This window comes from Leiobunum rupestre, chromosome 4 (genome assembly GCF_980474605.1).
Source record: "Leiobunum rupestre chromosome 4, qqLeiRupe1.1.hap1, whole genome shotgun sequence".
Taxonomy (NCBI): Eukaryota; Metazoa; Arthropoda; class Arachnida; order Opiliones; family Sclerosomatidae; genus Leiobunum; species Leiobunum rupestre.
The window spans coordinates 25,350,002-25,420,355 of record NC_143387.1 but is presented as its reverse complement, the minus strand read 5'-3'; the positions used below and the strand labels follow the sequence as shown (position 1 = coordinate 25,420,355).

At 36.9% G+C, this 70,354-nt stretch overlaps 7 protein-coding genes across 10 annotated transcripts in view; 5 read left to right on the top strand and 2 right to left on the bottom strand.

Annotated features, from left to right (window-relative positions):
• Positions 1-7,319, top strand: part of LOC149947260 (ionotropic receptor coreceptor Ir25a-like) — a 9,626-nt gene extending 2,307 nt beyond the window's left edge. Inside the window, exons 2-16 of the mRNA XM_090170863.1 lie at positions 341-466; positions 538-828; positions 889-1,055; positions 1,229-1,282; positions 1,364-1,486; positions 1,555-1,725; positions 1,801-1,941; positions 2,108-2,227; positions 2,301-2,716; positions 3,135-3,274; positions 3,718-3,967; positions 5,875-6,074; positions 6,148-6,280; positions 6,936-7,063; positions 7,136-7,319. Of these exons, the coding sequence (XP_090026989.1) occupies positions 341-466; positions 538-828; positions 889-1,055; positions 1,229-1,282; positions 1,364-1,486; positions 1,555-1,725; positions 1,801-1,941; positions 2,108-2,227; positions 2,301-2,716; positions 3,135-3,274; positions 3,718-3,967; positions 5,875-6,074; positions 6,148-6,280; positions 6,936-7,063; positions 7,136-7,287 (2,612 nt within the window). The 3' untranslated portion in view covers positions 7,288-7,319. The remainder of the gene's footprint in view (positions 1-340; positions 467-537; positions 829-888; positions 1,056-1,228; positions 1,283-1,363; positions 1,487-1,554; positions 1,726-1,800; positions 1,942-2,107; positions 2,228-2,300; positions 2,717-3,134; positions 3,275-3,717; positions 3,968-5,874; positions 6,075-6,147; positions 6,281-6,935; positions 7,064-7,135) is intronic.
• Positions 7,320-14,884: 7,565 nt separating this feature from the next.
• Positions 14,885-25,626, top strand: LOC149947259 (ionotropic receptor coreceptor Ir25a-like). The gene is made up of 16 exons (XM_090170862.1): positions 14,885-15,086; positions 15,726-16,022; positions 19,054-19,226; positions 19,310-19,363; positions 19,421-19,570; positions 21,605-21,775; positions 21,835-21,951; positions 22,013-22,120; positions 22,186-22,383; positions 22,446-22,645; positions 22,702-22,841; positions 22,901-23,150; positions 23,949-24,148; positions 24,214-24,346; positions 24,435-24,562; positions 24,902-25,626. The coding sequence occupies exons 1-16, from the start codon at positions 14,885-14,887 to the stop codon at positions 25,048-25,050; spliced, it is 2,670 nt and encodes an 889-aa protein (XP_090026988.1). The 3' UTR covers positions 25,051-25,626.
• Positions 25,627-26,938: 1,312 nt separating this feature from the next.
• On the bottom strand, positions 26,939-29,935 carry LOC149947258 (oxytocin-neurophysin 1-like). Its single transcript, XM_090171466.1, has 3 exons — positions 29,736-29,935; positions 29,425-29,668; positions 26,939-27,222 (listed from the first exon to the last, which is right to left on the bottom strand). The coding sequence occupies exons 1-3, from the start codon at positions 29,898-29,900 to the stop codon at positions 27,089-27,091; spliced, it is 543 nt and encodes a 180-aa protein (XP_090027592.1). The 5' UTR covers positions 29,901-29,935; the 3' UTR covers positions 26,939-27,088.
• Positions 29,936-39,845: 9,910 nt separating this feature from the next.
• LOC149947257 (uncharacterized) lies at positions 39,846-50,821 on the top strand. Of its 2 annotated transcripts, none has more exons than XM_090171465.1 (6): positions 39,846-39,995; positions 49,783-49,882; positions 49,959-50,038; positions 50,101-50,285; positions 50,348-50,444; positions 50,500-50,821. In XM_090171465.1, exons 2-6 carry the CDS (start codon positions 49,855-49,857, stop codon positions 50,647-50,649), a joined length of 540 nt encoding a protein of 179 aa, XP_090027591.1. In that variant the 5' UTR covers positions 39,846-39,995; positions 49,783-49,854; the 3' UTR covers positions 50,650-50,821. The 2 variants fall into 2 exon arrangements, with proteins under 2 accessions (XP_090027591.1, XP_090027590.1); XM_090171464.1 differs by lacking the exon at positions 39,846-39,995 and adding an exon at positions 49,408-49,721.
• Positions 50,822-51,027: 206 nt separating this feature from the next.
• Positions 51,028-53,994, top strand: LOC149947256 (soma ferritin-like). 2 transcript variants are annotated; one of them, XM_090171832.1, is made up of 5 exons: positions 51,028-51,301; positions 53,068-53,180; positions 53,294-53,440; positions 53,518-53,646; positions 53,710-53,994. In XM_090171832.1, exons 1-5 carry the CDS (start codon positions 51,238-51,240, stop codon positions 53,860-53,862), a joined length of 606 nt encoding a protein of 201 aa, XP_090027958.1. In that variant the 5' UTR covers positions 51,028-51,237; the 3' UTR covers positions 53,863-53,994. The 2 variants fall into 2 exon arrangements, with proteins under 2 accessions (XP_090027958.1, XP_090027957.1); XM_090171831.1 differs by having other exon boundaries at positions 51,028-51,307.
• A 95-nt stretch (positions 53,995-54,089) lies between these two features.
• On the bottom strand, positions 54,090-55,805 carry LOC149947255 (protease-associated domain-containing protein 1). Its single transcript, XM_090171830.1, has 5 exons — positions 55,586-55,805; positions 55,391-55,500; positions 54,756-54,865; positions 54,524-54,691; positions 54,090-54,446 (listed from the first exon to the last, which is right to left on the bottom strand). The coding sequence occupies exons 1-5, from the start codon at positions 55,689-55,691 to the stop codon at positions 54,326-54,328; spliced, it is 615 nt and encodes a 204-aa protein (XP_090027956.1). The 5' UTR covers positions 55,692-55,805; the 3' UTR covers positions 54,090-54,325.
• Positions 55,806-65,340: 9,535 nt separating this feature from the next.
• On the top strand, positions 65,341-67,750 carry CCT7 (chaperonin containing TCP1 subunit 7). Of its 2 annotated transcripts, none has more exons than XM_090171836.1 (6): positions 65,341-65,475; positions 65,701-66,087; positions 66,149-66,538; positions 66,605-66,891; positions 66,956-67,296; positions 67,362-67,750. In XM_090171836.1, the coding sequence occupies exons 1-6, from the start codon at positions 65,473-65,475 to the stop codon at positions 67,559-67,561; spliced, it is 1,608 nt and encodes a 535-aa protein (XP_090027962.1). In that variant the 5' UTR covers positions 65,341-65,472; the 3' UTR covers positions 67,562-67,750. The 2 variants fall into 2 exon arrangements, with proteins under 2 accessions (XP_090027962.1, XP_090027961.1); XM_090171835.1 differs by having other exon boundaries at positions 67,359-67,750.
• The last annotated feature ends 2,604 nt before the right edge of the window (positions 67,751-70,354 follow it).

Here is a 70,354-nt window from a genome sequence, read left to right as displayed (position 1 = left end):
ACCATTATTATACAAGCGAATAAAATCCTATTTGGTAATTTACTCCTTTCCCAAACATTTCCGCATACAAGAAGGTGACGTTGAAAATGACGTCACGGACAATTTTTTATTGAAAATAACGGGAAATGGTTTTAGAGACGCCACAGCATTTGGTAATGCGAACTACGTAGTAAATAAATTTTATTATAGTCAGAGCACGGATTCAAGTTATTAATGCAGATTTATAAATGATTGAATCCTACAAATTTCCTTAGTTGTCCCGCGTTATGTTAACTCCTAAGGTACGAGTAACATTTCCAATGATAAACTCTTTCGAATGATTTCCCTCTGTTTTTGATAGTTTTGGTCGTGGACAAAGACAATGAGATCGTCAAACAAGCGGTGCGAAAAGCCGCGGCTGGGGTCTCAGGAGCCGAAATCACAGTCGCCGCAGTCGACGTCTCTGGATCAGAGACGGAGTCTGCCAGTGAGTGCCGAAGAGACACTAATTCGCGTCTCACGCTGAAACGACTAATTCTTCCGCTTTTGTTTTCGTAGTTTGCCAAGCGGTATTTGGACGTACGAAGAATCCCACCCTGCTGATCGACGGCACCAGGAACAAGGGAAAGGCGAGTGACCAGGTCAAGATAATGGTCCGCAAAATGGGCATACCCACCATCTCCTTGACTGCGGATCTGCAGGGATGGCCGCTGAAAAACCTGTCATCTGACGAGGAAAATTACATTGTCCGGGTCTTACCGCCGGACCTCGTCCTAGGGCAAATCATTAAGAGCTTACACGGGCTCGACAAATACGAGAAACTACTGGTGGCCTACGACAAAAACTTCGGTGAACACATTTGTGGTCTAGTAAAGCCGCTCTTGTAATAAAACGATGTTTTTCTCGTAGCGTTCCAGGATCTCGAGCAGATTGATCTCGAAGGGAAAAATAAGTCCTACGACTCAATCGACGAGGTGTCCAAATTGGCGTCCCTTTTGGCGAAATCAGAACAGGAAATGCTTGGAAACGTGGTAGTTTTCGCTTCGGTGGATATGCTCAGCAAACTTATTGACGAGGCGAGTTTTAATTTCAATCGGTAGCCATATTGAATATTGAGATCGCAGCTGAAAGATAGGCCGTGATCGGAAAAACGGGGATGCCACTGAACTAACACTAGAGTCACGATGAATTAAAAGTTACTCAGAAGTCAGTTTTATTAAAACTTTAACCGTTAAACTATATTTCGCAGGTGATGAAAAATAATATGTTCAGAAGACAAAACTCGTGGACCTTGTTCACCAAAGTAAGTTTTCCACTATCTGCATCGACGCGTGTCCGATGTTTCTGAACTCTCACGCTTCTATCTGTTTCTCTCTTTATGTAGGATGATAAAAATCCGGTTTGTACCGCCAATTGCGTCAACGCGACCGTTATATTCGCCAAACCCGTGGAGGATGCCAGTGCTTCGAAAGACTTTTCAAGCGCTGGATTACAATTCGACAACAAGGTGAACTAGCCCATTGAGAACAGCCTGTAGGATTGAAATTTTCTTAAATGGTCAATTCCTTTCCTTAGGTAGACTCGGCGTTTTACTTTGATCTGACTCGCATTGTTGGTACTGTCCTCCACGCGAAAGTGGGTGACGCCGAAAAAGGTTGGAATGCCCTCGAATACGGAGAATGTGGCAGCGAGGTGACGGACCAGGAAACCAGAAAAGTGTTCAACATACGTCAAGCGTTGAAAGACGTAAGTAGGATTTACTTCACTCTAACAGCGCCCAGGCCAATAAATTCTAAATGCCAAGTGGAATTGCTATCGTAGGCTATGACTACTCCAGCGTTGAAGGGCGTCTACGGACAATTCAACTTCGGAACATTTCGAGGGAAGCCGTATATGTACCAAGAAATGAAGATGCAGTTTTATCAAATGCTATTCAATGATTCCAAAGTTAAGGCTGACAAGGTAAGGAAATGCGGATAACGTAACACTCTACAAATTGTTTCTATGCAGATAAACGAGATAATATACGAACAGTTTTCGACAGAACTTTATCCTACATACGCTCGTGTTTTACATTTATGAGTTCTTGGTAGTTAACTAAACAGCTGTTACCGTTAAATTCCCTCAGATCGAAGCAACTTGGCAAAGGAAATCCGACAGTAATCCTAGCGCCGATCTTGAGGGCAAACAAAAAGATAATCTGAAAAAATTCCGGGCAGCCGTCATGCTACGCATCACTACCCTCGCGGTAAAGTGTTCGAAATATCTACAACAATATACCGACGGTCCTAGAAATCATCCGGGGCCTCTTTCGCTTTTAGGAACCACCTTTTATCTACAAGAAATATGACAAGGAGGGGAAAACGTATTTCGAAGGTTACTGTATCGATCTGATAGACGCCATTAAAGTTCAAGAAAACCTTAACTTCGAATACACGATTTTCGAGACGAAAGAGCAGGTCTTCGGGGAAATGCACCCGCAAGGACCGGGTAAGACTATATCTTGGAGCGGCATGATTGGCGACTTGGTCAATAATTCCGCGGACATTGCGCTGGGACCATTGGCCGTCATGGCTGAGAGAGAAACGGTGGTGGATTTCACGGTACCCTACTACGATTTGGTCGGAATCTCCATTCTCATGAAGAAACCCGAAATCAAGTCCTCTCTCTTCAAATTTTTGACCGTCTTGGAAACTAACGTCTGGATGTGTATCCTCGGATCTTACTTCTTCACCAGGTGAAAATATCCAAAATTACTCTTTGATCTCGCGAACAAATTTCATAAATTTCGATTTGGTTGGCGTCATTGCCAAAGGTAGAGCTCGTCGTTAGATATCTGCAAACTGCCAAACAAGGTATAGAGGTCGTTGTCTAATAATATTAAAATATTTTTTATGTAAGGCAAAATGGTATTAAAGACGGTATACTTAATAAATCTAAAATCGCGGTACTTCCGCAATATATGCCTTCGTGGCGTACAAGATTAAAAATATTATTGCTACGCTTTTCTCGTCAATTGTTCGGTTTCTCTCATGTAGATGGCGACTTACCTATATTTGGCCTTTTGGTAACTCGCGAAGTGGCGAGGCTTCTTTGGGGCAGTCGGTGGTTTGTCCATTTTCATCGGCTGACATTAACTTAAACTAATTTTACAGTTTTCTGATGTACCTATTCGATCGAATGAGTCCTTATAGCGTTTACAATAACAAAGAGAAATATAAGGACGACGAAGAAAACAGGGACTTTAACATCAAGGAATGTCTTTGGTTCTGCATGACTTCTCTAACACCCCAAGGTAAATGGTGTGACAATCAAAATGATTTGAAGTAAAAGCGCGCGGTGTTGGACGTTGCAAATGTATGATAGCCTCGGAAATTAATTGTACAAGCTCTCATTGACCCCATAATGCCCCAAGTTGATGTTTTTGGTGCACTTTGAAGAGCCCTATTTCGTAAAATATTAGTGATAAAAGTTGTGACATATGTTTTGTGTTTCTAGATGAAAAGGTCCTTAACAAAATTGATATGATTTTCCCCTATTTAGCAAGTTCTTAGACAGGGGAAAATCTATCTCCTCCAGCATTATTCCAGAGTTGGCACAATTTTAGTCCAGGAGTTTAGAACTGACAGAAATTGCTTTAAAACACGATTTTTAGTAAAAACCTATAGAGTATTTCGACGAAATACTGATAGGACAAGTAAATTAATTGATACCATTTTTATTTTATTTGAAAACCAGGGGGTGGTGAGGCTCCCAGAAATCTATCCGGGAGGTTGGTGGCGGCCACTTGGTGGTTGTTCGGCTTCATCATCATCGCCTCTTACACGGCTAACTTGGCCGCCTTCTTGACCGTTTCGCGTTTGGATTCTTCAATCGAGTCCCTAGATGATCTGTCGAAACAGTACAAGATAAAATACGCCCCAGTTGTAGGTTCGACCTCTCAGACCTACTTCAAAAGAATGGCCCATATTGAGGAGCGATTCTACGAGTAAGAACCAAAAACGAGAAATATAAAGGGTGTTACGGGTTACTATGTCATAAATTATAGGGCGTATTCTTTGGGTCCTACTGAATTGAAAATGTCTCATGAACTTGGGTGCTAAAGCGTTTTGTTTCAAAGTTATGGCATGGAGGAAGCACGCGACTGATACTGCCTTCAGTATATAGGAGCGGACATCTCCATAGAAGGGTAGAAGTTCAAAAATCAAGTGGCTCTGCCGAACGGCGGAGACACGAACCGAGTCTAAGCAGACGAATTTTCGTGAAAATTGGTTTTTCTCCTCAATGCTTTTCCTACGGGAATTTGTTTTCCTAACTGTGTTGCAATTCGGAGACTTTTTAATAATTTTAGTGTTTGTACTATACTTTGAATTTTTCATATGATTTTTAGTAAGTTTCCAGGTTTATTTTAAGACTACTTTCATAATTTTCCCTTAATTATTTCGCTCGTAATCTACTTTTAAAATCGACAGATGAAGAGCTTTATCTAATTTCCTATTTTTTCTTTGCAACCCAATTCGCAGTATAAGAAATATTTACTAGATTCAGAATTAACCGAGCTGTTCATTGCTGGAATGAAGAAGCTACTTTTTTTAAAGCAGGGCAAAGAAAAAATAGGAAATTAGATAAACTGTGAAAGACAAAGCATAAACAACATTTAATGCCCTAATATCCTAACGATATGATAAGAAAAACCATTAATTTAATAAATCACACTCGCTGGTTTATTTCAAAATTTCTGTAACTTGATTCATCATTAACCTTTGATTATAAGCTCATTTTGTCTTCCATTTCACTGTTAAATCCACCAATATGTGCAAACGAGTAACGAACCAGCATTCTTCAATTATTGCGCAATGATTTTTAAATTCCAAACATTAAAACCGAGGCTTACCACAAATACAGGTCCCAAAGGCGCGGGAATTCATTTCCTCGCCTTAAAATTTTCGTCGATTTTAAAAGTAGATTACGAGCGAAATAATTTAGGGAAAATTATGAAAGTAGTCTTAAAATAAACCTGGAAACTTACTAAAAATCATATGAAAAATTCCAAGTTGAGTACAAACACTAAAATTACGAAAAAAATCTCCGAATTACAACACAGTTAGGAAAACAAATTCCCGTAGGAAAAGGATTGAGGAGAAAAACCAATTTTCACGAAAATTAGTCTGCTTAGACTCAGTTTGTAACTCCTGAGCGTGTTACGAATAGTGTCACAGCCGTCAATTATTCTTTGGCGTAGGACGTCAAATGTCGCGGATTTCAGTTTTGTACATAAGGTCCTTGAGTTGTCCCCAAAGAAAAAAATCGGGAGAATTTAAATGCGGAGAGCGAGTCTGCCACGGAACTGGGCCCCTTCGACCATTCCACCTCAAAGGAAATGTTCTATCACGGTGGTCCTTTTCCTAACTGCATTTTCGACAATGATCCCGAAACGAGTACCCGGGACGTTGGAGGCAATTGGGAGTTCATCACGTTATGGTGTGGCTAATCCTTCACGGCCATCACCCTTACAAACTAAAAAAGTTCAATCACTTAACCAAAGGGATTATCCGAGGCGAACTGCCTTTTGTCAATGGCTTGCGGATAGAGTTGCGGTAGATCCCGAGTTTCCGAAATTTGTTTTATTAGCTGACGAGGCCAATTTCTTCCGTGGCGGAATAATAAATCTGCATAACAGTCATAAACCCTCACGCGACTAGTGTTAGAACGCACCAAGAGCAATTTAGCGTTGTTTTTGGGTTTTGACGGCAGATTTTCGAGGTCCCATAATTTTGAAACCAAACGCATGAGACATTTTCAATTCAGTAGGACCCAAAGAATACGCAATATAACATATCACCTAGTCCCCCGTAACACCCTGCCAATTCAGCGCTAATTCGTTAAAATATTTAGGATTTGGAAGAACATGTCGCTGGACACCACTTTGAACGAAACGGAGAGAGCTAAATTAGCCGTTTGGGATTACCCGGTGTCTGACAAATATACCAAGATCTGGTTGACTATGCAAGACACCGGCTTTCCGGTGACGCTGGAGATTGGAATTAACCAAACTTTGGCCTCTCTCGGACCTTCCGAAGGCTTTGCTCTGATTGGTCAGTAATTTCGATACACCTTAAATACGAAAGATTCAAAATTATCGAGGGTCTTGTTCGAAATTATTTACAGCTGACTCGACTCAGGTCAAATACGCCACTATGACGCATTGCGAGTTGACTGCTGTTGGAAGTGAGTTCAGCCGGAAGCCGTTGGCTCTGGCGGTGCAACAAGGAAGCCATCTCAAAGACAAGTTGTCCAGCGCGTAAGTATCAAGTGGATATACGCGACAATTCGAAGCGAATGAATTAGAGGCGCTTTAACCAATAGGCTCCGTAGTTTTAGGTTTTTGGGGACGGAATAAAAAGGGGCTGATCAGGGGGTCCCTTAATAAAGCTCAGCCTAGCCACAGTGGTGTCAATTCTTTTTCCTATTTCGGCGATTTCCACATAACCCTTCTAGAAGCGAGAATGATAAATCCATCAAATCCTCGCCATTAACTAATTTTAGTGATTTTGGTCATTAACGCTATTTTGATTTTAGCATTGGGCGGCCCAGAAATTTTGCATTTTTCCCCTTAATGGATTTCTTTACACATTGAAAGATTGTGTTCTCAGATTGTCGTTAAATCTATTTCAAATTAAGGTCAATAAATGTTTTAATGGACACGGAACCAATAATTTTCGCTCGGACGTTTTACATTTTATAAATTAAGCTCTATTTCATTGAAAATTATATATTTGATCTAGCCTTTACAATTCTGACCAACATTTACTATCGCGTTCATTACAATCAAATAACATTTTTAGTTAAATTATAATGAAAACCTCTATTTTGTCTTTGATGTAATTTCGCTCCCTAAATTGCTGATAAATTCCAATCGCTTTCTTACGGAAAATCTTCTATCGGGGAAATGACAGAATTCTGAAACTGCTGAACGAACGAAAGCTGGAGTCGCTTAAAGAACAGTGGTGGACCAAGAACCCCTACAAAGCACAATGCGACGAAAAAGACAAACAAAGCGACGGTATCAGTATCGCCAACATCGGTAAGTATCGACAAAGCTCCAAAAAATTACGTCACGATAAATCGACACTCTAACTTCAATTTGAATCGATAGGTGGCGTCTTCATCGTGATTTTCATCGGAGTCGTGTTAGCCTGCATCACCTTGGCCATCGAGTATTTCTACTACAAGGGCAAACGAGGCGAGCCCGATGGCAAAGTTGTGGCGGTCAAGGATTACGGAGGAAAAGAAAATTTTAAACGCTAGGAATAGGAGGAAATCTACCTATTTCGGGTACGCGCCGGAGTAATAAACACCTATACAATCAAAATGACTATCGTAATTAGCGTGATTGGAACTAAACGCTCAAAAACTTTGGGTCCACCCGGCTAAATATAAAACAAATTCTTTAAAATATTTTCGTATTTCTAATTACAATGAAGGACGATACAACCCACCGATCAGTGTACTTAGTAAATTATAAAATTACATAAAAAAAATTACTACCTCGCTTCACTAAAATATAACACCCGAATAATCAGCACTATACAGTAATTTATACAACGCACCGAATTGATTTTAATGTTAATTATATTTAAATATTTTAAATAGAAAATCGTTTATTTGATGTTAAACGGGCCATTCATGCGAATATCTGTGATAGAATTGTACATAGGCGACTCAATTTGAAGAAACACTATATACGAAAGTATTTCGTATTTGTCATTGGTAATTAAGTAGAGTGATTAAGGCCGTACGAATAAACGCGAAGGAAAAACGTGTACCGCGCCTAACAGTCTACACGTGGTACGCGTTTTCCCACCTCGTTTAATCCGTAAGGTCTTAATCTCTCTAACGTCAACTCACGCGGTTCATTCAACTGCATTAACAATTAAATAAATTATAACGCAATATCAATGGCAAATAGTTTACTGAAAATCCTAAAACCCCACCAATTTAAAACGAGTTAAAGTTACCTTTAATATATAATTAAACTAATTACGCGCGTATCAAGTGTTATAATTTGGCACTAAATAATATTTCATTCTAATTATTGTTGGAAAAATGTAAATGTTTATCAAATAAAATCACATTACTTTATTAATTACGTTAAAAAGAAGTTCATTTTTCTCCATTATAAGAAATAAGCTGACTTGTTTTTCCAAAAACGTTTCTTTTTGTTCTCGTAATTATATTGAGTGAAGAGGCGAATTCAATATTAATGCCGCAATATCCATTTAATAAGCGTTTCACGTAACGGATATTAAAGAGTTTAAATAATTTCCAATCCCTACTCGGCATAGCCTTCCTTCCACCCCCCAGGGGGGTCTGTCTCCGCCTTTCCGTCGTTAAAGGAACGAGCGACTGGCGATTTGGAGAGTCCGTGGGAGAGAGCTTGGGCTATATGTGCGGCCAGAGTAGCGTGTGTTCCCCGCGGATACGCGCGGACACTCCAATCGTCAAAAAACCATAAAAACTACCAGGAGAAGGTAGCCGCCGAAAAAGTTAATTACCAAAGTTTCTTTCGTTAAAGGGAATTGGAATATTCTTCTCGTAAACAAGCTACATAGGTATTGTGCTCACTTCCTGTAGGGAAATTGCCTCTTTAGAAGAACGGCTTAACACGATTTTTTCCCCGCGACCAAAACGTCGATTTTCTCATTTAATGGCAACTTTGTTGAAAATCTAAGATAGCCGTTTGACAGGTTGAAAACGTTTTGGTTTTACATTTAAAAAGCGATTCGGAAAATAACTTACTTTTTGAGAAATATTTACTACACGTTCGTTTTCTAACTACCCGAGGTGTTTATCTCCGATTTGGTTCAAACTCGGGTGGTAAGTAGACCTTCATGTGACTTGAAAAACCCTAAAAGGGTGGACAAGAATGGGCTTTAGTTTTGCCATGGCAACCAAAAATGTTTTTCACAACTTAAAAACTGATTACTCGTATTTACCCAATATATGTATATTTACTCATATTTACCAAAATTGACGTATATTGGTCCAAATGTACCAGATTTAGCCATGATCTGAATTATGTATCTAATTGATGAACCTTTTTTAATTTTTTGAAAAATATTGTTAGGGGGGACCCTTAAAATCTTCGATTTTCCCATGTTAATTTTCATAGAGAAAATCAGTTTTTAAGTTGTAAAAACATTTTTAATTGCCATGACAAAACGAAAGCCCATTCTTGTCCACCTTTTTAGGGATTTTCAAGTTACATGAAGGTCTACTTGCCACCCGAGTTTGAACCAAATCGGAGATAACCACCTCGGGTAGTCTCCTTTGTAAGTTGAAACGAACAATTTTTCTTAGTAGTATAATTCGATAAGCAACGCGTAATTAGATATTTTTCATCGGAACAAATAGTTTTCTTAAGATTTCAACTGTGTGCCTATTTGATATGATATATTTAAAAAAAATTACGTTAAATATTTGAAATAAATTTTTAAAATTAAAATATACTCGGACAATTTAAATAATTTAATAATTTTTAACTTTTAATAAAAATTCCCAAATGGAGCGTATTGAGACACCGAAAAATTTTAGTTAAAATCTAGTAGCTTTTTCTCTTCCCTACCTCGTGAAAGCACTTCCAGCTATTCATATTCTAGGAGTTTTGCAGTTCTATCGCGAAACTAGTAACCGCTATGACCCTTCAAATAACGGTGAAAATAAAACGTCAGGGAAATAAGTGCCTAGACTGCTGTAATACTTGGTATTCGAGTTAACTATATCTAAAGCCATTTAAATAAACGTAAAAGCATTATCGAGGTATAATTCTTAAGGGATCTGGTGATATAAAAGCCATTTTTTTCTTAAATATTTTATATTTTGTATATTTTTATATACGTAACTTTTAGTTAAAATCAATTTGGGAATTTGCGTATCTGTATTTTAAGTGTATCAAAACACGCTTACCTTAATATATCTAGCTTATATAATATATATATTAAAAATATTCGCAAAAAGCAAAAGTAAGAAATTTAGCTTCACTCGCCCGCGGAATGCCTTTACGATTTCACAATGACCAAAACCTGCAATTTCACTTCAGTCTCGGAACAGCTGTGCGGCGCGTGTTAGTGGAATATCTCTTCTGCAGTTCTGAAAATTTTTCAATTTCCATTACATTATTATTGATGGAAAAAACGTGTTTGTTCTATAGACGCGGGGACACCTCGGTTCGAACATAATTAAAATGCCTTGGATCGCTCTGCTACTGGGATGTTGCGTCATTGTTTCGTCTGGAACAAACGTCAAAACCATCAACATGGGTAAGATTTAAACTTAATTTGCTTTTAAAGAATAAAACTAACTGTTACACCTTCGACGCTTGTATTAAACTTCGATAGTTTATCTTTAATATAATATCGAACTACCACGCTAAAATATCAGGAAACCATAAATAATTTAAGTGATCACACCAATATAGTTTTTGTAACCACAGCATTTAGACATTTTACGTAATTGGATTTGGTTAATGCTAATCTCGAAATAGAGTCCTTGAAATAATATTATACTAAAGCTAATTCAGGGGCGTACCGAAAGCCCCGGATTCGGGGGGGTAGAATTAAGTGCTAAGTTAGACAACTTTATCCAATATTTTTAATTTCCAGATTAAAAAAAATCATAAAATTTACATTTTCGCTTCCCTGGGGCTTGTTAAACAGTTAACTACTACACATTTTACAAATCTCCCCCACCACCAACAATAACAATTGATCATAATAGTATTTATAACGTAAATTATTTTGTGTCTTAAGGGATAATAATTTGATAAACTTTAGAATTAATATTATTAATTGTATTACGATGTGTCATTTTAAATTAAACTTTGTTATCATGAATCATTTTCCAGGTTAAACTACCGTTATTGAGACCTATATCCTATATTCTCAACAGTGGCGTAGCCCAAGTTTACCTTTAGCTTTATTAAAACTGATGAAAAATGATTGCACTTGCTCAAAGAGGACGCGGCACTAACATTTTGTGTTCTTTATTAAAAGAAAAGTTTATTCCCGCGTATTCATCGTTGCAAAAGAAACGGTATCGACTTATCACTGTTGATGGAGTTATTGTTGATTACTTTAATAAAGAATGTTTATAGATCAGTTAATTGATTCTCAACTCCGAACGGCGGCACGTAGGACGAAATTTCTTAGAATATTGTTAAATTCCAAATGTCCCGTAAATTTTCTACTCTCACCATTTTTAAAACACCCTGCGTAACGTTACAAAGGTAGAATCTATTTAGTTAATAATTAATTTTATCGAATATTACACTTTTAGGGAAATTTTGGAACGGAGGGTAGACTATAAGTTTGTATAACCGTCGTTTCAATGAAAATTGTACTTTATATATGACGTCTACAACTGCAGATAATATTAATTATTTTGTTATTTCACCCTCAAAGCAAGTAGGCAAGGAAATGAAATCAGCCAACTATTTTATCGCGGCTCCAACCGTACCCTAGAACACATTTTGGTAAAAGGCATTATACTAATTATTATTAGTGAGCCCATACCTCATAGGCCCATGTTCATTTCGAAATTTGTATCTAAAGGAAACTCGAGGTTTTTTTCTTAATACTACAGCGGGCGCCACAATTTGATTTAAAAGTCTTGTCAAGGACAACGCCGTATCTTCAGTATCGCCTTCAGTAGGAACCAACTTTCAAGTGTGGTTGATTATTACCGCGTAGAAGTCCAAACTTGAACTCCAAAACTTGCGTGGTAGTTTTCTAATGGTCTCGGTCTTGAAACCCCAAACGCGACTAATTATGAATTAAAAACAGAATGGGTTGGGATATTCGAGTGGTTAAAGGGGCATTTCAATGGGTACGGCAGATTGCTTTTCACAAGTCTGCCAACTTAGCTTAACGAAACTCTTAGGAGTAAGGGTCCTTAAACTCTTTATTTTGCAAGACGTCTAAACGCCAAAAACCACTTTCACACACAAAGAACACTCGTACCATTCAATAAGAAATAGTTCAGCTATATTTATATATATATCAAGACGCGACAGTGGTTGCTGAAGTAGTTCGTCGGGCCACCCCCTGCCACCCACTATACCCCGAAATCCTTAATGGAGAAATGAAACATTAAGAGTTCGGCTGGCCCGCCGATCTTTGGATTTCCTCCCAATAACAAGGCGCTCCGCGGACCGCCTTTCTTGGGTGGAAAAAAACTATATTATCTTTGGCGATGTCAACAAATCGGGTCTCCAAGCAACGGAGCAGAACTTCGAGAGAAACTTTCCAAACGCTTGCAGGGACTCTTCTACGCGAGCTTCTCTTTGTTCGTATCAAACCATTCAAACTAGAACTCGTTTTATACTTTATAACCTATTATTTGGTTACCGCAAATTATTCATTGGATTTTTCTTCCAATTTGAAAATGAACTCGATTTCGAAAAATCGATAATTCTATCGATTTGTCACAATGATAAAGTATTAGGCAATATTGTAAGTACGCTCCTCAAAGCTTAAATATTAATGGTCAAAAATATTAGATTCATCGTCAAAGGCTACGGGTCAAGGGGCTGGATATTCGTTCAATTTTATGACCAATTAATAGGTCATAAATGTTTTATACGAAATCTTCTTCGATCGATCAATTAAAAAAAAACTAGGTCATCGTTATATTTCTGGTTGAGAGATTTTACGCCATATGCAAATTGGGAACATGTCGAAAGAAAAATTTCTTCTGCCAATAATTGTCGTTAAACGATTTAATTAACGATTCACATTTAAAATTTATCTATTCACACGAGCAAATATTTTGGCCCAAATAGTTTTCGAACACTGAAAATTGTCCAACAGACTGGTTCCACTACACTGGAGGGAATAAATTACCAGAAGTGTCCCCTAAGTTTCTCCTTTGTCAGAAAAAACCCCCATTCCAGTGTGTGAAAACGTCGGTATATATATATATTGGATTGTCCGCTATATTGGAAAATCGCCACCATTTTTGTAAAGCGTGTAACTCAAAAACTACCAAGACGAATCGAACAACTAAGACGTTTTATTCTACGTGTTAAACCTATCTTCTTAATTTCGAAAATCTTCAGTATTGAAGAAATGTCAAAGGTCATTTATAAAATAAATTTATACCAAATAAATAGTAAAAATACCCATTTCCATTGTTTTGCTTAATACATTTTTTTTTCTAAAGTTATCCAAATTGATGTAAATTTATTAAAAATTGAGTGATATATTAAGTGGAACCTCACCCCAACATGGCAGTCAATAGGTTTTTAGGAAAAAACGAACTTTCCAAATTAGACTACCAGCTAGCTATACTCCGATGTCCCCTCAGTTTATCTTTTAGGTTGTCAAAAAGAACATCGAGGTATACGAAAAAGTTGGTGAATACAACCTAGTTCTGCTAGGATTGACCTCCATCTTGGAAAATGGCCGACATTTTTGTAACTCCAAAACCACTAACCCGAATCGAACATTTAAAACGTCGTTCTTATTCTATGTGTCATACTTATTTCCTGAATTTCTAAACCCGATATAATTATATAAGGGTCAAAGATCATTAATATAACAACTTAATATCACCACGGATAGTTGCCAAAACCCGCCATTTTCAATGATTCACCTTAATAATACAAAATATACAAAATTACCCAAATATAGTCCACTTTCAAACAAATAGTTAAAAATTAATTGAAAACCCGATCCAACATTGCTGGGGGTTTTCAATAGATTTTTGAAAAAAAATAAATTTTAAATAGCTAAAACTGCCAGGTATTGGTAAGGAATTGTGTTCTATACAAAAGACCAATTAACAACTTAACGATTAACTATTTCAGTGACGCCGGTAGATGGCTCTTAATTTCAAGATTACTACTTTCATAAAAATACTTTGAATTGAATTTGCGCATTTCTGTAGAATGCTAGCATTCAAGCAGCTAAGTGTCCAGATAATAATGCACGGTTAAGTTAACTATTTTAAAACAAAACTACCCGTTTCCAGTGTTGGGCATTTTCGTCAAAGAGTCGCTCAGCTCACTCACCGCTCGCACTCGCTTGCCTAATATCCGCTGACGCTCACGCATTTTTGAGCGGTTAAATCGACGCTTCTCTCTTTTCACTCTTTTTTTAAGCGGGAAGATATGTGCTCCTCTCATTCAGTTCTTTTTTGGGCGGGAAAATTATCGCTCCTCTCTTTTTGTTTTTTGAGCTCTAAAATTTGCGCTCTTTTCTGTGGTATTATTTGCGCTCCTCTCTTAACTTTTTTTGATCGGTAATATTTGTGCTAGCGAAGTGCCCAGGATGTTAGTTTGCCCAGCGGCCTCGCCCCCCCCTCCCCCAAATGTATGGTTGTATGAACAACTTTCTTATTATTTTTTATAATTGTGTGTCCACTCCGAACAAAATCCTGGATTTCTGGGAATCCTGGCTACGCCACAGAGCTTACCTGGTGGCAAAGTAGGCCATAGTCTCAGGCTGTTGGCTTTTGGGGGACCTAAAAGCCAGCCCCTTAAACATTAGGCACATTTTTAAAAGCGCTTTCTTCAATTTCGGCTCATATGAAAGCCAATATCTGCGCCCTTTTTTGAGCGGTAACATTTGCGATCCTCTATTTTCACTCTTTTTAGATCGGGAAAAAAAGAGCTCCTCTCTTTTAGCTTTTTTTTGAGTGGGGAAATAAGCGCTACTTTCTTTTCGCTTTTTTTGAGCGGTAAAATAAACACTCCTCTCTTTTCAATCTTTTTTGAGCGCTGAAATTGGCGCTCCTCTCATTTTCATTTCGCGCTTTTTTAAAAAACCATTTGACCACTCAATTTCGCTCATAATAACAAAAAAATTAGAGGAGCATTGCCTATCACTGTCCCTTTCACATTAAAACCATGGAATATATCATTGTGACAAGGCCTAAAACAGTAGCTCTAATTGCAAATAATATATTTATATTTAAAAAAATAGTGCTGGTGGCTGACGAAGGCTTCGAAGTACCATTAGCAGTAATCCCAGAGGCAGCGAAAAAGGTTAACGAAGTGGACCTACAAGTGTCCGTCGTCACTATAAAACCGGAGACAAGTAAAGTAGAAGGTAAGAATATCTAATAATTAATGTTTAATTTAAGTCATACTGAATCCGCAAAGAGGCAGTAATGTCCAACGAGAGCGAGGGACAAAACAATATTATAAGCACAACCTTGTTAAATAGGCTCCGTCCGAAAAAATGCCGAGGAATAAAAACAAAACACAATGGTGTCGCATGTTTAGTCAACTTGTCAGGTTGACTAAAATTGCGACACCGTAAGAGACCGTCAGTGGCAAATAAGTATGAATTTTAAAGAAATGAATAAAAACCACTATTGCACAGTAAAAGAGTTTTGTTTATTAAAACGCTACGGCCGTTTCGGCGCACTAACCGGCGTCGTCGTCAGGCGAATACAAAAATGTACAGGACAGTTCCACAATATTTGTATTTGTGTTAAATAAGTATGAGTGAAATAAAACTCTGGGGCAAGTCTGTCCCGAGAAAAAAGAGCGATGGTAGCGCCCTCGCGGTTAAATAGAAGCGGGAACAAGTCGCCCCCGCTGCCCCCGTTGTTGACCCGCCCCTGGTAATCTCCGTCCGGTGCCTAATAAGATAACATCAGTGAACACCGTTGGCCCCTTGCAGTGTGGATTTATCAAAGGATAAAAAAGTCACGTGTTAATTGTAAAATCTCTCAAATTTTAGTTTGCCAGGAAATTTTCAAAGATATGAAGAACCCGACTCTGTTGTTCGACGCAACCAAACAGTTGGATATGACCAAATCGAAGACGTCCAGCATAGTGAAAGAATTGAGCAAGAGCATGGCCATTCCGACTATCAGTACCACATACGGGAAAACCGTCTGGGGATCATTGGACGCCGCTCAAACTGAGTACTTGGTGCACATTCCACCTCCAGGGCATAGCATGGCTATGGTTATCCGAGATTTGGTCAAAATGCAGAAAATGACATCCGCAGCCGTTCTCTACGACGACACTTTCGGTAACTTTTACAATCATTATTCGTAGTAGCGCAGTATGTAGTATAATTCTTACGAGAGAAGCGTCGTCTGTATAGCGCTAACATGTACCTTCGCGGACACAGCTCCCGTTTCGTAAGAAACAAGTTGGCAAGCCAAAATATACCTTTCCTCGGAAGAATTGTCCCTAGCGGTATTAATTTTTCGAGATGACTCTTAAAGATATATCTCCGCAATTCCGAGTTATTTACTATAAACGTAATCCCGGTTCAATCCCGCCCGGTATAAAATTTTAATTATAATTAAAATAATTGAGACGAAACAACCAAGTATAATTTATTCCGAATATTATAAATTAAGTAGTTACAACAGCGAGTTAGACGTACTAAAACAATGCACAATTGAATTTAACCCTATTTACGGTACAAGTTTATCAGTTAAATATAATGCGAAGCCAATTTTAATGAAAGAAATATCTACAGAGGGTATTTGTATTTTTCTCGCTTACGAAATACTTGCCGCATCTTTAACGCTCATTTTATTTCAAATTAAACATCTTAATCAGTCGAGAAAACGTTTAAAATAAATTACGAAGTAATGAAGACCCAGTTAAAAACGAGACCAACATAAGTGTAAGCGCACGATGTATACAACTCGATAAAAATATACGACTGAAAAAACGAAATAAAATACAAATAAAACGAAAGATATTTTAAATTAAAAATTGGACCTTGAGAGGTTGCATAACACTCAGCACTCGGTCCGTCCCAAAGTCATTAAGAAGTTGGAGAGTAAACGCCCATACAAACACAACAGACTCAACATCCACAGCCATCATAACACAAACACCACAAACTCAACACCTATAACCGTCATAACACGAACTCAACATCCACAACCATCATAACACAACAAACTCAACACCCACAACCGTCATAACACGAATTCAACACCCGCAACCGTCATAACACGAACTCAACATTCACAACCTACGCATAAACATTACAATAAAGAAATACCCAATTAAACCGAGTTAAAACCGTAACGACGGTGAGCGTTAACGAAAAAACACCATCCAAACCAAACCCAACCGCAAATTAATCCGTTAACGCTCACCGTCACATGGTGGTTTTGCCAACCCTTTGAGAAATGCGAACGCAGAAATTTCGAGGAACTGCGTACGCAATGATTAACCTTTGCACGTATAATGCGAACGCGTTCGCAGGACAGACACACACACACACAGACAGACAGACAGACAGACAGACACGGTGATTGTATAACCCCTCCTAGGGGACTTTGTCCCCTCGGAGAGGTAAAAATTAGTGTGGGGAAAACTCGTTATTAACATATTGTGGTGATTTGCTAAAACTATAAATACATCAGTTAATATTCCTACTTTACATTTTAGATATTATGAATAATACACGTTATTAATCACATCCGCCGTTTGGCGGGAAAACGGAAACTACCTGGTAGTGGGAAATGTCTAATACGTCTAAAGGTGATAGGTATACACGGCGATGTAGAGAGATAGTTAAATTAATGAACAAATCAGGGTTCAATCAGGGACTTTATGTATGGCACGAACCCAAATTCCTTAGCGTCCACGATATGACTTGGTGGTTTATATTAACAACCTAAATAGCTGGCAAGATCGAACAAAATGACTGACGAGCTACATATTCACTCCCACCTACTATGATATTAGAGAAACTATCGTACGTTTATACTATACCCCCAACCATTACTTAGCAGATCTATGATAGAGTTAGTCCCGAAAGGTTTTTAAAATTTATGTCACATCGCCATCTGTCGAAACTTACCTAAAGAGGTAACCTAAAAGCAGCCATGACACTTCGATGGGATTGTTATATTGTTAAGTAAAGCTCAAATATGAAAATTCGAAATATTAGGTTACGACTAGGTCTTCCTGAAACATTTATTGATGTGTCATTCGATTGGTATTAGATCCCTTTATCTAACTATGGCATTAACGCTAGGCGAATATTAATCAAAGGGATTCTGAAATTAATCTACATTTTCATATCAAATTATATGCTTATCGGATTTCGGATCGGGTCGGATCGGGTTCGGATTAAGCATTTTTTTTATCAGGTTGGGTTTGTTACTTGAAACCCGACATGACGGCAAGCCTACTGCTCAACGGCACTCGATAAAAATTCAATTGAGGCATCCTTTGAACAGTATTAGTACTAGTCATGCCAACATCGCGTCGCTAATAATGATCACAAATTATCACAGTAGGTAAACAAGCTATTACCGTAGGTAAACAAACGGGGTAGGTCAAACGGGCCGAAGACCAACCGACCGAAAGGGTCCAACGGATCGAAATATCTGGGCCCGAAATAAATCGTCCAACCGGTCGAAAGTTTAAATAAGTTTTTTAGACGTGTAAAGGGAAAAAGGTTCAACGGACTGAAAAGAAATATACCGCTAGCCCACAGCACGAGAGCGTAGCCATTATGTAATGATAATTACGAACTATTTACATTCCAATGGTAGCGAGAAGTGAGTTATTTAATATATATTTAAAATCTTGTTTTTTAAGTTTAGTCTTCGAAAGTGCATTTATTTAATCATACACTCTTTCGATCCATTGAATCCTTTGTTCTATCACTATTAAAAAACATATTTCTTCGATCCGTTAACACCTTTTACCCTCTACTATTAAAAAGCATTATTTCGATCCGTTGAAACTTTTTACCTTTTTTTATTAAATTAAATTTTCGATCGGTTGGAGGTTTTCTTCGATTCGTTGGACCCCCTTCTATCGCTTGGTCTTCGGCTCACCGGAGCCAGACCAAACAAATTAACACCATAGGTAAACAAATTATCACCGTAGGTAAATAAATTATCACCGTAGGTAAACAAATTATCAACGTAGGTAAACAATTTTCCTGTTAAAATAAACGGCCAATCGTGTAAATATGAAGAGTTCGATACGTTAAAGACTGAAACTTAAGTTTTCAACGTATTACCTTAGAAGCCGACATTTTGTAACACTTTCTTTCATACCATTTTCTTCGGAAGTTATGGAACATTTGACGACGTCTCTTTTGATCAATCTGGCAACACGACAGAATATGAGAAGCATTGGACCGAAAGATAAAATAAAAAGCACCATCGCAAACGTCACTAAATCGGGTATTTCCAACTTCTTCGTCATGGGCAGACCAAGCACCTTTAAAAACGTCGTCGAGGCTGTAAGTTTTCAATACCGTAGAACTATAACACAGAGCGACTAGATTTCTCTGATGACGTCACTCATCGACTTATTAAACTGTAGATCAATGCAAACGATAAATTCCAGAGGCAATACTCGTGGTATTTTATATCCAAGGTAAATTCCCAAACAATTATTTAAAAGCATAAAGCACGATCTATTCCCGTGTTTCAGGATGACGCGAAATTGGACGCATGCGCCGACTGCGCAAATAATTCCAGGGTGCTGCTCATCAAACCAGTCACCGTGGACTCCGACGCTTTGAAACAATACCAAGAAAACAAGTTTGAAACGGCCGCAAACAAATTGGAAATTTTATCCAAAGTTAGTTACGTAACTATTATACACAGGCGCGTAACAAAGGTGTCGAAAAAAATATAATTCCTAAGAGACGGTCGCCAAAATTTAATTTTACCAGGAGTTCACCAAGATAGGGAAATTCAACTGCCGTTTCTATGTAGACGCGCTACGTCAAGTAAATTGTAGTGTCTGATGAAATTATTTTGTAGCTAAAATTTAAAGAAAATCCACCTTTATGAACAAAAATAAACATATGTAACATAATCACTCATAAGTATGCCCCTAGCTCTATTACAAAACTAACGGTTTGTTTCACAGATATTGCGTCATCCCTACCATACGTAATATTTGACGTCATGGAATCTCAAATGCCGATTATGCCGTCGCACAATTAGCTCTACGTCTGATAAACCAAATTCCATTATTTTAGTAAACAAACCGGTTTGAACAACCAGGGCTTAGAAGCTAAAATAAGCTACAATATATTAATGAAGTTCTCGGAGACTCAGGTTCTAAAGTAAATTTGAATTGTCAAATAAAAGAAGCAGATTTATTGGAAAAATATTTGAAATCCAGGTTGAGCTTTTCTGGCGCATCTACAAGATTGGAGTCTTTGCAGATTCTTTGGAGACGAGGGGCTAACCAGTAACAATTTGCATGCACACCGATTACGTAATCATTAATGAGTGCACATGATTACGCAACGAGTGCACATGATTACGAAAGGAGTAAACATGATTACGCAAGGAGTGCACATGATTACGAAAGGAGTAAACATGATTACGCAAGGAGTACACATGATTACGCAAGGAGTACACATGATTACGCAAGGAGTACACATGATTACGCAAGGAGTACACATGATTACGCAATGAGTACACATGATTACGCAATGAGTACACATGATTACGATGAGTACAGAATGATTACGATGAGTACAGAATGATTACGATGAGTACAGAATGATTACGATGAGTACAGAATGATTACGATGAGTACAGAATGATTACGATGAGTACAGAATGATTACGATGAGTACAGAATGATTACGATGAGTACAGAATGATTACGATGAGTACAGAATGATTACGATGAGTACAGAATGATTACGATGAGTACAGAATGATTACGATGAGTACAGAATGATTACGATGAGTACAGAATGATTACGATGAGTACAGAATGATTACGATGCGTACATAATGATTACGATGAGTACATAATGATTACGATGAGTACACAGAGATGAGTAATTGAGTACGGGAGAATTCCAATGAATACGCGTGATTACAGATGATTACACGTGATTACAATTGAGTACGCGTGATTTCATAATGATTACGGGTGTTTACAGATGAGTAAAAAGATTACAAATGATTACGGGATTACGAATGAGTACAAAAGATTACAGAAGATTACGTAATCATTACAGTTAGGGTGTACACCAATTACGGGAAGTGGTTAGCCCCTCGTTAGGTGGAATATCCCACTTCGACGACTTGTTCCATTTTCGGAAAGCGATCAATTATTGGTCATTTTCCCCAACCTTAATTTTTCTAAACTACTCATTATTTAACTTCATCCGCACAAACCGAGTGAGTTTATAAATTTCAATAAAACTACATTGGTCTGACTAAAATTCCGACATCAAAAATTCCTTTTCAATTTAGAAGCTTTCCATTGGCTTAAATACATATGTTAGTAGCCAATAGTGTGACTCCCAAAATTACTAGGATTAATAAAATCTAACATAGTCTATCTTTCGTGGTGAAACAAACCGTTAGTGAAGATTTTTGAATGTAATAAAGGTACAGTGGCATACTTACGAGTAATTATGTTCAATATGCTCTAAGGTGTAAAGCTCAAAGTTCTCTTGATGAACTCCGGATTTTACCAGCTGATCAAAAGGCTGCCCCCCTTCATAAAAAAGTAATTGATTAAATAGCAATAGAGATTTTCCGTTAAAAAGTAGGTTCTTTATAGGCCACGAACCTTGCCTTCTTGCCTACATTAGTTATTTTATTTCTGTAAAAACTAATGATGCTGACCCGTTGTAAGGTGGACGGCGCGTTCTTTTACGATTTGACTAAAATGATTGGCAAGCTACTGGGTGCTGAAGAAAATTGGCCGGAAACACTGACGTATCCCGAATGCGGAGAAACAATAGAACTGACAGACGAAATGAAAGAGGAGAGGACAAAAACTAAGCTATTCACGGTTTTCAAACAGGTAACACCTCCGGAAAAATTATAATTTATTCTTTATAGTAAATATATCCGACTGTGCAGACGCCGTACACGGGGGCTTACGGAAGATTTTTAATAAGAGGGAACGATAAAAACGGGCAAGAAATTAAACTGGATCTAGAGAGAAATAACTTGGAAGGTGGAAAAGTTGAGACCAAGGTAGGTAAATTCGGCCAAGTTTCGTTTAACAATCTAATCGTCGTAAATGTTCCGCTTTCAGAGCGTAGGTAGTTGGCAAGCCCAAAGTCCCAGTTCCGTGACTTTGTCGGAAAAGACTGGCCTCGACGAGTTTCAAGCAGTCACCATGTTCAGAATCACAACCATTGTCGTAAGTGGATGGGGAAAAATAAATTATATTCGTAGAATTAACGTTAACGGCATTATTTGGTACAGCAACCACCGTTTGTGTACAGAGTATTGGACGAACAAAACAACACTATCGGATTCGATGGTTATTGCATCGATTTGATCAACTACATCAAAGAAATAGTCAAGTTCGAGTACACAATTGAAGAGGTGCCAGACCGCGAGTTTGGAACCATGAACGACAAATTGGAATGGAGCGGAATGATTGGCGAATTGAAAAATAAAGCAAGCTAATATACACGCCAAACCCAAATCAACGCGATAATATTAAAAATTTGGATTTCCAGAATGCCGACATCGCGCTGGGACCATTGGCCGTCATGGCCGAAAGAGAAACGGTCGTCGATTTCACCGTACCCTACTACGATTTAGTCGGAATCTCCATTCTCATGAAGAAACCGCAAGTACAATCGTCGCTCTTCAAGTTTTTAACTGTCTTGGAGACCAACGTATGGGGTTGCATTCTGGGTGCTTATTTCTTTACCAGGTTAGCGAGATAGGTTAAGTATCTAAGTACGCTTATAATGAGGCTATTTTGAACAGTTTCCTCATGTACCTCTTCGATCGACTGAGTCCGTACAGCTACCACAACAATAAGGAGAAATACAAGGACGACGACGAGAAGAGGGACTTCAACATCAAAGAGTGCATGTGGTTTTGCATGACTTCGTTAACACCGCAAGGTCAGTTCGGAGCTTGTTATTACGGCAGCCGATAAGATTACTATATCTTTGTACTACAGGCGGTGGAGAGGCCCCGAGGAATCTGTCAGGCAGATTGGTGGCGGCCACTTGGTGGTTATTCGGCTTCATCATCATCGCCTCGTACACGGCCAACTTGGCCGCCTTCTTGACCGTGTCTCGTCTCGACTCTACCATCGAGTCACTAGAAGACCTCTCCAAGCAGTACAAGATTAAATACGCTCCACAAGAAAATTCTTCATCCAAAACCTATTTCGAACGAATGGCTCACATAGAAGAAAGATTTTACGAGTAGGTTCACGTGATGTTATAATTATACATAGTTAACAGAGAACGTACGAGTCTTATCTTTCAGTCCCGCATCATGATTTACTAACCTACGCTCTTCTCTTAAACGTAAGCCAATTATTTTCCAAATGAAGGTCATCAAGTTTATTTTATACCTCGATAAAACGGATGGAAACTATATATATGTATATAGAAAGAAAGGGCTAGCCACATTAATTCCCGTAGAAATGGGGTGGCTTATATCCGAGATTACAAATTCCGTTATGACATAAAATTACCAAATGGTTTTTATTTATTTATTTATTTTTTTTAAACTCGTTATGAGCGATTGTGACGGGTGGGACAATTCAGTCCGCTCGTCCATCTGATTAATCAGGTGTGAGATGTGTGTTAGGGGATAGGGACGGTACACCCGTGGCGGAACTATGACAACCACCCGTTGGGGGATTAGTGGTCGTCCTCACACGGCCATCCACAAACTCTGCCTCCCAGACGCTTGGGATTACAGGAGTACGCCACTACTCCTGGCTGGTTTTTATTTTGTCTTTTGTTTTCTAAATTTTATTTCGATTTATGTCATTGCACATTAATAAATGTAATCATTTCTCCGTGCAAAATATATATTTTTTCTATTTTATTTTAAGTTCCTGAGAGATGGCGTTACTGTTATAATTTGAATCGCTTATTTTAGTCTGGCCTAGGTAGTATTTCTTGCCTCCTTACGTTCTCAATTAATTATAAATATCGCGATTAATCGCTTTAAAATTAATAAATAAACACTGCGTTTTCACAAACTCAAAGGATCTGGAAGAATATGTCCTTGGACGATTCCTTGAACGAAACGGAAAGGGCTAAATTGGCCGTTTGGGACTACCCAGTGTCGGACAAATATACCAAGATTTGGTGGACCATGCAGGAGACGTCGTTCCCGGCGGACTTTGACGCGGGGGTAGCTCTAGTTCAAGGTTCAAAGGGTCCGCAAGATGGCTTCGCGTTCATCGGTAACTCCCTAGAGTCCATTCTCGTAACAGTACGGCATTATTAAGTTCCGTTCATTTCCCCGTAGCTGATTCAACCCAAGTAAAGTATGCCGTTATGACCAACTGCGATTTGATTCAAGTAGGCAACGAGTTCAGCAGGAAACCTTTGGCGTTGGCTGTCCAACAAGGGTCACCTCTGAAAGATAAATTGTCCAGCGCGTAAGTACTCGCCGAACTTTAATTAGATCGATGAACCTTACGAGGTCGCAATTACCTAGCTGCTAAAGCTTTCAAGCTGTTTTTGCAGTATCTTAAAGCTGCTGAATCAAAGAAAACTGGAATCTCTAAAGGAGAAATGGTGGAACAAAAATCCGTACAAGGTTACCTGCGATGACGCCGATAAACAGAGCGACGGCATCAGCATCGCTAATATTGGTAAGTGTGATCTACTCTTGAACAAAATTATGGAGAAAAACTCAGGAATGGGGCTGTAAAACAATTTTAACGGGTCACTGTGAGTCAGTGATGCTAGCCCGAGAATGTGGGCTGGCCTAAATGGGTAAGCTCCGGGTCTTTTATGGTGAGTGAGAGTCGCAGATGGGGAATTAGCGGCTCGGTTGGTAGTCATCACACGTCAAGACCCTGTGTCAAACGCCTTTTTTCAGTCTATATTCTTCCGCTGGTACAACGGTGCCGAATTAAAAATTGTTTTACAAAACGAATCCTCGCCTTTTCCTCTTGGCAATCTATAAAAACGTGAATAACTCATTTTAGGTGGAGTATTCATCGTCATCTTCATCGGGGTAGTGTTGGCTTGCATCACATTGGCCATCGAGTACTGGTACTACAAGCAGAAGAGGAAGGCCACTCGGGTGGTAACTGTCAAAGAGTTCGGGCACAACAAAGATCCAATTAAACGATAAACGCCTTCCACGCGTCATGATTTAAACTTGGATTAACACAAATGAAAACGACGACGTCAATTTTTGAACAATGGGCCGTTCGTCACTTTTTCCCCTTCGGCTTCTGATAGTTCTCACTCGTACCCCACAAATGATTATTCTTTTGAAATAGGTTTCAAATAGTGGGTAGAAAGCACTAACAAAACGGGAGAGGGAAGTCTCTCACCTCCAAAGGTAGAGGATACTCTTTTTACCTCTTGCCCTTGATTGTTCTAGCTCTGAAAGTGTAAATAAAATATAGATATCCCGAAAATATTTTGTAATTTCCATAGTAACTGACGATAGGAATTTATTATCTTTTCAAAATATGGCTTAATTCTTTGAGTCATAATAATTTAAAAGTCGAGTACGGTCGAACCACAAGGGTTGAGTGTGTAACGAGCAATAAATAATCCAGGAATTAAACAACATAGATGGCGTAAGAATTTAGCTTAATTTTCGTGTCGATAAGCCGGTACAGTATTTTAATTTACAAGATCCTTAGTGTAAAGAAATTACCCCCCGGAATTAAAAATTATGATCATATTGGCCTCCTGCGCTCAGTTAACTCACTTCTTCCAGAATCTTCCTTTGAAGAATATCAGATGAATCGGAAATAACGCAGTCAACCCCTGCTTATAGGAAGCTACAATTTTCAATCCTAGGGTAAATATTATTTGCTTAGTCTTTGTTGATTTCCGAAAAAGAGCGCAAGTACCGATACCTAAGAATATGGGACTGTAGAGATTCTAATCCAGTCTTAGGCATACGATTATCCAAATTACAATATGACCACCAGACTACTTCAAAAATTAACTGGTCACGATCAACTGTTGATCCCTTTATCTTTCCCCCTTTTTACGTTTTGATTACCATTGGAAATAAATTAAAACGATATATTCTTATTTATGACAAAGGTTAATTTAAACATTGTTGTTGTTTAAATGAATTTATTATAGTAAGTCATAAGTAAATAGTTATTATTAATAACAAGTTTGAACTTAAAAATCCCAATTAAACACTGCCAGAGCACGAGGCTCTATTACAAGACAGTTTTACCCGTTGCCAATATTTAGAAATATTTTAATTCGAAATACTACTTTATTTAAATATTAACTTGTCAACATGATCAGATTCAAATAAATTAACTGGTCATGGCCCAAAACTGGACTTTAATTGGCACCACAGCCTTATGTCTAAGACTGTTTAAAACCCCATCCTCGTATATTTTGTTATGAAATGTCGTCTGCCATCGATTTGACGTTACACCTACGTTTACGTTTTAAAAAGCAAATGGGTGTGGTAATGCTTTTGCCCCATGTTCTTAAGATGCTGTATTTGTTATCGGTATTATTATTAATTCCTATGCAAATGAATATATTTTGGGCATCGCGTAATTTGTGAGCATCACTATAGAAAAGGCGCTATAAGTATTTAATATGACCACGGTAAGGCATTAATTCCGTAGTGTTAAATGGCACCTTAGAACGTCCTGAAAGCATAAAACCCACCCTCATTGTTTTACTTAATGCTTTTACTTTAAATACGCAACATGCTTCGTGCGCAGTTTAACCGACCGAGTTTTAAATGAAATCCGGAAAGTTTCAGCCTAGATGCCCTAGAAAAATTTCAATCCAAAAGTCGTCTACTATCTCTTCACTCATTTAGTTGATAGGTATTAAAGCAGATGGCGCCACGTTTTCTAAGACTAGCCAGTTAATAAAGTTGTAGGATGCTGTTACATATTCTGGAAATAACGAATAGCTATGAACTGACCTACGACTGCGTTCGATAACAAAGTATATTATTTACTTACATTATTACGTCTTTGAAATAAGAATCAACCACTTATAGCAATAAAGTCTTTATTTCTTGTTAATAACCGTTGTCAATTTGATATTCAGAATACATCGCGAGTAACATTATTAATTATCGGGATACGCGACATTACTTTTCCAGCGTGAGGCTCTTCGTCTGAATGAAAATGTCCGTTGTAAACCCGTCGAAATCCGTACGCCGTTTACTTCGATGCGGTGTTCATTTGAATGTCGTAAGGAGGCTGGTTGTGTACCAAAGCTCTTACCCAATCGAACGACTCTTTGCTCAATCTACTGTCACTGACGTCATCACAAGATTCATCCAAAACACAGCGATCTAAAAAATATATATATTTTATTTTCGACCTATTCCTTTTGGTATCTACAATAACTGAAAAATATAATATGATCTAAAAGGAGGGTTGTATTATAAATTTTTTCTCATAAAAAAAGTCGAAAAATATTACTTTAATCAGGCTTGGAAATAAGGTTTATTTTAGTGTTGTAAGTCGGAAAATTTTCCGCGGAAAACTTTACGGAACATTTTCTGGAAATTTTTCCGCATTTTATTTTTCCGGAAAATTAACAACCCTAGTTTATTTCTAAACTGGTCTATTTGGCCAGTGACTCCCAACTCTTGAATTATTTAAGTGGTCACGTAGACCAGTTGGTTAATAATACGGTAGATAATTTTGAATTAATAAACTGGCCACTGGACCAGTGAACCCCTAGCTTTTGAATAAAAAAAACTGGTCCGAGCAATTAATAAACTGGTCTTTGACCCAGTGACCACCGCTTATTTCCAAGCCTGACTTTAATCCTCTCACTATAATTACCATTTACGTCCAAAAATAACGACCCCCCGGGTTTGTTTTATCGTCAGCGTGAGATTCCAGACCGAAAGAGTAGCGATATAATACAGCATTAAGAATTTATTGAAGTTCCGAAACTTACTAAGAATATTGGACTACAGGATTCTGATTCCCTACTTCGCAGCCTTTGGAGCATAAATTCGTCCGATTTCCCATTCAAGTTTTGCTATATGGTAAAACCTTGAATGCCCCTTAAATGCAGACGAACTTTCTCCACAAAAGCTGTGAGGATGGTACCAAGGGTTAATGCTTTGCTCAATAGTAACTTCAATACATTCTTGACAGCATCTACTCAATCACCCGAGCAGACGACAAAGTTGAGATAAACGTCGTCTGAAGAGCATCGATTAAAGGTAAAATATATTTTTAAGTATTTAAGCGGTTGTTTAAACATATTATATATAATATTATATATCGATATATGAGAGAGGGGAAGCGGGTAAAAATTAGCGGAACCCGTGGTGCCTATAGGAGTCCAAGTTTGAACAAACGAGTTATACTTATCGCGGGTTTCTCTCCGAAAAAGTATATCTATCTGAGTATCTCTAGTATTAATGTCTCTCTTTGAGGCCTGGAATTAATATTTTAGTAGGGCCCGGGCTCTCAGCGGCCCTGATTGTTGGTAAATATTTTGTATTAAGTTTTCAAACTGCAAACGGTAAGCGCATTTGTAAATTTTTGAAAAATTATTGGGTGAACTAGCGTTTTCCAATACCTTTGATAGCGCGCTGGTTGTTCAAAATCCGTTGGGGCTACGCCAACTTTTAAAATTTCCGTTAGGCCTAAAGCGAGGGAAGTCACTCTCGGATGACCTGTACACCGAGTTCGCGTACTTACTACTGTTAGAGGTACGGATTTTTAAGAGTTCATGAACTGTTTCTAGCACAGTCAAAGGTACGACAGTGTACACCGAGTTCGCGGAGCGATCCTCCCCTTGGCCTAAAGGCTGGTGCCAATGTGTGGGGTAAATCTCACATTGTGGGATTTTTGGCTATTTTTTAACCTTTGTGGAACCAAGGGAATTTTTTTTTTATGAAAATGGGATTTTCTACTACAAATTACAAGTTCTCAATATTTGAATATTTGGTTAATTATGAAATTAAATCGTAAAAAAAAAAGTTGGCACAAAAACCGCCCAATAATAAGTTTTCAAATTTTCTTTCAGTCTGTATATTCTACTCTGTTTACATTTACTCTAGTTGCCCTGGCCTTGAAGCATATGCAGTTAACGTTAAAATGCAGACGATTTTGCAAAATCGATTAAAATATAACCAGTTTTCTGGTTGTGGCAATTCGGGGGAAATTTACTATTCTGTTATGGGAAATTGATACATCAAACATTGGCAATACTAGGGCAAAAACGTCGCGATGGTGAGCATCCACGCAAAAAAAAAACCACGGTCATAACCCAGAACGTAGCGTCAGGGCCGGCGCTAGGATTTTCGGCCCCAGGCAATTTTAACCTCAAAATTTAGTTTTTGGGAAATAGTCAGAAAATTTTTGTTAGGCACCCGTTCCGGCGGGCCCCTTTCGGAGGCCCGGGCCCGGGGTACTTTTGCCCTGCTTACCCCCCCCCCCCCTAACGCCGGCCCTGCGTAGCGATAGTGAATTTGGGACTTGGGCGGTTTCTTCGCTAGTGAAAATTTGGAAGGGGTATAATTAATTACCTGTAGCACAACACAGGCCATTGACGGCGCATCGGCCACCTTCAAAGGCTTCCCCTCCGCACGCTTTTCCGGGTAATTTACAGGGATGCGGGTACAAATCTTCAGTTCTGCATACCGAATACATATCGACGGTAGCATCCTCACGCAGAGTGCTGCTGGGTCTGATGATGCAACCGAACTCGGGACCGCAACATATATCTGGCCCGAAACAGTGACCCATTCCGGCGGGCCCGCATCTTGAACACTATACTCAAACATATAGATATACATACGCATCAGCGAAAGATACGAACCAAACGAGGAGTACGCACCTGTCTCGCCATTTTACCATCGGACAAAGCCGAGCGTTTTCCACCTGGTGGGCAATTTGTGATAAAACAAGACGTAGCCATAACGATCAAACAGCTAAACGCTATGTGTAGAAGGAAGACTTTGCTGGTGGGCACGTCGCAAGCTCTGAAGCGAATGGAGGACATTGCTTCCACGATGCGCTTCCTCGGCTAAAAGACTGAGAATGGGAACCCCTGATACCTTTTTATAGCGGATCTGTTTTAACGGAACGACGAGGAGTGGTTCGATTAATTTTCGGACGTGAGAAAAGGGAAAAACCTACTTTGGGCGTCCGAGAACAACAATCAGAGGCCCCTCCTACCGAAATTCTGATTGCTCTCCTGGGAAGAAACAACGATCTTTCCGCTGGAAGTTCTCGGATAACTTGGAAAACGTTATATTGGCGGGAAACAAACACGTTGGAAGTAGTTATAGTTCCGTCTCGGATTCATCATCAATCAAAGGGTGATATTGCGCTTCGAGATCACGAAACGGAAGAACAAAGAGTCGTTTATTATATCAAAGTTCCGTCTTAACGTCAATAATTAATAAACGAAACGTATCAAAGGAGAACGTGCCATTCGTAGGGAAATATTGATATTTCCTCGATGCGAATAACACTCCTTTTCGAGGGATGCGGTGGACCTATTTTTATAGCCCAATAGCAGATGGCAATTCATCTTCCGTATGTCAATGGGTCAAATGTGTGGAGGCTATCACCGCGTGGGCAGTCAGATCAATGGGATCGTGTTAGTTTTTAGGTATGATCCAACGCTTATTTTAAGGATTTTGTACTACCCAAAAGTAGAATGTCACTTTTTGCAAACATTGTTTTTAAACCAATTTTACCACTACCCAAAATGACTTATGAACAGAAAATGCTAGGGTTCGTACTCTATTTTAGAACTACCCACTAGTATAAGCCTATGGTGGTACTACTCTAGTGTTACATAACTAGGACATATACTGTACTAAATTTCTACTAAGATCCAGTCACGACACAGATTCCACGCAGTTTTATGGAGACTTAGATTAATTGCGATGGGATGCCACTTCGAAAAAAATTGTACACCAGATTTCTGATTTCGAAATATTTCCGATATTTCTTAAATATTTCGAAATATTTCCGATATTTCTTAAATATTTCCAATATTTCTTAAATATTTCCGATATTTCTTGAATATTTCCAAATATTTCCGATATTTCTTAAATATTTATAAATATTACCGATATTTTTTAAATATTTCCAAATATTTCCGATATTTCTTAAATATTTCCGATATTTCTTAAATATTTATAAATATTACCGATATTTCTTAAATATTTATAAATATTACCGATATTTTTTAAATATTTCCAAATATTACCGATATTTTTTAAATATTTCCAAATATTTCCGATTTTTTTTAATATTTAAAAATATTTCCGATATTTTTTAAATATTTCCAAATATTTCCGATATTTCTTAAATATTTCCAAATATTTCCGATATTTCTTAAATATTTCCGATATTTCTTAAATTTTTCCGATATTTCTTAAATATTTCCGATGTTTCTTAAATATTTCCGATATTTCTTAAATATTTCCGATATTTCTTAAATATTTCCGATATTTCTTAAATATTTCCGATATTTCTTAAATATTTCCGATATTTCTTAAATATTTCCGATATTTCTTAAATATTTCCGATATTTCTTAAATAGTGAATCTGGGATTTGGTTGGTTTCGTCGCTAGTGAAAATTTGGAATGGGTATAATTAATTACGTGTAGAACAACACAGGCCATTGACGGCACATCGGCCCTTCCGCACGCTTTTCCGGGTAATTTACAGGGATGCGGGTACAAATCTGCAGTTCTGCATCGACGGTAGCCTCCTCACGCCCGAGACAGTGGCCCGTACTCAAACATATAGATATACATACGCATCAGCGAAGATACGAACCAAACGTATCTCTAGATTTCCAATATTTCTTCTGGATTTCTAGATTTCCGGACATAATTATTATATACGTACCTTCAGCTAGTGTTTATATTAATTAATTTTGCGTTCCGATTCTATAATTTAATTCGCCGAAGAAATTAGTTACAGTTTCCGTTATTTTGTTTTTCAATAGGCCTTGGCCTAGAACAAACATTTAAGCTAGCGAAGGAGATTTATTCCCCATCGTTACCTGGCAGTTACAAGTCCGTGTGCAGCGTAGTGTGTACTACGTAATCAGGTCGATATCTGTTATAGATGTCAACGAGGGTTATAGGACCCAGTTTCTAATTTGGCACTTTTTTTCAGCTTCTAGCAGTGCTCGAAATGGACATTTTCACGAACCGGAACGTGTTTCCTTTTAAAGCTTCTGATGGTTCTGAAAAACGGTAGCGGTGCAATAAAAGATTATCTTTACGAACCAGAACGGTGATTTGACGGTGCGTTCTGGTCCATTTCGAGCACTGGTTTCTCCTCGGGTTCAAGTTCCCGAGACCATGACTTTCGAAAAATGAACAACTTTATTGTAGCGGACAGTGGCGCACCCAGGATTGTTTTCTGGGGGGGGGGGGGGGGGTGATGAGTCCCAAAACAATTTTAGGTAGAGTTTGTAATGGTAAGCTAAAAACGTTTATGAAGGCTTCGGTCATGCTTATTTTCTTCTTCTTCCTGGAGGTGATCCTGTCTGGTAGCGGATGAGATTAGATGTCAAATTAACGCAAATTTTACGATTCGTTTATGCTTGTGTGTTTATAAATTTTTACGTTACGTTTATGCTTGTTTGATAATTTGAACCTCAAAATTGTACAGATACGTACTTGTATTTATAGGTATGTTTAGTTTATAATGTTTTTATAGAGCTTTCAAATTTAAAGAATCTTCAGTCTTGGCTTAATAAAACAAAGGCCAGGATATTACGTTTTTCCACAATGGCTGCCTGTGACCTTTTTAGCAGATAAATTCCTGCTAGCAGACGGCAAACTCCTATTTACTCTCTTTACACCTCCTTTTCAGAAGGAGTTAAAAGAGTGTCCCCAATACACGCTTTTTCACGGTATTTTCCTGGGCACGTCCACGTTTGGTTTTCCCCTTTCAGCCCCATCCTCCATTACGGGAGCCCAAACAGTGGATGCTAGACTCCCCGCTGAGGGCAGCGGCAATGGCCGACGAGTGGGAGGCAAGTAAGAGGGGTCAAATAAAGGCGCGAAAAAGGCTAATAAAACGTTTTAAGTTAAAACGAGTACACTTTTAGCCCAAGAACAGGCGAAAAGAAACCAACCCTTGTGACTATGAAAAAACGACATTTTGTGGTAAAGTGGAATACGCGATGGATCAAAAAGAGCTTTAGACCACGTTCAATTTAATTATAAGTACACCCTTAGCTGGGTGATCATATTTTAATTGAAAATATCAACAGATAGTTTTCGCCGGCACTACGTTGTCAAAACCAGTCGGCCCGTAGAAAACTTGTACTATACCGTAGAATTCTACTAAAATCTATTATATATGCTATATAGTAAAGTCCAGCCTGCCTGATAGGAGGTAATATTCACCCTAAACGAACACTGACGTCACTAAGGTAGTTTCAGTATAATATTTCGACGCTAATACTTGCGGTGACGCTATCAAAATGTTTTGCGCAAAATGAAATAATTAACAAGTTGGCAAACCAAAATATACCTCTCCTCGGAAGAATTGTCCCTAGTGGCATTAATTGCTCGAGACGTCCCTTAAAGATATCTCCGCAGTTCAGAGTTATTTACTAAAAACGTAATCCCGGTTCAATCCCGCCCGGTATAAAATTTTAATTTTAATTAAAATAATTGAAACGAAACTACTGAGTTTAATTTATTCAGAATAATATAAATTAAGTGGTTACAACAGTGAGTTAGACGTACTAAAACAATGCACAATTGAATTTAACCCTATTTACAGTACAAGTTTATCAGTTGAATATAATACGAAGCAAATTCTAATGAAAGAAATATCTACAGAGGGTATTTGTATTTTTCTCGCTTACGAAATAGTTGCCGCATCTTTAACGCTCACTTTATTTCAACACTCGCCCTCGGTGAACATACCGTAGAATAGCTATATTCGACATCTGGTAGTGGACGACTCGTAGACTTCTGTTGACGTTGTGACACAGTCACACACACCGCATGAAAAAGACCAATACCGTCCAATTTCCAATATCATATAATGACTCGCACACCCAGGAAATCAATGACTGCATTAGGAATCGTAGATGTCCAAATATCCACACCAATAAAAAATGAATTAACAATAATCGAAAAACTTACTATTCAAAAAGCACAGAAAGCCACTTGACTAAACGACAGCTCGTATATCAATAAATGACCGTAGACGGAATAGTAAGGGCTCTTTATAAATAAAACAAACGAACCCAATTGATGAACTGCATTAAACATCTTAATCAGTCGAGAAAACGTTTAAAATAAATTACGAAGTAATGACGACCCAGTTAAAAACCCAGACCAACATAAGTGAAGAGCACGATGTAAACAACTCGATATTTTCTTCATAAACTATTACCATTGAAAACTAATACGCTAAACATACAATCGATAAAAAAAGACTGAAAATAAACTAAATAAATTACAAAAAACTAACGGGTTCTACCCTTTCACAATCTTATCTGCTGACTGCGCTAAAACCAGATTTGACCTTGAAATTTTCATACGTAAATTCTTTAGACTTTAACAAGTTCAAAAAATTTAAAAAACAAAGTTCAATAAACAATATATACAGATATTGTATTCATCCGTTTAGTAAAAAACCCGCCTTATCATAATGGTTCCTTTACTTTAATATTTGCCCTAAGGAATTTAATGGCTCGGCGGTGAACTATCCGCATTGTAACAATGCGACTCGAGTTCAATTCCAGATCACGATCAAATTTTACATTAAAATACTAAAATATTTAATTAAACATAAGATTAATATAATTTATAAATATTTAATTAAATATAAGATTAATATAATTTATAAATATTTAATTAAATATAAGATTAATATAATTTATAAATATTTAATTAAATATAAGATTAATATAATTTATAAATATTTAATTAAATATAAGATTAATATAATTTATAAATATTTAATTAAATATAAGATTAATATAATTTATAAATATTTAATTAAATATAAGATTAATATAATTTATAAATATTTAATTAAATATAAGATTAATATAATTTATAAATATTTAATTAAATATAAGATTAATATAATTTATAAATATTTAATTAAATATAAGATTAATATAATTTATAAATATTTAATTAAATATAAGATTAATATAATTTATAAATATTTAATTAAATATAAGATTAATATAATTTATAAATATTTAATTAAATATAAGATTAATATAATTTATAAATATTTAAAATGATGTAGAATAAATTATAGTACCTAACGTTATAACTTCGTAAAGGACATTCGCCAAAGCTGTTTTTTAGAAAAACACTGTAGTTTAACAAGCGGTGGCTCAGTGGTTAGAGTAAATCTCTTGCACGCAGCAGACCCGAGTTCGATTCCCGGCTGGCGCCAATCAGTAGCATCGCTAGTGTGTTTTAGGCGGCGCTTGAGCCACCTGAAAAATTTCTGAAGCACCACCTAAAAATTCCGAAAAGCGCCTCCTAAAGTTCAGAATTTTTCCAATTCACTTGGCGAAAAGTTTCTGCAAACTTAAAAATGGGCATCAAAATTTTTTCCTAGCCCGTCTCAAACCTTTTAGGGAGCCCCCCCCCCCTCCCCCATATTACTCAATGAGACGCCCCTGACCAGTGCTTATGGCTTAAGCGCCACCAGTTTCGAAATCCTGGTGACGCCACTGGCGCCAATAATTCGCAAATTGACACTAAGACGAATACCGTGAACAATTGGTGGAGACCCTGCCATTGGACGTTGAGAGGTTGCATAACACTCAGCACTCGGTCCGTCCCAAAAGTCAATAAGAAGAAGTTGGAGAGAAAACGCCCGTACAATCACAACAAACACAAACACAACAGACTCAACACCCACAACCGTCATAACACAAACACAACAAACTCAACACCCACAACCGTCATAACACAAACTCAACATTCACACCCTACACATAAACATTAAAATAACGAAATATCCAAACAAACTGAGTTAAAACTGTCGCGACGGTGAACGTTAACGAAAAAAAACCATCCAAACCAAACCCAACCGCAAATTAATCCGTTAACGCTCACCGTCACACGGTGGTTTTGCCAACCCTTTGAGAAACTGCGTACGCAATGACTAACCTTTGCACGGAAAATGCGAACGCGTTCGCAGGACAGACAGACACACAGACACATAGACAGACACGGTGATTGTATAACCCCTTTTAGGGGACTTTGTCCTCTCGGAGAGGTAACAAAATTATGCATGTATAATAAAATTAAATAAACACGAATTAATGGAAGTAACGATAATTATATAGGAATTAATTATCAATTTAAAAAGTGACGCTACTCATGCCACATACAATTTATTAAAACCATAAGTAAGATAAAAAACCAAAGAGTATGACCCTAAGCAAAAATTATCACTGAACTGTTAAATCATGATTTAGTTAAATTCCGATTCATTTTTACAATGGTATGTTTAATTTTAATATGCCCAAATATCTACATGCCCGATGTGGAACTATTATTACGGCCTTGGCCGACTTGTTTTCCTTATTGTAAATGCTATTGTTTTGGTTTTCTTCTCCTTTGTAATCTGTACGCGCCTTGAGTGAAGGTAATCAGCTATATACTCCAATAAATAAAACTAGTTATTTGGAAAAAAGGAAAAAAGCCTGAAAATTCACGTAGGCCGGGTAATCTGTTTCGTAAGTCTAAATAATGGAGGAATATAGGTCGGTGAAACTTGTTTCTAGACCTGATGGCCTATCGTAAACCTATGGTAAGAATATAATCCGTCGCTATATTAGTTTTTGTTCTAGGTGTAGTCTGAGTCGTCTGCTTCCAGCAATGTACCTACGACCAGATTTGGAAATAGGGGGTGTCCGGGTGTCATTGACACTCAAAACAATTAATACAGTCATTTTAGCTCAAATTTGATCTCATTCTAGGACAAATTACTAGATAATTTGTCTCTTTTGTTTCTTATAGATTTTTGAGTGCTCTTTCAGGTAATTTCCCATTGGACCGAAATCCCATTCGACCGAAAGAATTTTAAAATGTAGCCCATTGCACGGTATTCGAAAATTTATTGTTTTTATATGCGTAAGATATTGGAGAGTGGATTTCGAACTACCGTGGCGTCGAGGAAGAGCATCGGACTATCAATCGGAAAACCCTGAATCGAATCCCCATTGGCCAAAGGTAAGTTTATGAAATATAATTGAATAATTAATAAAGATTTGTTTATAATTCAGTGTAGATGGAGGTAATTACAGCAATTTAAGCGGGACCTGGGTTACAAATAGGTTGGAAAGTTATTACTGTAATGGAAATTTCAGGCTTGAAATACAGTATTTTACTAGGATTAGTCCGTTTTTTTAGAGCCAGTAGTAATTTTAGTGCAAAATGCGCTTCGTATTTCACCAACTAAACGGGACCAGGGGTCAAAAAGGGGCTTTGGGTGGGGGAAAAGGCTGTTTTAGTGTTAGGTTACGTAGGTTAGGGTAGGGTAGGTTAGGGTAGGGTAGGTTAGGGCAGGGTAGGTTAGGGCAGGGTAGGGTAGGGTAGGGTAGGGTAGGGTAGGTTAGGGTAGGGTAGGGTAGGGTAGGGTAGGGTAGGGTAGGGTAGGGTAGGGTAGGGTAGGGTAGGGTAGGTTAGGTTAGGTTAGGTTAGATGGATTTACAATTTCATTTTAAGGTTTAGTTACTTTTTCTTTGTTTGATTAGGTGAAGTTAAAAGTACAATTAATGCAAATTCCATTGTTTTTTCAAAATAAATACATACATTCTAGAAAACACATCAAAAACCGCACGTTTGGGCGGCGTTCGGTCGAATGGGACACATCAAAAACCGCCGTCGGTTGAATGGGATTTCGGCCGAATGGGACACATCAAAAACCGCCGTCGGTTGAATGGGATTTCGGCCGAATGGGACTAAAGCCTCTTTCATATGGTAAAGCGTCCCCACCTCTCCCCCTTATACTTTCGGCGCCATTATGGAAAATGACATCCAAAATCTATATAAATACCTATATCAATTTTTATTGGTCCTAGAGCTAGGTGAGTGGTCTGAAAAACCATTTAAGAAGGTCATTTACATATAAGCTATAGGATATCTGCAAATTATTTCGCCGTCATATTGCTAGGGACTAAGCTCAACTTTACTTAAGCTTGAAGAAGCGGTTTACACATAATTTTCGTTGTAGTGTGGTAGTAAGGACTCTTCAAAAGATAAAGTATCAAGTTTTAGCTTTTATCGAATTCCAAAAGTCCTACTGTACCCAGATAAAAAGACTGAAGACCTTTCAAGAGAAATGCTTAAGTCCTGAATCCTATGCTAAATCCTTCCTTGATTATATGAGAGTGTCCTCAAAACGATATTACTTAAAAATGTATTAAGAATTTTAATATTTATAAAACCATATTATGATTATAAACAGTCACCAAACTTTTTACGATGGTATTGCGAAAACAAAGAGGGACAAGGCCTCTCTGTTTACCATTAGAACTTCAATATATTCTTTTACCTCTATTAAATGTGGATTTATATTATAGTTTCAAGTTTTTCTAAATACCTCTTTTTAACCTGCGGGGCCAGAATTTCAAAATATGTTCAAATTATTTGGCCATTTTAATTAGTTTTAATTGACGCGCCTACAGGGGCGGACGGTTAACTTTTGGAACCTTGGGCTACCACTGTTTGGGGCCTACCGTACTTTGGGTTAGTTGTGGCGACTCATTCGCCCTTTTGTTAATATTTTTTACTAATTTTTAATCTTTAATTTAAATGGGCGTAATTCCCATTTCCCTCAAGCGGTGATTTTCGGAAGCTTGCGTGTGAAACATGGTGAAGCCAATGAGTTGGGAATAATATAAAAGTAGAATAGAATTCTGATAGTCGAGGGACAAAAATTTAGCTTCAAATCTGCGTCGTTCGTTATCAGCAATATCAAGAATGTATTGAAGTTACTAAGAATATTTGAGCAAAGCATTAACCCTTGGTACCATCCTCACAGCTTTTGTGGAGAAAGTTCGTCTGCATTTAAGGGGCATTCAAGGTTATACCATATAGCAAACTTGAATGAGAAAGCAGACGAATTTAATCTCCAAAGGCTGCGAGGATGGGAATCAGAATCCTGTAGTCCAATATTCTTAGTAACTTCAATACATTCTTGACAATATCTGAAAAACAAAATGCTGTTCATTAATGAAATATTACCTAGTTTTAGGAGTTTAAAATGTGATATTATATAGCTTAAATGAGACATTAATAGTCGAATGAACTTACTCTAAATACATATAACACAAAAATTGGCGAAATTATTTGAATGCCCGCTGACATTTTTCCTCAACTTATAAAAACTATTAATTGTCTATCAATTTTAAGTCACACCATAAGTGTATAATAATTTTACATAAGTGTGACACTTCCTATTCTTGACATGCAAAAGTTTTACTGAGAGCTATTCACTAGACAGACTGCATTACGGGCTTCGTGCCAATTTTGCGTCCGCTTGCACCCGCGTCACACGTAACCTTTGACAGCGCCTCGCTTGGTGGAGATTTTCTTCTTGTTATAACGTCACTCCGTTACTAGCTAGCTCTCAGTAAAATATTCCCCAAAGTGACAAACTTATGGAACAATATTATAGACTTATGGTCACACGTATTACTTTCGGGCAAAAAATACTTAATCAATCTTAGGTATATTAGTAAAATAAAAGCTATTAACATTACCTTCGTTAAATTCCATCTTAATGAAATAGAGAACGCTTTATGATGAAAACCGAACGTCGAGTAAAACGAGCGCTAATTCGCGTCGCTTTTCAGACTAGAAATCCTTATTTCCGCACCGCTTCTAGACTCCCGAAAGAGAGAGAAGCGTTGGTGAAGGGTGAAACGCGTCGTCCGCTCTTGTGTCGTGATTTCGTAAAGCGCGGGATAATACAAATTGTTGAGGATAGTGGTTTAATCTCGGATTAATAAGCTACTAAATAGTCTTAATTTCAGGTGTTTAATTTAATATATTCGTCGATAAATGGTAGCTAAAATAGTGAGATTTCAAAGTGGGCGGAATTGGCTGCCTGATAAAGGTTTTTATAATGATTCCTATTTTATTTATTTTTTGGTCAGAAAGACTATTCAGGTGCTTATTTTATATGGAAATGTTTGTAGTTTTCGCGTATATATAAATATCTTTCGCATCTGGTTTCATAGAGGGAAATTATAGCTTATTTTGTGAGGGGTGTGGGGTGACATTCCCTTAAATGATGGATTTCACTTTAAGGCGACGTTGTTTGGCGCGAAATTGACGCAAAATTTTAAACGGAGAATTAGGCTTAGCAAACTAAACGCATTTCGAAGTTACAGTGTTTCCATAAAATAAAACAATAAAAATTAAAGTAAAAATGTTTTTATCCGCACGCGTTTCGCTCGTGGACTTCATATTGTAAAATCATTATCGACTCCATCGCGAGTTCCCTATCTTCAATAGCTATAGCTAGTGACGTAGAAAAAACATAGATAAAATACGCGAATTAGTTAAATAGTCCATAATGAAAAGGGATAAAAAAGCTAAACCCTATGCAACAGTGATATTTAAATTTTAAACTAATTTTCAAACCAATTTTGTAGAAATTTAAATACTTAAAATAGCTCGTACCAATAGGTCCTCAAGCAAACATAAAGACGCGAAACTCTGACCAAATATTAGAGTGAAAAACTAAATAAAATTAAGTAAAATAGCCAGAAATCCCAACGGTAGACCGGTTTCGTCCTATTTGGGACTCATCAGTACCGTGCGGGAAATCTGGCTGGCGACTCTTACACCAAAAAGAGAAACTAAGCCTAAACATTAAAAAATAAAAAATAAACATTTACACGTGACCTCCCGTATTTTATAGAAACTCCTATTAGACAAAGTAAATTAACGTAAAAAGATAACTTTCAATAAGCTCTTTCTATAACATAATATAGTCAAAACATACATTATAAAAGTGGTATTTTTGTTTGCACGTGCTGTTTGATTCTTTAATGTAAATTGCCTCGCGCCATTTTTCACGCGCTCTCTTAAATTAAAAAAATATCAGGTGCTCTTATCTTTAACAATACAATAGGTGGTTTTTTTTTCGCCTGTTTTGGGTTTTTTGAGCAGGTTAAAAAGTTTTGCCCTATGACGTCATTTTACTCCAATTCTGTCTTGATGAAAAAAATAATTGGAGTAAGAAGGGAGTAGTTAAAGGTTAAAGGTTATTTATTTGCCGTAGCAGCCGTAGTTTATAGGTTTGAAGGTTTATTTTGCCGTACCACGGCCCCCTGCACGCGCTCACGCTGCTCGCGACGATAGCGGCCCCGGCGATCGACTGAAAATTGCGAAAGTGAAATTAGTTAACTTTTTTCCTACATCGACCTTTGGCGCTGACGTAACAACTAAGAAATGGCTGGAGTATATGGCGAAAACGTTCCAATTTTTAGAGTTTCATTAATTATTACTAATTGTGTAATTTTAGGGTTATAATTTCTTTCCGTAATCTTTAAATTACTTATTAATAAATAAGTAAAATACGTTTGGATATTTTTTAAATCAAAATACGCGCCGAGAAAACCAGACAAAGAAGACGCTGTCGACGTTAATAATGTAAACAAAAGAACTAGTCATGTGTCCGCTTATCAGCTGTTGTTTTTCGATTTTATTCTTACAGTTCTTTGATAGTAAGTTGTTTTAATATTTACAAAGTTAACTTCAATTTAAGTAAATAAGTAGTAAATGTAATGCAGATTATAAAACTAGAATATTATTTTTACAGTTAACAAAGTCAGACAATGTTGAAGATTGCTGAAAATCTATGTATGAGACATGTAAGCATTCTAAATCACAGACTCACTAGTCTCACTCACAGTTCACAATATGGTTTAGGTCTAAATGTAGAGATTCCCATTTTTTTTACCATAATTTAAGTTAAAATTGGTTTTTATTAATTGCTTTTAAGAATCTCGATAACTTAGTAGTCCCACGCTCACATTAAAGTAATCAGCTTTTTTCAAGTAAAATTCATCAAGATTCAATTAAAATTACTGGATGATGTAGGAACATGCTGGATGATGTAGGAACATGCTGGATGATGTAGGAACATGCTGGATGATGTAGGAACATGCTGGATGATGTAGGAACATGCTGGATGAGGTTGAAATATGCTGGATGATGTGGATAAACATTCTTTTCGTTTCTGATGGTAGTTATATTCGAATTTGAGACCTAATCGTATATTGGCTCATATGTAATGCCACCAATTAAGTAATAGGTAGTGACGTACATCTGGTTCCAAATCCTACGATTACGCATTAGCCTCACAACAGACTATCATTAACTGAAGTTCCTTAAAATGCAAACCACAAACCAATCTTCCATGTGAAGTGTATGCTTCGTTGACTACAAAATCATTCCTAGAGATGCTCTTAATCCACAGTTTGCATAAATTTTCATCAGCGGGTAACTGATGAAATGACACTTTGGTCTTCTTAAAAGTAGATGAACACAATGGAACAGAAATATGCTGGTATTTTTTAAATGGGTAATTTGGAGGGGCAGGTCGCTTCCTTGATTAACGACGCACCTCTCAAAAGATTAAATCGTTATTATTTTGATTAAATTCAATTTAATCACGATTATGTTGATTAAATCATGTTTAATTAATTAATATAATCTTTAAATCTATTTAATCATGATTAAATGATTAAATCTGATATAAATGATTAAATCTGATTGAAACAATTAAATCTGATTGAAACAATTAAATCTGATTGAAACGATTAAATCGTGATTAGTATGATTAAATCGCGATTAGAAATTAGAACGAGAATCAGAATGATTATATTGGTGATTGGAATGATTATAATTGTGCGTGATTTTATCGAGCTTATTAGAATAATTTACTAAGTGATTAGAATTATTATTTCGTATTTACCGCGCTCGATAAAATCTCGATTCGACCGATTATATTGATTAAATCGTGATTAAAATGTTTAAATCATGATTAAGTTTAAATCGTGATTAAAATGTTTAAATCATGATTAAGTTTAAATCGTGATTAAAATGTTTAAATCATGATTAAGTTTAAATCGTGATTAAAATGATTAAATCTAATTAAAATGTTTAAATCTGATTAAATCCTGATTAAAAAGATTAGATCCTGATTAGAATGATTAAATCTCGTTTAAAGCGTGGTTAGATTTTCTAATCTTGATTAATTTTTGTTGAAGAAATAAAAAACAATGAAGATATTTTGTAACAAAGTCATTCAACAGTACTAGTCCGTTCTTACTAGTCAGTTTTCTGTTGTACTACCATCGTTTCATTAATTGCTATGTATATATATATTTTAACCAAGTCGAAAATAAAGCGTTCATTACTTGTAGCTGATGTCACTGGATTTATTTCGGTATCTGCGCTCTGCTCCGTGTTGCTGTTGAAAACTTCAACAATTTTTTTAATTTTAATTACGCTGATTTAATCACGATTACCTTGATTTAATAATTTTACTATGATTAAGACGCACCCAAAATGGAAGTGACCTGCCCCTCCCGGTAATTTTCACTTATTAAAAAAACAGGATGTAACGCAGCCAGGGTAATGGCATTTGAGAAAATATTAATGTTTTATCTTATGCAAATTATAAAGAACAAAGTTTGGTGAATATGACAAAAATTATGAGCAGTTATCATAATTATAGTCTTAAATAACTACAAAAAAAAGGTTTTTATAACTTGAAAACTCATTGCCAATACAAAACTTAAACCATTTATGGTTAGGCTTAGCAATAAAATGTTACCACTCAAAATATTGAAATATTTATTAAAAAAAAATTTTGAAATGAAAACTTACATACTTAAAAAGTGTAATTACTAATTGTTTGTTACAAATTTCTCCAAATTCAATAAAACAGTTGAAAAAAAACTTCACTAATGCAAATTCATCGCCATTGAAACGTATGTTAAACTTCCCGCCTCTTTGATAGATTCCGGTTGTTACACCAGCGTTCCAAGCGACGGAAAATCGCTGTCGCGAAAATACATGGGGAGGAAATTCTTTGCCGGGGCCGCTATCGTCGCGAGCAGCGTGAGCGCGTGCAGGGGGCCGTGGCCGTACAGAGGTTAACCCTTTTGAAACAGAGCGGCTCCTAGAATTAGCGCAGCACAGTATACAAAATGAAAATAAAAATGGAAAAAACAAAAATACAATTTGATTACAGGAATAAGTAGAAAAAAAGAAATCGGGATCTCAGAAAATTATATTCAAATATAAATTTAGCGATTTTAACTTGGGTTAGTTCATAGATATAGGAAACGTATATAAAGGTCTAGATAAAATATTTCAAACGGAGTGAATATGGAGGTGACAGCTAGCAGAAACGCGTAATTTCTGCAGGCTATCCTTATAAGGCGCTATCTATCGGTAAGAAAGCTCGTGCTATCGTCGCGAGAGCCATTGTCTCCTGCTTAAAAATTATACTAAAAGTCACCAACAGAGGGTGTCTAAAGACTACGGCCTGCGGAAAGGTCAAGCACTTAGTACTAAAATGATAAGAGAGCTCGCGCTCTTGGTCACGTGCCTTCCTCGGTGTCTGCTAGGTGTCAATTCCGTATTTTATGTTAGGCTTAGACGCCCCGAACTTTATCTAGACCTTTATATACATTTCTTATATCTATGGGTTAGTTAGTTTTGTTTTAAGATGGCAGCCGGTGGTGAGGTCATCAATATGTTGCTCATTTATTTAATAATAATCAGCTATAGCTAATACCCACCTTAGGCCTAAATCATCAAGCAACTTTTAAAGCAATTAAATAGCATTTAACAATTGGATTTTAGTTTTTGAAAGCTTGCCACATGTGAAGAGGTTCAAAAGCCGTCATGTTTTCGTGAAACGAAATTTAACCAGATGGCAAAGCTAGATTAATTCCTCTACACCTCATTTCGAGGAGTAAAATTGGAACCTTAGAGCTCTGGAAAGAGCGAACAAAATTTGGGACAGGGTCAATCTTACCCCGAGAACAGGCGAACAAAACGTTTTAGGGTGAAAAGTTTACACTTTTTGTCCTCGGACATGCGAAAAAAAACCACCTACTAAAACTAACATAAACACGCGACCTCCCGTACCACAGGAATTCCTTCAAATACCAGAAATTTTCAACAAACAGTCCTCCTACAGAAGATATTACGTTCAAAAATTAAAGGTCAAAAACTTACTAAGCCTAACCATTTAACCGACAACAACGGCGCCATTTTGTCAAAATTTTCAACAAACAGTCCTCCTACAGAAGATATTACGTTAAATCCCCGGGCGAAATGTGTTAATTACCATTACTTAAAATTTTAAAGGCCCAATTCAAAAATTAAAGGTCAAAAACTTACTAAGCCTAACCATTTAACCGACAACAACCGTCAACGGCGCCATTTTGTCCACATTGAACTAAAATTATCCGTGATTTTCCTATTCCCTGTATTAACGCGTGCTTTTTAAGGCCTAAACAGTGAGTCCCTTTAGATTCTTGGTCCATAGTGGTACATACCATACCTATGGTATTTGATGGTACAATGGTCCAAAAACTGACATGCAAGTTGGCGATATCGCCCTACGGAGAATTACATTGGCCGAGTTGGTAAATTACCAACAAACAGCCCAACATAAGATAGGACGTTAAATACCGGGGCGTATGGTGTTTTTACGAGGTGACATATACCATACCTTCTGGTATTTAAAGGAATTTCTGTGGTATTCGGTGGTACAATAAAATAAATCAAGGAAAAAAAACGGTCCATTGAAAACGCGTTAAGTGAAGTTGGTAATTTACCAATAATATCCCCTGGAAGGTGATATACCCCGGCATACCAGGAGATGAAGGCAACTGCCGGATGGTTAGTCCTGGTATGGAAAGTATTTGTACCGATGTTTCCTGTTACAGACGAAATATACCACTATAATCATATACGTTAAAATGTTTTGTTACCATGGTTGAATTTTCAATTATAATGAGTATTAAAAGCACGACTGATACTTCATGGTATTTTTATTAAAATCTTTAAAATTTAAAATTTTTACAATTTTTACACTAGTCGGCCAATTGTAATTTTTACCGTCTACAAAGAGACCTTTAATGCAACGGTCGGCCGACTGTCGGTAATCAGGCCCGAAACAAGTATACCACCGACAGTTATTTGAACAGTCGGCCGACTGTCGGTAATCAGGCCCGAAACAAGTATACCACCGACAGTTATTTGAACAGTCGACCGACTGTCGGTAATCAGGCCCGAAACAAGTATACCACCGACAGTTAATATTAACCGTCTACAAACTTTGGACTCTTACCCGACACATGAACTCTTAACCAACTGTATTTCGGCGCCTATGTGCTACTGGGGTATTACCGGAGCTTTCGGGTTCGAGACCCCTCGTCAAGCGGGATTCTTCTTGTATGATTTAACAAACTAAATTTAGTTTGTTAAATAAAAATACCATGAAGTATCAGTCGTGCTTTTAATACTCATTATAATATACCACTATATTTAATAAAGAAAATCACCCCATTAAAAATGCATTAAGCGAAGTTGGAAATTTACCAATCAACGCCTTTGGTGATATACCGTGGAATGCTGGAGCAAAATGTGACTTAGAACATTTGTACTGGTATTCCGTGGTACAAACAAACAAAAATGATATTTATTGAAATTTAATATTTGGTCTAAGAAACCACACTAAGCGAAGTTGGCAATTTACAGATAAACGCCCCTGGAGAGCGGTATACCGTGGAATACCAGAGAAAAAAAAGTGACTTAAAGGGACTTTCAAGAAAGACCTAGTCGATTTCAAATACGTCATTCGGTCGTAACTTTGGCTTCACAAAGAACGGCGACCGAATGACGTATTTTAAACAGTTCTTTTTATAAAATAACCTTGGCCATCTTGTTGAAATGTTGCCTCCCCGCTTCAGCTGTGGATCCGTTTTCTTTCCCACTAAAGAGTTTATGAACTCATTCTTAGGCATTGGCTGTACTATTCCAGGGCAACATTTCAACAAGTTGGGCAAGCGTAAAGACATTTTATAAAATCAACTATTGACTAAAGGGTCTCTTAAAAGTCCCTTTAAAGGCGACGGTCAGATGGTTAGTCCTGGTATGGAAAGCATTTGTACCGGTATTCAGTGGTACAATAAAATAAATTGAACTTTGTTGAAATTTAATATTCAGTCCAATAAATCGCAAAAAGCGAATATGGCAATAGACCATAAAATACTACTTAAGTGCTTATTTACTTTTGTGTATAGAGAGGCAGAAGGGTTGGCCCGATTTTTCATGAACCAGGGAAGCTCATAAAAGGATTATCTGGCAAACCTGCCAACCTAGTTGTCTGGATAAATAGTGGATTTTTATCAAAATCCTACTCATTTAGCGATTATAGTTTTATGCAAACCATTATAAATAGTTAATGAACTATATATCATTGATTTTGAAAATAGTTCAGTTATGGACTTTCTATATTTTGAAATATACTATCTTCACGTAGGCTAACTTAGCTATATTTTGAAAATCGAGTTTATGGGTGACGCTTCAGAAAGTACCAATCAAATAGGAATGAGCATAAGCAAAATTTTTTAAACCAAAGAGTAAATAAGTTTGCAAGTCCTACTGAAGTAGCATTAAGTTGTTTTTGTGAAAGTGTTTGGCCTGTTTAGTTAGGAATTTAAAGAAAGGTCTATTTACAAATAAACGCCTCTGCAGGGGGTATAGCTTCGTGCGTAGTTTAAACTATGGTCAGAAGTTTCGCCTCCTACCGACTGGGTTTTGAAAAGAATGTGTGAAAGCTGTCTTCTCATTCAAAATTATCAGTTAAAGAACATTCATATTCAAAAGTCGTCTGCTATCTTCACAAATTTAGTTGACACGCATTAAAGTAGATGGCGCTATCTTTTCTAAGCTCGAAGCCTATACCTTAAAAACCGGGGTAAAAAGTGCCTGAAAAGCAACGCTCGTATTGCAGGGTCTGGTATGGAAAGCATTTGTACCGGTATTTCCTGATGCAGATAAAATATACCACTATATTTAACAAGAAAATTTCAATATAAACCAACGAGTGTGGTAAAGTAGATAATTTAGCCTTTTCAATATATGTGAGTGTGTAAATTACAAAAAATGTTTTTGGTATCGATGTAATTTTTTACATCGAACACCATATTTAAGCCTATCATAAGTTCCCCATAAGTAAAGATCTACCATAGGGGCCCATGGTAACGGCGTTGTCGTGGAGAGAAGAAATTCAACGTACGAAGATAGGGCAGTAGCGACATCTTCTTTTTCAAAATTTCTACATCTAAAATATTCTCTTACTTGCTACCCAAAACGCGTCTAAATCTCAAATTTGAAAAATAAATACCTTCAGAAACAAGTTATCTTATTTCTAAAAGCCAGTTTTAAGTTCTGATGAATCATTTTGCAAAGAAAAGTGTTAATTTTCAGTTTTAAAGCTATAAAATTGTGAATAAGCCTTGGCTACGGTGCTATGGACTGAGTCCATAGCACCGTAGCCAAGGCTTATTCACAATTTTATAGCTTGGACTCGCGGCGGAGATTTCTCCGGCGTGGTTCTAAGTTTAAAAACGATCGCGCATGGCTTGTGCGCATTCGTAATGCATTTCGCGAAATTTATTTAAGAAATGCATAGTTGAGGACGTAGCCACTAGGAGGTGCAAAAATTTGGCCTAGACCTTTGCTTATGGGGACCTTATGATAGGCTTCTGTTAACACTAATAGATGCTACAATTAAGAGTGTATGGTTACGACCGTTACGTTAATATTTAAATTTGACCTACGCGAAATAGTATATTGATTAATTATGGTAATAAAATTTTATTGAAAGATATACTTATGGTATTTCATACATCTTCATCTATTGGAAATTAAAATAATAATTTATTTTTTACTTCTATATCTTCATTTATGGTATTACATTCATTTTTAATAAACGGAAAAAATATATTAGCTGTTTAACTTAAATGTATTCGAAATCTTGTGGAGTGGTTTAAGGAACGCCGAAAAGGCCACATGTGCAAGAAGGAAATAGGAGCTTAAATAAAACATCCTTCAAGAAAATCGCCCAGAAGTAATATTTCCGAGAGCCAGGACCCGTTATATAGTGCTTGTTGAAATAATGGAATCTTTTCACCGGTAAAGAGAACACCGTGTTTATGCTAAGCCTTATTTTGTCAAAAAAAGCTACTTGGTTAAAAGGGAACACTTGTTGCATACCGTATAGGTGAGAAGTTTCCATTATTTTAACAAGCACTATATAATCAGTTACTTGAAGCGTCTTTTGGAGTTGGTAAAGTATGTTTTTGTATGATCTTAGCAAATTAGGTTTGTCCCTTGACTCCCTTTTTATATTGTTGTTTGGTGTCTAAGGGTTTTGGCTGACACCATAAGCGTATTTCTGTAAAACCAATCTCCGTTCGAAATTGAGTGATTTGAGTCCGTTGTCAGAGTGATTCTCAATGGCTTAAATTGGCTAGAGAAAGCAAATAATAGGCTACAAAAGTTTAATAAAAGGTTCATGAATTAGATTATTAAACTTTGAATTATGGCACTTTATCATTTTAAAATGCACCGTACCGAGCCTACTACCACGGGTATTATTACAACTCGAACTCTTGCTACTGATGTTTCAAGATCTCGCGGTACCCGCGATCGCAGTGTAACCAATAATTCCTCCCCTAACTTAACATGGTCCGTTAGGGAATTAGTGGTAGGCGATTCTATGACACCAATGCGTATTGTATGTTATGTCTTAATACGCCTAATGTTTACCAATTGCAAAATAAAATTTAAATACGTAGGCAACAGCTGTAGCGCATAGGCCAACAAGAAGAAAGGTTGCTAGGACTAGACAGACCAATAATAACACTGATATGGATGAAACTATTCTTATAACAGATGGTAAATGAGAGTTCTTTTTCCATCTTTGGAATGCTGTTGCTATCATGGCTTACAATTTAATTTCACGTATTGATAGAACCATCATGCATTGACCTAACAGAAGATGATGAAGTCATCGAAATACAAACCCCCAACCCTTCTACTAATGCGGAGATTGTAAATTTCTTTGGGTCTAGATTTTACAGCTTATGTAAATTTTAATGGTATTGTTATTTCAGGTAGCCAGCGCAAGTACAATAACCCTCAGAAATAGGAATGTTATTCGTCATAATAATGTATCAGTAGGTCGTGAGCACAATAGCCCTCATGCAAATACGAGGAATGGGCCTGCCGCTGTGGTTACTTTATCGCCAGAATCTGATGAAGATTTGCCAGAGGTTTGCTTAGAAACTTCACCAAAAGGGTATATCTTAATATTTGCTAAACTAATCTTATCAAAAAACTAATTTATAATTCATATTTTAGGGCAAATCGGAAAAAACAAACAAAAGAGACCAATGTCAAAAGTCCTAAGTCAACGAATTCTATTGTGTGCCCCGTTTGCTTAGATGACTCAAGAGATGTAAAGTTTTTAAACATTTACCACATTGTGATGTTTCAAATTATTTTTCTTTTAGGTTAAAAATTCAAGTCGACAAATGGTTTCCACTGTTTGCGGCCATTTGTTTTGTGATATGTGTTTGAAAAATTGTTTCGAGGCCCAAAAATGTTGTCCCACTTGTCGTAAAAAGCTCAAGAAGAACCAGTTTCATCCCATATACTTTTAAAATAAAATTGGTTTTAAGTCAGCTTGTTGAAAAACGTTTATTCAATAAAATTATTATTTGTATAAAGTACATATATATTATCGGTATACTTTACACATTAACTTTATGTAAGGAACAAGTCACTTCATTTAATAACCGTTCTCTTCATTTTGTGTTTCTTATTTGTACCCAATTCTTTTAATATAATTAAAAAAAATTATAACTTATGTTTTTTTTAATGTTGAGAAGCAAATGTTTAGAGATCTTACTGAACTTGAAGCAATTTGAGAAAGAATGATCAGCTTTTCAGAGGGATCATATAAAGGTTTCTTGTAGGCATATATCATTTTGCAGGCTATTATAACTCTAGCACCTCCCCCACCATTTTGCCTTCTGTTCCAGTGTGGGCAAAGGCAGATAATCCCCTTATCTCTTATTTCCTTTATTAGCTTATCCTGCAGTTTAAAATCGTTTACAAAGCATATATATCAACTACTACAGAATATTTCCAAGTATTTAGGGACGGGACATCACTCATCGTGGATCTATTTGGGACTTTGGCTTAAATAACAAACGTCAACTGTAAGGCCTTTGCCATTTATTAAAAAAATGAAGTTAATTTTATGCTCTCTACTACTTGTCATTGGCCTCTCCACTACCTTTGCGAATATTGGTAAAGGTAAGGTTTTCCAATTGTTATGCTAATTATCATGTCAAATAGGTGTTTACATCGTTTTTATGGACCTAAAAAATACATAACCAAGCAAAACTGGCATGAAGCTTTCAAGCTCCTTAGTTCAGTCGCGCGTTACCCTAACACGCGAAGGTACAACGGAGGGAATATAATAAAATCTCTGGTAGGAAAAAAGTAGAGCTACGAAAAGAATACTGAAATGAAGTTTATAATACATTTTTACTTCTGGTATTATCAAAAGTGACATGAAAACTTTATTTAACTGATACTGTTGTATAATATTTTGACTTTGAATATTAAAGACAGTAAATTTTTACACAAACGTCGTATTTTAATTAAATTAGTATATTTAATAAAAATACTATGTTTAATTAAAATATTGAGAAGTTTTATGAAAATATTACAAATTTCAATAAAATTAGTTAAGTATGTTATCAAACTAAACACATATGTAGGTGAATATTACTGAATCCATGGTAAATTCAAATGAAACTTAATATATTTGATGAAATTTTAATAAACTATATCAGAATTAGATTAGACTATATAGATTATTTTAACAAAATTGCTGTAAATGATGATGAAATTGTTTTAAAAATTAATGAATTATAATATATATTTTAAACGAACATTTAGTTTCAGCAGAAGTAAATGAACTGAAATTATCGAAATAGCCCTCAGAATCGAATTGCGTTTTCCTTATGAAAATGATGATAAAATCGAGTCAAATAAAAGCTAATTTCCATCCCCGGCTTTTGACGCGATAAATTGCACTTGGGAATTGTGGGTATAGCTATTTCTATGTTTAAAAAACGGTTTCATAAAAACAGAAACGTTTTTTTTTCGGCCTAGGAACGCGCCAAATTTCAAATTCGAGGTCAAAATGTAACTTCATAAGGAAAACGCCTCCAACATGGGGAGTAAAGCAGTCTGATAACTCGGTTCATTTACTTTTGGTTTCAGATATAAATTATAAATTTTAAAAGGAATATATTTTATACTTTTAATTGTTATTGTTATAGTTAAAAATTTATAGTAATTATAATATAAAAAAATTATAGGAATTATAAATAAATTTAGCTGTTTTAAGTGTATAAAAATTTGTTATTAAAACATGGCACAGTGAAAAATAAATCGTTATTTATTACCAGTATAAATAACGATTTTTTTTCACTGTACCATGTTTTATTAACAAATTTTTATACACTTTAAATCAGTTAAATTTATTTCTATGAAAATAGCATTTATAATTCATATAAATTTTTTATATTACAGTATCCAATTACTATAAAATTTTAACTATAACAATTACAATTAAAAGTATAAAATATAATCCTTTTAAAACTAATTAAAAATGTTTTTGGTACTTATGTCAGTAAATTAATACAAGCAAGAATATAAGTTTATATATTTTAACTACGAGGCAGGAATACTACCAGTAGACTGTAGATAAGTGATCATTCATTCTAAAATAATGTGCTGTACCAAGCCTATGAGGTCATTGTTTCGTCAGCTATTGTTATTATAGTGTTCTCGTTCTCGGCAGAGATCAAAGGAATTTGAGTAACTCTCCATTTTCTTATCATATTTCTGGGTTTGAGTATGGAAAATGTTCTTAGATTAGGGGCACAAAATCTTTTGTTCTCTGTTATCACGGAAGAAAAGTTTAAGTATCCCACGTAGGCCATTTCTTTAAAAACTTGCAATATTTTGAAGGCTAAAATATTTCATTTTTATAATTATAGACAGTGTTCATACTAAAGTGGAAAATCCATTTCATTTACACCAATCATGTTTGGAACACTTGCAAAGTCAAATAAACGAAGAAATGCACGCTAGTTTAGTGTACATGAACATGGTAATAATGAAAATTTAAATACAATTTAGAAATTATTATATCCACATTTTATAGTTGTATGAAAAATATAGACAGGTCTGATATTTTATCTGAATATTATTTGTATTTTCAAGGCATCACATTTCAATACTTTGGCAATTTCCCGTAAAGGTTTCCACAAATTTTTTGAGGAAAGTTCTAAGGAGGAACGTGAACATGCAAAGAAATTGATGGATTACGTAACTACTAGAGGTGGAAATGTAAAAACTTTGAAAATTAAGGTATAAGAAATTGAAGTAGCAAAACCCCTCAAATTTTGCAATTTTTTCATTGATAATAACACGAGTATTTTTTACAGATGCCAACGACTAGTAGGTACACTAGTGGAATGGATGCCTTGGAGGCTGCTCTTGATTTAGAGCAAAGCGTTAATAAACATCTTTACCAATTACATGAGGAAGCAAACAAAATCTGTGATGATCCTCACGTAAATTGACTAAACTTAGATTTACATTTTTTATACTATTAAATATAAAATTGCAATTTGCAGCTTATGGATTTTATTGAGAATGAATATCTCACTGAACAAGTGGAATCCATTTCGCAACTGAAACGTTACATTGCTATTTTGACCAGCATGGATACAGGAATGGGAGAATACTTACTAGACAAAGAATTAAATGGAGATAAAATTGAACTTTAAATATTTTTGAATTTATTTTTATATCGCCTTAATATTAACTACTTAAAAAGTTGAAAATATTACTCAAAAAATGCCATATTTTACATGACATGCATATTATCACTGTTTAGAAAAGTAAAGCCTGCGCAATAAGACTGATTTATTTTATGCAATAATGTACGTCATAAACCCCTAAATACATTTTTTTTTACCATATATAATATTTCAATGTAAAAAAACCACACACCTAAAATAACAAGGCACATGTACCATTTTATTTTTCTGTCAAGCATGTAAAAATATTTGCACAGAATTATGCCTATAAACAAAAATTCGTGTCTTATAAATACAAGATATCAAAAACATTCTTTGCATAGTTTGGTATTGGGAGTATATTTGAACAAAACATATTTGCTCAACAAAACATTTAATTTTTTTTGACTTTTTATCATAAATATCTAAAGGTATGCGAGAAAAATGATGACTACCACACAAGCCATGGTGGTTGTTTTATCTTCTCCAATGGCAGTTGGGTTACATTGATGGGAATGTTTATTATAGCTCGGTTAAGGCGATGTGTGTGAAGACCCTGGCGAATCATATGGCTAAAACAATTTTATCAATTTAAAAAAAAAAACAATTTTTTAAGGAACAATGGTTTGGATTTTGAAAATAATATTACCCATCTTTTCCTAACAGAAACAAAGCTGGTATGCTACAATTTCGTTTGGTTTTGTCATCAACCATTTCGATGAACTCCTCATCATTTGAAATATCGTTATCTGTTACTATGACAGCGAGAGCTCCATTAATTTCACTTTGAATGCATTTAGTAAGAAAAGAACACCCTCTAAAACATAAGCCCATTAAATTGTATACAATATCCACTTAATTATAGGTGTTGATTCTATTACCCTCGTTCGACTAGAGCAATATTATTCCTTATTTCGAGGGGGTTTATAGGAGAATTGCAACCATGATGGGGTTCTGATATAGTTAAACCCACATTTTCAAGCGTTGACTTCTAAAATTATAAAGTAAAACACAATCATTCATGCTTCCCCAAAATACGATATTTCCGTACAGAAGAAGGAGGTAGACAACCTCTGGCTCAGCATAGTAGTCACCCCCTCGAGGGGTCCGACATTCGTACAAATCCTTTACACTTTAGAGAAAAATTATTTTAGGAATTTTTAAATCAACTGGAAAATCCCGTAATCTGAGCGAAAATCAGCCTAAATAACCAGAAATCAACACGAAAATGGTGCTCTGAAATCTCAAAATCAGATTCCGATTTCTGAAATCACTTTGAGATTCAAAATCCCATGTGTAAAATTTGCAAATGTCAGACCTCTTGGGCCCCTACTATGCACATTGTATTATGCCATGTCTGGCTTATTTTCCTCTTTTTACCTACAGACAATTTAAATGTTAAATCGAAGCAGGGGCTGGTTAATACACGCAACAAAGCAACCATATAAAAAAAAATTAAAATAAGATGGACCATTCAAAGATCCACACCTTCTTTCGCATTAACAAAACCACTTACAAAGGGAACTCCAAAATCTTGAGCAGCACGAAGTTGAAATGTATATCGTAATGTTTCAGGTTCCACTATTTCGAAGAAGATATCCTTCCCGAAACCTATAGCAACAGAGCCTAGTTGACAGATAATTTTTTTTAATGTCACTATTTAGGCATCTGGTCACCCAGACATGAATACAGTTAAAAGAAACTCAATTACCTTTACACATATATAAAAATATAAATAGGTAATATATAATAATTTGTTTTAATGTAAATAATAATAAATTTGACAATTTAAGAACATTTTGCTTTTGTGAATTCATTTAAAGCATTAAAATTTGTAAAACTTTCCATAACTTATTTCGACGTCACAATTGCCGGTTTTCAATCAGAACACTCAGCAGACAACAGATAAATTCGTAGAAAGCTGGCTCTGAAATAAGTGGTACGTTCAGTGGCTCTTAAAAAAAGCCATCGATGCACATCCATAGAAATCGGATAACAAACTAGAACGATTTTTGAAATTTGGTAGCGTGGTCCGATTAGAAATTTTAAAGAACCCTGCCTCTGGCCCGTGCTTTTCGTTTGTCTAGCAACGAAAGTTACGCCATCGTCGCCGCACTGGTGAACTAACACTCTATTTCGCCTAAGATTAAATGACCGATTTTAGCTCGCCGCTAACGCGGTTTTTTTAACATCTTTAAAGCGACTTATGTTTAATTAAAGTTGAAGAATGGCTCAAAATTGCGTAATTAAATCGTGTAAGAGTAAATACACATAGAAAACATATCTTTTCACAGGTTAGTGTTAGAAATAGTTTTCTTTTTACCATAATTTCCAATCGCTGGGAAGTGGGAACGCACTAGAAAACGCGTTTCTTTCAAATCATAGAAAGCTAGTTTTTTTTCAAATAAAAAATGAAGAATGGTCCAAAATTGCATAATTAAATATTTTAGGAGTAATTACTCAAACAAAAACATTTTCACAGGTTACTGTTAGAAATAGTTGTTTTACACGCAATGGTTATGGGGGAAATTGGTGCACAGTAATCGTTTATCACGAATATCTACGTTAGTATTGTATGTACGGCTATAAACCCAATTACGTACATTAGGGCCCGGCTATATCCTAAAACAATGTTCTAAGAACATTTTACATACGAGCAATCGTTGTGTCGTATTCGCGGTTTTAACGTTGTACCCGAAACGCATCTTACAATTCAATGGACGCTTCAATAAAATATCCTCGGTTTCTACTCCCTTCTCCAAATTCATCTGGGAAGGAGCTATTTCCGGTCGGTCGGTTAAACGGTTAGAATGGCTAGCCAAAATGTTATATTTAAGCCAATTGGAGACGCGTTTTTGCCCTCATGAGAATTTTGCGTCAGATAAGAAACGCGTCGGCTCACGTGTATGAGGAACATACTAATGTTAATTTTCGATAATATATTTTAAGGTAAAATATATAATGTTACTAAAACTAAGTATAAGGAGATAATATTGTTATTATTATCATCCTCTTATGGTATAAATAATTAAAATTATATGTAATATTTTTATAATACCGGGCAATTTTAAAGCTTCTCATGTAGGCAGAGTTAATTCATTTCGTATAAAATTATCTTTTGGAAAAAGCTGAAAACTCATTCATTTAGAACTAAACATATAACTTTTGCAGTACGGTATGCAACAAGCTTGGAGGAATAAAATAAGTATACAGGAGTTGCGGAGAGCTGCGAAATCGGTTTCGTCAGTGACCGTGAACTCGCGCGAGACGGAGGGGTTCAAACGCGACTAGCGCCAACTGCATACGGAATTTTGCAACTATTATCGTTTTATATCATTGTTTTCGCGTCGTCTGGTTTGTTTTATTCCTCCAAACAAATACGAGTCATTTTGGAAAAAGGCGCAAAGAATTTAGAAATGTTTCAAAACAAACCAGACGACGTGAAAACAATGCTATAAAATGATAATAGTTGCGAAATTCTGTATGCAGTTGGCGCTAGTCGCGTTTGAACCCCTCCGTCTCGCTCGAGTTCACGGTCACTGACGTAACCGATTTCGCAGCTCTCCGCAACTCCTGTATACTTGTTGTATTCCTATTCCTCCAAGCAACAAGTGTTTCCTTTTAACCAGGTAACGTTTTTGGCATGTTAAGGCTTAGCAAAAAACCGATGTTACGTTCGAGAAAGTTTCCAGCTTTCTAATATTTCAGTTTTGACTTATGAGTCCTGGCTGTCGGAAATATTACTTCTTGGCAATTTCTGGGAAGATGTTTTATTTAAGCGCCTATTTTGGGCCTTCGTTGACTGAAAACGCGTCCGCCGCTCTTCATGTAACCGCGTTTAAAATTTACCACCCAGCTAACTTTTGTTATTTATGCAATAAATCTCTTGAAAATGAAGCTATTGTGAAGGTTGTGTGAGATAAAATGATGGGGAAGTCGGAATAATGGGTCACTTCAATTTAAGTTCATATTGACTGCCGTTAGGATTATCCACAAAACCAGTATCAATGCTTTGAAAAGAAAACACGACACCGATGAGACTGCTCAACATGTAGAACGCGAGCAAATCAAACATATAATAAATTATATTTAATACTTTAAATTAGTACATACATTGTGTATTATTTCAACGCTTAATGTAGACCCCAGAGCCAGCAAGAATATACTTGGTTAATACCTTATATATTCCTTTAGCAAAGACCGTTTCTCTAAACAGAAGTACATCTAATTTTAACAGAAGCAAACTGAAAACCTGCTATAAACTAAGTATTATAAATAGTTAGGCCTATGCGCCCAATGTAAAATTCCAAAACAAACAGTGAAGAAAAATTTAACTTTTGGATATGAGCTAGCTAGGTAACATATAATTGCATAACATTAGCTTACAAGAGTGACAGAATCCTTCCTACTAGCCATAAATACAGTAAACTATTTTTTTAATAATAAAGATAAGTTACAACAATTATTCAAAAGATAATCTATCATATCGTAAAATAACAAAGAACTGCTGTATTTACCTTTCGAAAAATATGAATCCGAAAACCACATTCTGGTTAGTTGCAGCCTTCTCTCGCTTAAAACCGTTAAAGAAAGTGGAAAAGACCACTAATAAATCAACAACACCAGTCCTGTAAATGGTTATTTGCATCAGTGCCTACGTTATTCACAAAGTAGAGCTGATCACTAGATAAAATAAGCCGGCGTAAATGGTGTTACTGTCGTTTTAGCCAAGAATCTAATCAGTGGGCTGCCAGCCATTCGATTAAGTCAGTCGCAAATAGGGAGCGAAATACTTAAAAAATATAAATATTAGAAAATAATCATTTAAATATTAAAAAAATGTTACGCAATACTTTTTAAAACTTAGACTAAATGAATGTTCTTCTTCTTCTAAATTATATGCACCAAAGTCGCCAGAGGCTGCCTGTGGGCGCTCAGAGGGTGCGAAGGTTGTTGAGGAAGAGTGGCTTAGACTTGAGAGACACCGTTGACTGTAGAAGCTGATTCCAAAGTGGGACAGTGCGTATGCAAAAATGGTGCTTGCGGTTCGATGTGGTTACACGCGGCACAAAAAGTTTTTTGTCGTGCCCTCGAGTAAACGTTGTAGAAGAGCGAGTGAAAAAATCACCTTCTTGTAAAATATTTGTGCCCGATAAAATTGAAAAAACCTCTCCCAAGTGACGTTCCTGAAGAGTTGGTATATGAAGATAATTTCGTCATACCAATAAAGGTAAGATAAAAGTTGTAAAAATTGTCTTGATGACTTTAGGGGTTTTAAAGTGAAAAGTGCGTCGGACAAGACCAGTGAACATATGTTGATTTTCTTTGCAATGATCCTGCAATGATCAGATAATTATAGCTTTTCGTCCACTTGCACGCCAAGATCTCGAACAGATTTGACTGACGGTATCGCTTGTCCATGAAGGTAGTATGTTTTCTTTGGGTTATCTTTACCGAGGTGAAGAACATTTGATTTCGATGTGTTGAACTCGAGACCAGACTCAGCAGCCGATGCCTCCACACGGAAGAGATCTTGTTGCAGTTCGGTAGAAGAGGTTAGAGATGCTAGAGCTTTAATTAGTTTAGTATCATCAGCAAACAGGCTGGCAAATGAGTTTAAGACGGTAGAAGGTAGATCGTTAATATAAATTGCGAACAACATGGGAGCCAACACGGACCCTTGTGGCACACCACTGGAAACTGCACAGGAAGTAGAGCTGGAAACACGTATGACAACGCGTTGTGTGCGATCTGAGAGAAACGCCATTAACCAAGTTAGTAAATCTCCGGTTATTCCTGCAGACCGAAGCCGTTGAGATAATGTATGATGGGGAACTTGATCAAAAGCCTTTTTAATGTCAAGATAGATAATGTCGACAGGTTGACCCTTTTCTAGAGCAGCACTCCAAATATTTGTGGCTTCCAACAGGTTAGTGGTGCATGAACGCCATGGTAGAAAGCCATGCTGATGACTTGAGAAAAAGGCTGACTCAAGTAGCACTTTTAAAAGCGCGTCGTTTATAAGGGATTCCAGAATTTTAACAATTTGGCTGGTGAGGCTGATTGGTCGATAGTTTTCAGGAAGAGTTGGGTCGCCTATTTTTGGGATAGGAGTGACATTTGCTGATCTCCAACAATCAGGTATTTCCCCAGTAGCCAGACTTAGATTAAATATATGAGTAAGAGGCCATGAAATTTGATGAGAAGTACATTTTAGGAGATTAGGGTGCAAGTAATCCGGGCCTGGAGCCTTGGTTGAGCAAAGACCTTTGAGTTTTTTAAGGACGTCACGTTTGGAAACTTGTAACCGGTCAATTAAGGTAGGTTGACCGTTGGAATTTGCCGCGGAGAGAAGACGGAAGCAAAATAGTTGTTAAGGGAATTTGCAATGTCAACGTCATCAGTGACAGTTGTTCCATTCACTCTGAGGTTCTTCACTCCATTTGTAGACTGGCGGTTCGTATTAATGAATTTAAAGAAAGCTTTAGGATTATCATTTATGGTTTTAGTTATTAAAATTTCATGCCGTTGCCGAGATTTTCTAGCTAGGTGAGTGAGGTGGTTTCTAACTCTCTTATAGTTATCATGTAGACCGGCTATGTTGAGGGAGTTCAGTTTTTTATGTTTACAAAAAAGTCGCCATGCTTGTTCCTTGGATTGTTTTGCAAGTCGCAGGTCTTTGTTAGGATATTTGTGGCGACCAATAGTTTTGATAGAAAGACATGTGGCGGATGCAGAGAGCATTTAATTTTTGAAAAATTTCCAGCACTCGGTGGTCGATTTATTATGAAAAAGATCATTCCAGTTAACTTGAGACAAATGATTTTGTAGAGCTGAATAGTCAGAGTTTAGGTAGTCAATCTGAGTGACAGGACTTAGGAGAATTGGCATAGGCAAACGTAGATCAAAAGAGACCACGCTGTGATCACTTGTGCCCAACGGAGGTAAACATTTCACTCCAAAAACCAATAAAGGGTCAGTGGAGAAAACCAGATCTAAGGTACTATCTCGTTGAGTAGAAAGTCTGGTATGGTCAGAGACAAAATGATGAAGACCATATAGAGAAAGTGCCGAAATAAAGTCTTCATCAGCCTTTGAAGAGCCCTGGGGGGTGACTAGATATGTCCAGTCAACGTCCGGATAGTTGAAATCACCCACCAACAATACACATTGTTGCTTGTAGCAGCATAATCATCAATATGCTTAAGTAGGTGGAGTAGATCGAGTTTGTTATTGAAGGACGAGGAGCGATATATGCATACAATGATATACGACATTTTATTTAAACATAGTTCCACGGCAGAAAAGTCCAAACCATTATAAGGTTTAGCAATGGTATCACAGTTACTAGTGAGGAGACCACATGAAACAGGAGCCGATGAAAAAGAATTGGATATGTAGATTGCAACACCGCCACCAGAAGTGTTTTTAAGACAATCACAGCGAGTGAGTGAGAAATTTGGAATATTTAGCTCAGCATCGGCAATGGTGGGGTCCCACCATGTCTCAGTAACAAATAAAACGGTGGAGTTAAGTGAAGTGGCTAATAAAGATAGTTCATCACGTCGTTCGCACGAACGAAGACTCCGGGCATTGAGCAAGAGACAATTTGGAGGTTTGGAACTAGTTGTAGGAAGGTTAGTTGTAGAAAGTAAAAACTGTGAGGAAACGTTGCTTGCAAGCGAGGCAATTTTTTGTGTTGTGAAGTGCTTGTTGGAATGTTGCGTGAGTTTGAAACGGAAAAATTGGGCAAATGTGAGGTAAGAGTATTTTGTGAAGATGCCTGAAGGAATGTCTGTAATATTGAGGTTTGCAGCTCGGTATATGAGAGTTGTCAATACTGTTGAGACTGGTGAAATTGCTCCTGTGGGTAAGACGAGCCGCAGGCGTTTGCTTGATGATGATGTCCAAGGGGAAAAAAGTTAGGTGAAAGGTTTGACCCGAAGTGGTGCTGTTGAAGAGTTGCAGGTGCAGGTTGTGAGGGGGGGGAGTAATTTGTCGGAATTTCTGTGATGGGTACCATTGAGGACCCGGTGGAGCAGGTGGAAGCTGGTAATTAGTTTCCCGAAGAGGTGGTCGAGTTTTGGGAACCGCGCCGGTGTGGCGAGTGACGTGACTGGACCCATTATTATTCCGTGGTTGACGAGGCGAAGCTCCACTGTTTGCTTGTAAATTTTGGGGTAGTGGTAGATACAACCTTGCAGTTCCAAATCTTAAGATTGTGTTCCCCGTTTTGAAGGCGGTGTTGGAGTTCACTGACAGCTGTCGAGTAGAGTTGCTTTTGAGCTTTGGTGCGATCAGGGCGGGTCTGCAGATCGAAGGTAGGATCTTAACGAAGAGAAGATATGTATTGAACGAATGTCGATCGTTGGTGACCATTGCTGAAGAGCACCTTAAAAGGCCTAGGGCAACCCAAAACAGAGTGACGTTCCCGTGGAAGTTGGAAGAACTTAATGTATTATGGAAGCCCACAATTGTACAGAAAATCCGCAACAGTTGCACGACCTGAAGTATCTTCAGCAAAATTCTAATCCTCAGGTTCATTTAGCAAGAGCACGTTATTTTTCCGTAACTGTTCATGATATTTGTCTTCCACGGCTTGCAATTTCGCATCAATTGAAGCCAAATGTGCTGATTCACGTTGAAGACGAGGATCAAGTTTACTGAAGACATCATCGACAATAGTGGAAACGTTCACCAAGTTCTTCATATTAGAGATATACTCAGATTCACGTTTTTGCAGTGCCGAATCAAGCTGTGCAAAGACATCGTTGGCTATTGTAGTTGCTTGGGAATCTTATTTTCCAGCAAGAATGTCATGCCTTGCAATCAGGTCGGCCCTTACCGCAGTCGTTTCAGTGGTAATTTGATCAGACAGAAGGTTCAGTTTTGTTTTATGTGAGTCGTTTAGATCGGTCAGCTTTCGTGGATTGCACAGAGTTTTCCAGAGATATAAGCTTAGCATCGATGGCTAGGTCAAGAGAAGTAACTTCGTCACGGAGTTGAGAAAGGTCGTTTTGGATGAGATTCTGGTTCTCAGAGATTTTGCAGAACGTGCAAACAAAATCTGTGTTATCATCTACCGCATCAAAGGTAATTTTACCTTACAGAGGCGAGTTTTCAAACAGTTCCCATCTGTTGCACGAACCACAGCTGATCCAGTCAAGGGCGGAATCCAAATGATCCAGCTTTGTGCGAGTAAAGGAGAGGCCGGAGTTAGGCATATCAGTTCCGTTGTTTTGCGGTGGTGGTTAAATAATTTTTCCTGAGCCCAACTTTATCAGATATAATTAATTAAATCTCTAAGCCTAATTCTCTTAAAAAAAACCGTAGAATTGAAAACGGGATTTAAAAAAAACAAAAAATGAAATTATGTTTCGAAAACTAAAAGAACAAAATAAATACGCTACAGTATCCAGGTTTGCGGAAAATCACACGGAACAAAGAAACGATAATTTATTAAATTGTGGTTAGTTAAGCGAGAGATTTAGTCGTTGGCAATGGATTTCAACTAAATCGTATTTTTACGAAAACTGGCGCCGACTTTTTCAAATCAACGGAGGCACAGCAGAACTTTTCTAAACACCACAACAAACTCATTTCACACATCCGAGCTGCAAAATATATATATGAAGCCTCACTGGTGGATTTAGTCCCAACCAATCCCAAAGCTCTCTATTCTCATGTGGCTCGCTCGCTTAATCCTAAAATACCCCTAGCGGTGGTCGTTGATCAAGCAGGGGACACCATTCGGGCTCCAACCGCGATTGTTGAAACACTCAATGCCTTTTTCCGGTCGGTTTTTGTCGACGAAATTCATGAGGAAGCGGTTCTTCTGGGTGACTTTTTCTCACAACTCGAGATGTCAACCCTTCCTGCCCGTGATGAACTAACCACCCAGGACTTTGGCCTAACCTATGCCACTGTCCGTAAGTATCTCAGACGTCTGAAAATAGACAAATCACTGGGCCCAGACAACCTTCATCCACGCCTTTTGCGAGAGGGCTCGTCTACACTTGCCACCCCCTCCTCGCCATATTCAAGCGCTCCCTGGAGTCCGGTCACCTGCCTACGATTTGGAAACAAGCCAATGTTACGGCGATCAGGAAATCACCCGCCTCCAGTGCGTATGAAAACTTCCGGGGTATTGGTCGTACATGCCTCCCTTGTAAAGAACTGGAAACTAATGTTCGGGAGAAACTGGTATCCTTCCTCGATAAGAGCTCGTTCTTCTCCAACGACCAACATGGGTTTATCCTAAGACGGTCGTGTTTTACCAACCTACTTGCTACCCTGGAGGAGGGAACTGAATGGCTTGACAATGGAGACTCGGTTGATCTCATCTATCTGGGGGGGGGGGGCGATTCTGTAAAAAATTGAATGGGAATTCGATCTCGATACCCTCTACCATGTCGAAATCCAATTTTTGATCGAAAACTACATTTCGAACTTCGAGATCTCGACGAATGGTATTCTGTAAAGATTTCGAATAAGCATAAATCAATGCAAATTGACGAAGTTGATCTCGACATATGGTATAGCGCCCGTTAAAATATTTACTGAGAGCTAGTCTCACAATAGACTACATAAACTACTAGTTGGAATAGTACTAGCAACTTTATATTTAGTCTATGGTCTGCCGCGATTTTCTCTCTTAGATTTATTTTCCCGTAGACATACGTTTTAAAACGCCTCACTTGGCGGCGCTGAAGTGGAGAAAATTACAAATTTTGATGACGTATTTACAACTCCCTCTTTTTACTTCGCGACAAACTCTCATTAAACATTATACCATACTGACACACTTTTGGGTCTTATGTCGCTTTTGGGTATAGGGTATCGAGATCGAATTCCCATTCGATTTTTTACAGAATCGCCCCCAATGTCGCTCGCCGATAGACGTCTTAGGGCGGACATTGTAGAAACCTTCAAAATTATCTATGGTTATTATGTTGTGTCTGCAGCGCAATTTTTCGACCTCAAATGGACAGGGCGCAAAGCTCCCACCATTATTAAAAAAAGGTGCGTCAGTACGGTTCGGCGTACTTTCTTTACCCAACGCGTTATTAACCCTTGGAACTGTCTTCCGTCAGACGTTAAAATTAAATCGTCGGTGTTTGCCTTTAAGGCACGTTTAGATAAGTTTCGCTAATGTGTGCTAATAGGATAAAAGTGTAGTCTTCATCTTCCTAGATGTGTGTGTATATATTGTTTGGGTACTGGGTGTATTTATCCATAACTATGTCTATGTAATCTTTGCTCTTTTATTTATTTTTGCCTGTAAACTCTAGTGTTTTATTACTTTCAATTACTTGTCCATTACCTGTCAGGGCACATAAGTGTATAGCTTTCTTTACCTGATGAAATAAAAATTATTTTAAATCAATGAATTTGTTTTTTCTAATCAAGCTCTTTAGTTTTTGGACTACGGCCAACTTGCGTAAGATAAATAATGTACTTTGCGTAATCAAAGTTGGGAGGTTTTGTCATTTTATGACCATTTTAGGAAGTTTCTTGTCTCTTGGAAGCTGTACGACCACATCGACGGTCAACACGTGCTATTAGTATTTTCCAGGAAAACTCATATTTATTGACAAAATGGTAAGATGATATTTGTTTTCTCTAATAGTTTTTAATTTCGCTTTACGACATGCATAAAATTTTCTATAAACAGACAAGTTGAAAGGTTGGGCGAAATACGTTTTAGTTGTCAAAGGCTTAAGGCACTAATCTTGTGTTATGAAAGGAAGCCAACGCCTATGACTTTGCTTTCCTATAAATTTGTTGCCATTTAAACTCATTTTTTTTTAAATATCTTTTTCGCAGCAACCTCCAATTATTTTATTAAAAGAGGGCACTGAAAATGCTCAAGGAAAATCTCAGATTATTAGCAATATTGGCGCATGTCAAATTATAGCTGATGCTGTCAGAACAACTCTTGGCCCACGTGGAATGGATAAACTCATTGTTGATGACAAAGGGAAAACAACCATATCCAATGATGGAGCTACAATTGTTAAGGAATTAGATATAGTTCACCCAGCAGCTAAAACATTAGTTGATATTGCTAAATCCCAAGATGCTGAAGTTGGAGATGGCACAACTACGGTTGTGTTATTGGCCGCTGAATTTCTCAAACAATGCAAATCTTTTGTTGAAGAAGGAGTTCATCCTCAAACAATTATCAAAAGCTATAGGAAAGCCTCACAATTGGTACTTTTTAAATTTCTTGAATAATAATTTACAGTGAATGTAATTTATCTTTTACACACAGGCTGTAGAAAGAATCAACGAAATATCTGTTAAAATCAAGAAGACGGATCCAAACGAACACCGAGAACTACTTGAGAAATGCGCTATGACTACTTTAAACTCCAAATTAATTGCTGGACAAAAGGAATTCTTTGCTAAGATGGTTGTAGATGCTGTAATGCAGTTAGATGAGCTCTTACCACTGAATATGATTGGAATTAAAAAAGTTCAAGGAGGAGCTCTAGAAGAATCGAGACTAATTTCCGGAGTAGCTTTCAAGAAAACATTTTCTTATGCTGGATTTGAAATGCAACCTAAATCATATTCTGATGCTAAAATTGCTCTGTTAAATGTTGAACTTGAGCTTAAAGCTGAGAAAGAAAATGCTGAAGTTCGAGTGGAAAGTGTTGAGGCATGTTTCATTAAATAACTGAATAGTTTTTTCTATGAATTTAGCTTAAACGTTTGGTTTTTTTAGGAATATCAAAAAGTTGTTGATGCAGAGTGGAGTATTTTGTATGAAAAGTTACAAAAGATCAATGATTCTGGGGCTAAAGTAGTTTTATCCAAGTTACCCATTGGTGATGTAGCAACTCAGTATTTTGCCGATAGAGACATGTTTTGCGCTGGTCGGGTTCCTGAAGAAGACTTAAAGAGGACCATGAAATCTTGCGGGGGATCTGTGCTTTCCACAGCATTTGATATAAATGATAGTGTACTCGGACGATGCGCTTTGTTTGAAGAAATGCAAATTGGTGGTGAAAGGTATGTTTTTAATATTCTTAAAATTTTCTTTCATATTGAACTTATGTAAATCTCAACCCGACAGGTACAACATCTTCAAAGGATGCCCTAACACACGTACGGTTACCATAATTCTTAGAGGTGGTGCTGAGCAATTTATCGAAGAAACTGAAAGGTCTCTACATGATGCCATCATGATTGTTAGGAGAGCCATGAAGAATGATTCTGTAGTTGCTGGTGGAGGAGCTATTGAAATGGAACTTTCCAAATACTTGAGAGATTATTCCAGAACCATTGCTGGAAAAGAACAACTGTTAATTGGAGCTGTTGCAAAAGCTTTGGAAATTATACCTCGTCAGCTTTGTGATAATGCTGGCTTTGATGCAACAAACATTTTGAACAAATTGAGACAAAAACATGCTACTGGTAAAAGCATTTACAGTTTTTAAGCTTAGAACTGCATTGTATTAAATATGTATATCTTTCAGAAGAAATTTGGTCAGGAGTTGACATAAATAATGAAGATATTGCTGATAATATGGATAATTTCGTTTGGGAACCTGCTGTTGTTAAATGTAATGCCATTGTTGCGGCTATTGAAGCTGCTTGCCTGATTCTATCAGTTGATGAGACAATAAAAAGTCCCAAAGCTCAAACTGACGAAGGAAGAGGACGTGGACGACCCTTCTAGCTTATTGATCTCATGCAAATATAATCGCAGTTATGTAAACTTAACATTTAATTTAAAACAACTTTTGAATTCACTGTTAATGCTTTGTTTCTAATAAATATGTGGAAAAATTTGTAATTTTACAATACTGATAAGAGATTTATAGTTTCAATTGCATAAAAAATCATTGTATCCCTAATCCCTATTTAATGGCTGTTTAACTGCATCTAAACGAACAAATGAGTTGGCTTTGAAATTTTAAGTACTAGAACTAGTTAATTTATAATTCAATTAATATTTTAAAATCTTAAGTTAATTATTGCTAGGCTTATTCGTAAAATATATTTATTATTTAACTACCATAGCAATATTTTTCAATATTAGGTGGGAATAAAGTTTTACAAGTTTTTGGTGATATAGCGATGGGGGGCGGCTTCAAACCAGGCGCGCAATTTAAAAAAAAACAAAAAGCCGAAAGAACACTGTACAAATGGTAGAAATACACCAAAATCAAAGGATACTTCAATATTAGGTTTATTACTGCTGTTTATGACAAATTCCTGTTGCACCAGTCATTTTATTAGATGGCGCCACCAGTGCTTCCACTTCCAAAAGATCATTTTACCCAGACATAAGCTGAAAAATACCCATTTTTACCCATTCCAAATTTCAAAAATACCCTTAAAATTCCTACAAGAATCAAACAATAAAATATCCCACTTTTACCCATTTTAAATTTAAAAAATTCCCATAAAGAACAACGATTTAAAAAATGTAGTTAAATTATCACAGTTTTTTACAAAGAAAAAGACACTCATATTAATGGTAGGTATGCAATTCGCTTACTAAGGGACGAAAACAATATTTATGTCTGCTCCAATCGGCAAAGCTGACAACAGAGAAAGAACCTAATAGGTTTTCCACTTACGGCCAACTTAGTTACACTTTGTCAAAAAGGGAAATTATATTTCATGGTAGATTATTTTCAAAATTTTTTAATACCCTTAAATTTTCCATGAAATGTTCGAAATACCCTCATTTTACCCATTACCCTCAATCTCGAAAAAAAATCCCTCTCGAGGTCAATTTTACGCGAAAAAGGGTAAAATACCCTCAAAGTGGAAGCACTGGGCGCCACGTCTCCTTGACTATTTGGAATTAGACCCCAACACCGCTTTTTATTTTGTGCCGACGCCTCCGAACGATTTTGAACGGCGCGCCGTCGCGTCGACTGTTCATAATAGTTTTAATTAAGAGGGCTACCAGATTTTACGTTGATATCAGATTATCAGTCTCTTTGCAGCTTTAACAAAAAATTTCTTCTTTCTTTATCACGTCTGTTGGTATTTAGTGTGTACTCTTAACGTTTTAAACTCTTAGAAAAGGGGTTTGCTAAAACGACCTACAATGAAAACGAAATTTAATATAAAAGCCGTGCCACGCCTCCGCCGCCGTTAAATTTTGGTTCAACGCAACCCCCGACAAAAAAGTCGGCGCACACCGATCGCGCTGCCGCCGCCGGTCAAAATTTCGCGGCGTCGGTATCTGTTTGGTATGAAGGCAGTAGCGTAGCCAGGATTTTGTTTCGGGGGGGGGGGGGGGAGGGGGAGCACACCATTGAAAAAAAGTAAAAAAATAAATATTTGTACGTGTGACCATACGCCACTGTATGAAGGTGATCATATTCTGAAAAAGTAAGCCATATAATTAGCTTTTGGGACCAATATCCAGGGATTGTCTGTTATACAGCTTCAACGATATTCGAAGTCTTTTCCAAGACATGATAAGTCTCCCCGAAAGACAAAGACTGAAGCATTGCACGTCGCCTATCAAGACTTATAGAGTAATGGCACTAACGTCCTAGTACGTCACACTTGCTCTTCAATTCCAATAGATAAAAAAATTGCTAACCAAAATGGCAACCTTGGCCAAAGCTACGGAGTGCTACTACTCAATGCGACTTTGGGGGCTTTTGGATCTATCCAGGATACGCTAATATTGTCGTAGCCCAATCATCCTCAATAATTAAACTACAATTGTACCCAGAGCGGGCTGATATCTTTAGGGTGTCTATAATGCCCATCTATCTAAATTTTGATATCATGTAGATGATATGGGGATATTTAAATCGATTACATTTGGTTATCTGGTATAACAGGTATCAGCTAGGCACCACCTTAGGTCTAAGTCATATACATGTATCACAAAATCATCCAAATATTACAATTTTTTGCTTCATACGTCTTCTAGGCTGGATGGACTGTTTTCATCATGTTGGTAGGAGTGAGAGCGTACTCAGCGTACTCGCTATCATTTTTCGTTTCAGTTAATGGTTGACTTGTCGTCAATTACGTCGTTAGAGGATTCAGTGTAATCTCTTCATTTTATCAGCAGGGGTGACATTCTTGTAAAATATTATATTTCTCTGTATTTCTGGAAGGTCGTCAAATTGGTACCTGTCGTGATTCAATTTCTTCGGGACTATATATGATCCTCAGTATTTAGAAACCATTTTTCGCTGTTCGTTACCACCTCAACGTCCATGTCTGTGCCACAGAACACCATCATTGGAGTGACGCGGCGACTTTGATTACCGCTTTCGATCCGGTGGCCACCCCTCATCAAACGAACTAAGACTATTGAGTGAACAGTAAAGATGGTCGAATTACGAAACGCTCACCAGGCTCGCTTTTCAAGGGAAAAGGAGATATCCGATGCTTGAATTGTAACAAATATAACCACGTTTCAATTAACTATCCCGAACCTCCGAAAAAGCGACGATGTGCTCAAATTATGCAGACATACGAATCTTAG

Excerpts from the sequence above, each read along its gene's own strand:
- LOC149947259 (XM_090170862.1), top strand. The coding sequence starts at position 14,885 with ATGGAATATATCATTGTGACAAGGCCTAAAACAGTAGCTCTAATTGCA. Across the intron at positions 22,646-22,701 it reads GGTGCTTATTTCTTTACCAG|TTTCCTCATGTACCTCTTCG; the intron begins GTTAGCGAGATA and ends TATTTTGAACAG. Across the intron at positions 24,347-24,434 it reads AAAGATAAATTGTCCAGCGC|TATCTTAAAGCTGCTGAATC; the intron begins GTAAGTACTCGC and ends CTGTTTTTGCAG.
- LOC149947258 (XM_090171466.1), bottom strand. The coding sequence starts at position 29,900 with ATGTCCTCCATTCGCTTCAGAGCTTGCGACGTGCCCACCAGCAAAGTC. Across the intron at positions 29,669-29,735 it reads ATGGTAAAATGGCGAGACAG|TGTTCAAGATGCGGGCCCGC; the intron begins GTGCGTACTCCT and ends GTTTGAGTATAG. Across the intron at positions 27,223-29,424 it reads TGGCCTGTGTTGTGCTACAG|ATCGCTGTGTTTTGGATGAA; the intron begins GTAATTAATTAT and ends TATATTTTTTAG.
- LOC149947257 (XM_090171464.1), top strand. The coding sequence starts at position 49,527 with ATGGCACTTTATCATTTTAAAATGCACCGTACCGAGCCTACTACCACG. Across the intron at positions 49,722-49,782 it reads CTATGACACCAATGCGTATT|GCAACAGCTGTAGCGCATAG; the intron begins GTATGTTATGTC and ends TTAAATACGTAG. Across the intron at positions 49,883-49,958 it reads AACTATTCTTATAACAGATG|AACCATCATGCATTGACCTA; the intron begins GTAAATGAGAGT and ends ACGTATTGATAG.
- LOC149947256 (XM_090171831.1), top strand. The coding sequence starts at position 51,238 with ATGAAGTTAATTTTATGCTCTCTACTACTTGTCATTGGCCTCTCCACT. Across the intron at positions 51,308-53,067 it reads CTTTGCGAATATTGGTAAAG|ACAGTGTTCATACTAAAGTG; the intron begins GTAAGGTTTTCC and ends TTATAATTATAG. Across the intron at positions 53,441-53,517 it reads TAAAAACTTTGAAAATTAAG|ATGCCAACGACTAGTAGGTA; the intron begins GTATAAGAAATT and ends TATTTTTTACAG.
- LOC149947255 (XM_090171830.1), bottom strand. The coding sequence starts at position 55,691 with ATGAATTCACAAAAGCAAAATGTTCTTAAATTGTCAAATTTATTATTA. Across the intron at positions 55,501-55,585 it reads ATTTTTATATATGTGTAAAG|GCTCTGTTGCTATAGGTTTC; the intron begins GTAATTGAGTTT and ends TCTGTCAACTAG. Across the intron at positions 54,447-54,523 it reads TTTCTGTTAGGAAAAGATGG|CCATATGATTCGCCAGGGTC; the intron begins GTAATATTATTT and ends AAATTGTTTTAG.
- CCT7 (XM_090171835.1), top strand. Across the intron at positions 66,088-66,148 it reads ATAGGAAAGCCTCACAATTG|GCTGTAGAAAGAATCAACGA; the intron begins GTACTTTTTAAA and ends TTTTACACACAG. Across the intron at positions 66,539-66,604 it reads TTCGAGTGGAAAGTGTTGAG|GAATATCAAAAAGTTGTTGA; the intron begins GCATGTTTCATT and ends TGGTTTTTTTAG.